General features: G+C 37.0%; 1 pseudogene; it reads left to right on the top strand.

Moving 5' to 3' along the window:
* The first annotated feature begins 15,689 nt into the window (after positions 1-15,689).
* On the top strand, positions 15,690-68,113 carry LOC149145182 (sugar transport protein 7-like; annotated as a pseudogene).
* Positions 68,114-72,089: the final 3,976 nt, after the last annotated feature.

Here is a 72,089-nt window from a genome sequence, read left to right as displayed (position 1 = left end):
CATATGCATCACATCCAAATACCCTCAGATGTGAAAGATAGGGTTTCTTACCAATCCATACCTCTTGTGGAGTCTTATCCTCCATCGCTGATGAAGGTGATCTATTGACCATGTAACATGTTGTCTCCACTACCTCTGCCTATAATTCCTATCCTAGCACAACACCATTGAGCATGCTTTTTTCCCTTTCCATCAATGTCTTGTTCATTCTTTCTGCAACTCCATTTTGCTGAGGCGTATATGGAGTAGTCTTCTATTGTGTTATACCACACTTCTTATAGAATTCTTCAAATTCCTTACTGCAAAACTCTCCACCGTTATCTGTCCTCAACACCTTTATCTTCTTCTCTGTCTGGTTTTCCACCAGAGCCTTAAATTCCTTAAACTTGTCAAGGACTTTAGATTTTTTCTTAAGGAAATATATCCATGTTTTCCTTGAGAAGTCATCTGTAAATGATACATAGTACATAGACTTACCTAGTGATGGAACCTTTATAGGTCCAAACACATCACTGTGCACAAGCTCTAATATCCGTTTTGATCTCTTACCACCATAGGGGAAACTCACTCAATTCTGCTTCCAATATACACAATTTTCACAGAAATCAAAATCCAGAGAGCTATTACTCATACCTTCTACCATACCTTTACCATGAAGTATTCAAAGGCCCTTCTCTCCAATATGTCCAAGCCTTTGATGCCACAACACGGTCTTCTCTCCAGAGACCACTAGATTTTCTGCTCCACTTTCAGGAACCACACAGATGTTGCACCCATCAACAACAGTTCTACCTTATACCTTGTACAGAGTTCCAATCTGAACTCCCCGTATCAATACCAATGCTTCCTGAACCATCTTGCAGTATCCTTCTCGAACATTGTTTGTACACCTGCATCATCCAACTTGCTTACAGAAATTAGATTTCTAGCTAATGCAGGAATATGTAGGACACCCAGAAGTGTTCTAACCCTTCCACCTTGCAAATTCAACTTTACTTTTCTACGACCAACGATTCTACCCTTCCTATCATCCCTTAAGAATACATCACCACCATCGTATTTCTCATACTCACAAAACCACTCTCTATGGGGAGTGAAGTGAAAGTATGCACCTGAGTCAATCAACCATGCCTCATGATTTACATGTGTACTTGAAGAAGCCAAGTACACATCCCCACCTTCATCTGAGGTGGTTTTCACCTCTGCAGAAGGAGCATCATTAGATCCATTTCCTTTGTCAGGAGCTTTAGATTTACAGTCCCTTTTGTAGTTGTTTCCAGGAAAACTAGTGTCTTTTCGATCTGCTAGTCCCACTAGGATTGGCAACTATCCTAGAACCAAAAATCAATGAAATTTGTGATTTCCTCTATGTATGATAGATAAGAGAGAAGCAAAGGGGACCAACTTGGATCTTCTGCTTGACTCCTTGCTTGATTTCTCTCCCCCTTGATAGAGCTTGCAACTCCTCTCCTACTTGTCTCGCTTAGAGAATACCTGTAGAAACAGAGTAACAAAACACCATCAAAGCCTCTTGATCTATTATATCATAAACAATGCAGAATCATAAATACATTGAACATACAATGGCATTCACAAATAACAAGATTCACAAGTACATAATTGTATGGAGGAAAACTCAAAGAACTTTATTAAAATAGAAGGGAGAATTACAACCCAGCTGTCTGATCCAGCATCATCCTCCCAGCATCAAAGTCCTCTTCACCTCATGAAAAGCAAGATCACCCAACAATACAATGCTCCTTCTCAAAGACAAACTAACAACACTTCCTTACAAATTACAAAATTCCAACCTCCAGATCTCTCAGATGAGGGATCCATTTATAGATGTCTACAAGGGTGTGAGTCATCTATGGGTTTTTTATTAGTGTCATTCCACTTGTAGTTCTTGGTTCCACTTGGAGATTTCTTGGATCTCTTACTCATCCCTAGGTGAATTCAGAGAGGCAAGTTTCATAGGAGAAGTTTCTAGAATATTCCATGAGCATCCACTTAGAAAACTGTCTCAGACATTTGTCCATTCTCGCTCATCGCACCCCACAGAAGGCCTCTTTAGTATGCATTGCACCTAGCTAGTGTAGGAGTTAGTATGCATCGCACCTTAATAGTGGAGCAGTCAGTATGGTCTAGTTTTGGCCAGTTCTTAGTGATTTTTTAGGTGGAACTTCTGGGGAATGATGTAATTAATTGACTATGATCCTTTAGGGTATGAAACAACACTTTTAGGGGTTAAATAGCCCTTGGTTTATTGACATATAAGTTTGGGGTTGCAGTGCCCAAATATGTCTATAATAGTTGCCCCCAAAAGCATGAAGTCGTAAATATTTTGATGTCGGGTGAAATGATTTATCATGAGGATCTGAGGTATTCAAACTGGAAGGTGACCTGTATAGGATACAATACAATACATCATCATCATATTATTTTCATGACCTAGCTGAGGTAGGCATTCCCATGCTCAGCTTTATAAATTCATTTTTCATGTACATAGGACAGACAATCATCTGCAGTTGCAGACTGGTGATTCTTAATATGTAGCGAGTCATCATCCCTTAGCTTGGATGATCATTTGTGCAGCTTCTGTGTACATTTGATGTCTTTATATTCCTAAATATATCGCAGCCTGGATGGATGAAACTAGATCCAGGGTCTTCAAACTTGTTCAATCTTCACTCGATGTACAAGTCGATCCATGTGAAAAGATGTCCTGAAGTCGAACAAGGAAAGACATCACCTGATTACCAGCCAATATTGTAAGCTGTTAACAGGGGCGAGAGGAATCATCGATAATTATAATGACCCTCAAGGCACTATAGTACAATTCACATGGTGTGAATGTATGATCCGATGTCGAACACCACTCAAAATCTCTCGGTCGAAGGCCATTGATGTAAACCTGTCGCCGGAAGTGAGAAAGTTGCCATTGAGGCATGCAAGCTTCAAAGTACTAAAAGGGTTGTTTCTAAGTCAACTTCTTGGATAATGAGTTGATGTTGACAAGAAGTGACCCGTCATAGGAGGGCCTTAATGTATCCCACATCTACGACACGAAACGAAGCAAATTATTTTCTGGAGGTGAAAACGATATGATGATACAAGGTTCAGGAATGGCGGTCATGAAAAATGAAGGGTGAAGGTATTGCAGTGGATGAGGTGTTAACTGGATGGTGAATTCTCTGAATTACTTCTCTTGAACATATCGATGACACTGAGATGGATTGGTAGCGTTAACCCCAAAATATGGATGGTATGGAGGACCAATGGTGATATGACCGGTGAACGGAATAACCCAAACCGACTCAATCATGGTGATTGAGTGAGAGTGTCATGTTCAAGAGTGAACTTCTACCAATAAAATTCTTCAAGTTTTCTTCCCTTTTTACCCAGTCATTGCTGACTAGTACCTCTTTATTTTTGTCAAGCTTGAGGAGGATAACATATGCTTGTTCTATAATTTTCCCTTCGGGCAAACCTGTCGCTATGTTTTAGCGAGCCTAGCGATAGTGAAACTCGTTCCTATTTGGGTGGACAAGTTTGTCGCTATTGTTTTAAAGAGTTTAATGACAAGGATAACTCGTTCCTTTTCATGTTTAGAGAGTTTAAAAAGGGATGAAAAGGAAACTCCAGCAGTTCTTTTTCGTAGCATAATCCCTTAAGTTCAAAAAAGATTAAAATAATACGAAAGGGATGACTTTTCTATCACTTTAGCGAGCTGAAAAAGATGCACTCAATTTTTTTGTGGGATAATCCCTCAGGTCCAAAAATACTAAAATATACAGGAGGGATGGCACTTCCAATAACTTTAGTAAGCTGGAGAGGCCAATAACTTGACAATCTTTTCATATTTAACGAGTTTGAAAAGAGTTTAAAGGAGACTCGTTTTTTAGCAACGAGTGGTGCTTTAGGGTAGTAACTGGTTCTGGATAAGCTTGGAACTCCTCAAAACATGGTTATGTGAAGAGGGTGGCTACCAGGACCACTCATCGCAATTGTTCCTCAAAAAGGTAAACAATCAAGTGGAAGCGTATGATCGGCCAAAAGAATGGAGGTGATGGTAGGAACACAACCAAGGCTCAAAAGGCTAATAGCAAGGCAATCACAAAGGTTATTTATCGAAGGTGGGTTCATTTTTTAACGAGCTTGAACTCTAGGGAAACATATGCTTAGTTGGCAGGTTCAGCTTTTAATGAGCTTTAACCTTGCGGAAACATTTCTCATTGCCTTTTTATGTAGGCTAGGAACGACCAAACTAAACAGCTAGAAAACTAGAAAGTTAAGGAACTACTGAGGTTAGGTACGATGGTTTCGTCTGCAGAACAGTCAAAATGCTTCCTTTGATTCATTTATAGCGTAGAAAAAGGTGAATGGTGGATCAGACCGATCACCTAACCTAAGAAGTTGGAAACACTAAAAAGCTAAAAAGCTAAAAAGTTAAAAGGCTAAATAGCTAAAAAATGAAATTGGTCATTTTTAGTTTGCATAAAAAGGTTTGCATGCCCCTAGGTATTGAGAAAAGGAGAGTCTCCAGGTAACCATACGGAAATCACTGCGGTTAAGCGGGATTTTTTTTGTCAGCGGAGCCAACGAAACATTTCCTTGGCTTTGTCCATCGAATAGACAAAGGTGAATGGTGTGAGATAACACTTCCAATCGCATAACCTATAGGGAAACCTATCATTTCAACTAGGTTCGTCTACTAAAGCAGACCAGGGTGCATGCCCCCTAAGCTTTGTTACATTCACTAGATTACTCTCGAAAATTAGGTGGATGGAATGAAGGTTGAAGAGACACTTTTGACACAATAGGACCATTTAGGGATGATGTTTGTCTTGAAGCTGTGCTTGAACCAGGGAATGTATGCTGGTCAATAGTGATAATTTTGTGTTCATGCAGGAAACACATCACTCAAAAGAGCATCGAGACAATAGCTTCCATGTTGTAAACATAATCGCGTCCAATGAGTATATTGTAATCTAACAGTCCTTGGACTACCATCACATTCAAGTGAACGGTTTTCCTTCCCAAAGTTATTAGCAACTTAGGAAGGATCCCTAACGGTCGATTGGTTCCTTTATCAAAGCCTGACAAATTCTGTGTCATAGGCATAAGTGATGGTGAACCAAGCGCTTTCCAAGTAGTTGAGGAAAGGATACTCACTGAAACCCCTTCATCTATGATAGCACCAGACACGATCATTTTGTAAACTTGTACTATGATCTGGAATGGTACATTAGAAGGAAGATGAGATCTTGCTAGTCGATTCCAATCAAAGGAAGCGATTAGACTACTTGGAGGGGATACCGAATAAATGGTTGAATGAACCCATTGAATTGGGGGATTTTCCTCCTGTTGTAAAGGAATGGGCAGATTGCCCCCAAGTTCATCAGACTCTGTATCAACAAAAAGAATTTGAACGGTATCGTTCTCATTCTCTTTGGAAATTGTATCATCTGAAGGCGGACCTTCTGAAGGCAAGACTGGGTCGACTGCCATCTTGACCTATTGACTTTGGTTCGGTATTGACTCAGAAGATTCACTCTTAACGATAGGTGTTTCGACCGATGATTGAGTTATGTCAGTTAGATTTTCAACTATTAAAGGACTTGAGGTGAGTTTCTTGTATCCAGATGGAAGTCACTACGGTGAAGCAGGACGGTTACGCAAGAATCTTTTGGCCTCATCCAAAAAGGGACAATGGGGAAGGTGATGGTCCCCTTCACATAATCCACATGGAATTTTGACCTTTCCTTTCTGTCCAGGAACTTCATTTTCACTAGTTGATGGTGTACTATCAACATGATCACCAAAGGTTGATGACACCGGATGGTGCGAATGGGGAGACCATTCTCTCAAGATCTGCAGAATGCAAGGACAATCTCGATGAAAATGGTTTCCTCTGCAAATTACACAAGGATATTTAGGAGATTTAATGTGCGGATTTTCACCAGATGATTCTTTGTTGCCCCCTTGCTTAGCTGACTTCTTTTTCTTCTTATCCTTCCCTTTCTTCTTCTTCTCAGCTACTTGGTTACTAGTATCACTATTTTCACCAGCAAAGAGGAAGAAGGGTAGGGAGAAACAAACAAAGTAGAAGGTGAATGGTCAACTTTAGTATCAAATGGTTGATGATTCGATTGTTGAGGAATTATGGTATTTTGAACGACAGAGATTGAGAATAGCCATACCAACAAACCAATTGTGATTCCTGGAAGGGACAATGTGGCCATATATAAAGCACCAATATTTCCCCAAGAAGAAAATGGACTAGGATTCCCCTCAAGAGGGATTCCTTGATTGGTGGACTCCATTATCTCAACCTACGACCAACGAAGGAACAGGGATGTTATTTCGAATTTAATAAATTTTAATGACGCTTTGACACAACTTTGCTTTTTCAATTTTTAAGAGTCGAGAAAAAGTTAAAGATGACTCTAGTCGCCTTCAATTTTTAATGAGCCTGAAGTGACAAGTGCTCAGATGGACCTTTTATTTTAAGGAGTCGAAAAGGAATGAAAGTGACTACTCTGGAAATATAGACAAAGGGATTATCAAGCCAATCGCAAAACTGCAATATACACCTTGGTGGTAAATTAAAGAGAAATTACCAAGGACTTATGTATGGCAGTCAATCTTCCTGAATGCTGTGTTCAGTGCATTGCGATCGATAGGGCGACAGACATGGCTTCCTATGGATAAGGGATATAAGCCTATTGTGGTCTCCCAATATATACTCAATAGTACGAGGAGCACAAGTCCATGCTAGCACTTGTCGTATCAAAGAGGAGGAATCACCCAACCTTCGATGAAAATGATAGTTACTAGATTTTACGATGCCATAGCATGTTTCTAACCTAGACCTCTAGATGTGTTGCATTAGGTTCTAAAGCATTGTTAAGTTCATTGAGATTTATTTTAGAGTTGATCTTGTTTAGAAGTTTGTCTTTAAAGGTTCACCGCGTGATGTAGATGTAAAATTCCTAAATATGCAATCTAAAATGATAACCAATCGTTGTTTATTTTTAGCAATGAAAATCCTAGCTACTAAGGAAAGAAGATTATGATTCTTTCAAACAAAGAGCAAAGAGCACACACTAAATGCACTTTTCCTAAATCATTTTTCACACACAGTGTAAGTGCAAATGCAAATGCACGTATTTGTTTTTCATTCCCCTTAATGTGAAGAATGCCAGAAAGGAAAATTAAGTATAGATTTGACCTATTTTCTTCAAAGCGACATTTTGACAATTTCTTTTCAAAATGAAAGGAAGAATAAACGAAACTTTTTGATTTCAATAGAAAAATACTTTCAACACTTCAAACATTAACAATTCAAGTCAAATACATGACAAAAGTTCAATCGACTATCTAGAGAAGGAAGACTTTATGACACTTCTCTTTTTTGACACAAAACGACAGTTCGATTTAAGCAACTTTTCAACGAAGGACTGTAAATGATCGAAAAATACGTAAAAAATTTTACTAATCATAATAAATGGAGGCTGAACTATGTAAAGCAAGGAAGCTTCAACAATGAGATACTGTTCATAAGCAACAGAAACAACTAAACAGAGCTGAAAGCAAAGACAAAATCCCCCAAATTTCAGGAGGAGAAATAGGATCACTCAGTCATCGCACCTGTGCTTCACAGAAACAGGGATGCATCGCACTTGCTACACTTAGGAGGTGAGATGCATACTAGCTTCCAGTTACAGATAGTGCGATGGGCCAGGGAGCGCAACTCAGATGGGTTTTAGCTCAAATTTGCAGCTAATTTCAGTGAGTTAAACTGAGCTATTATGAACAGTAAAGAAAGAAGTAAAGGGGTATGATCTTAAGAGGTTATTGAGCTACCAACAGGGCATCTAGAATGTTTGTAAGTCAGATGTTCAAATCATAAACTAAACTGGATATTGAGTGAAGCAGTAGACCAAGAGCAGTTCGAAGGCTATCTGGCTAACTTCAGGCTCCATCAATAGTTTATAAAGAAAACAATAAACAACAAAAAAACAAACTATTCACTCCGCAACGGAGTCGCCATTTTGTTTTTGGGAAAATTAGTGTCTTTTCGATCTGCTAGTCCCACTAGGATTAGCAACTATCCTAGAAACAAACAATCAAAGCAATTTTTGATTTCCTCTATGTATGATAGATAAGAGGGAAGCAAAGGGGACCAACCTGGATCTTCCACTTGACTCCTTGCTTGATTTCTCTCCCCCTTGATAGAGCTTGCAACTCCTCTCCTACTTGTCCCGTTTAGAGAATACTTGTAGAAACAAAGTAACAAAACACCATCAAAGCATCTCGATCTATTATGTCATAAACAATGCAGAATCATAAATACATTGAACATACAATGGAATTCACAAATAACAAGATTCACAAGTACACAATTGTATGGAGGAAAACTCAAAGAAATTTATTAAAATAGAAGGGAGAATTACAACCCAGCTGTCTGATCCAGCATCAAATCCCTCTTCACCTCATGAAAAGCAAGATCACCCAACAATACAATGCTCCTTCTCAAAGACAAACTAACAGCACTTCCTTACAAATTACAAAATTCCAGCCTCCAGATGTCTCAGATGAGGGATCCATATATAGATGTCTGCAAGGGTTTGAGTCATCTCTAGGTTTTTTATTAGTGTCATTCCACTTATAGTTCTTGGTTCCACTTGGATATTTATTGGATCTTTTACTCATTCCTGGGTGAATTCAGAGACGCAAGTGTCGTAGGAGAAGTTTCTAGAAGATTCCATGAGCATCCACTTAGCAAACTGTCTCAGACATTTGTCCATTATCACTCATCACACCCAAAAAAAGGCCTCTTCAGTATTCATCGCACCTGGTTAGTGTAGGAGTCAGCATGCATCACACCTTGATAGTGGAGTAGTCAGTATGATCCAGTTTTGGCTAGTTCTGAGTGGTTTTTCAGGTGGAACTTCTGGGGAATGATGTAATCATTTGACTATGATCCTTTAGGGTATGAAACAACAATTTTAGGGGTTAAAGAGCCCTTGGTTTATCGACATATAATATTGTGGTTGCAGTGCCCAAATATGTCTATAACAATAGTGCCCTTCCTTTTAACATTTCCAGCACACCACCTTTACAGGTTTTCCTGGAGATTTAGATCTCCCTCTAGATTTAGATCTCCCACTCGATGACTTTTTTTTGTTCCTTTTCCAGGATTGTTCGTGCAAACAAGGCATCACCATTCTGGATATCCATATTTTTCCGTCTCATTTCCTCCGTCAGCATGGATGAGACTATTTCATCAAACTGCAAGGTAGTTGCATTACTACCTATTGCAATAACCAAACTATCCCATGAATCTGGTAGAGAACACAACAAACTAATGCACTTATCTTCATCTAAAATTTTGATATCAATAGACAATAACTGAATTACCATAGTATTAAACACATTCAGATGCTCTGTCCCTGAGTCTCCATCTTTCATCCTCAGGTTATACAGCTTTTTCCGTAGGAACAGTTTATTCACCAGAGACTTAGATTGGTACAAAGTCCCTAACTTGTCCCACAAAGCCTTTGCCATAGCTTCCCTTGATACATTCAACAATACTGAATTTAAGACAAAAAATATTATTGTGCTCTTTGCCTTCTGATCCAACTTCTTCCATTCTTCATTAGACACTCCCGTTGGTTTAGTACCCAGATCTACCATGATCCACTGACCTTTATCCACCAACAGATCCTTCATCTTGAGTTTCCACAACTCAAAACTCTGACCATTAAATTTCTTGATGTCTATCTTTCCACTGCTCACCATCTTCTTTCACTACTAGAATCTATCCTGCAGATCTCGCACTGAACAGGGTCTACCACAGGCTCGAGCGAAACCCCTCAGCGATGAAGGTGTCCCCTTGCAACCAAAACAACTCTAATACCAAATGTAGGTTTTAACCCTGTACAGAAATTACCTGCATAAGAATTCTAAAACACAGAAAATAAACAATGCAAGATCATAACACATAGAACACATATACACAGAGATTTCCCCTGGATCCCAAAACTGGGACTACTAGCTTGATTTTTCATTATGTTCCTTTCAATGTTACAATACATATTTGTACATGCCGAAGCATCCAATACCATGGACTGAAAACCATTGCATCCAAAACCATGGACTGAAAACCATCGCGTCCAAAACCATGGATCGAAAACCATCGTGCCCAAGACCATGTGCGAAAATCATGCACAAAACCATAGGTAGGTACGCCCAACCTCACATAGGGTCCAAAACCAAAATTTTCTGGGGCGCTACCGCAGGCCCCATAGAGTGGGGTTACCTACACCCCTCAAACCCCCCATGACTCCCCTCGCTATGCAATCGACGCAACGAAGGCAGGGCTCTACCCCCCTTCTAACCCCTCGGTTAACTATGTGGGCTAGTCGTGGAAAGAATATAACACAACCCAATAATTATCAGTCCCTGTCTACAAACCACATGACCCAGCAGAGTCCCCAAAGGAACACAAAACGGGAATTTCTTTAGATTGAGTGCAATCTGGTACCTTCAACAAGTATCTAGCATCAGGTGCAAACTTGCCACATGGCGTTTTACCAGCCCAAACACAGTCCAGTCATCAAAGTACACCTCCAGAAACTTATGAATGAATTCTTTGAATGCATCAATGACTACGCACAAAAAAATAACAGGCGCATTATTTAATCTGAAGACATTACAATGTACTGAAAACATCCCAACTCAGTTGCGAAGGTCATCTTGCTTCTATCTTCAGGCGTGATTTTGATCTGATGGTACCTAGAGAACCCATCAGTGAAGGAGTATGCTTCCTGGCCACCTACATTATCCAATTCCTCATTAGTGAACAAAGTCCAAAAAGGATCATGTATGCAAGCGTCATTCAACTTCCTGAGATCTACGCATATCCTTATTTCATCCTTATGCTTCTTTTCATGTACCACCATTGGGATCACGCGATTAGATTCTTCTACGGGCTCAATGATGCTTGTTGCGAGCATCTTGTTTAGCTCTAAGCAGACCTTCTCCTTATACTTCAGATTGATATGGTAAGGTCTTTGCTTAATCAGCTTCGCGTTGGGTTTTAACGTGATCTTCATAACACCGAGGTCTCCTATTATCCCCTTTAGCTCCGTAAGCTTGGTAGGGAACAAATCCTAGTATTCATGGAGCAATTCAGCGACGCTATCTACCATTGCGTCATCCCAGTAATCTCCAATCTTTTTGAATTTGGGCTTCGTCTTCGTACCAATATTTACCTGTTTTGTTTTTAGTGGTGCAGTTATATCAGGATTCTCAATCCGTGGTCCCTTGACCTCGCGATGACCCTCGATTTTAGGGATATTAATCTTTCATGGATCCTCGTCTTCTTCTTCAGTAGTAACGTTATAGCATTCCAGTGTGTGGCTCAGCTGAGTAGTCCAATCGGGTTGAATTAGATCCAAAGGATCTTGCAGCATCCTAAAGATTGCTGCTTTAACTTCTTGTAGCGCTTTGTTAATACAGTCAAACCCATCTTCGAAGTTAAATGTCATTATGAATCCTTCGTGCAGAATATCTCATTCACCTGTGTCATGGTAGAGCTTTGTCTCCAAGTAGCAGTTCATCAGGATGACATCCAAGTTATGACAGAACAAGTGCACCCATTCAGGTTGGGGTTTCGCTCCATAAGCGTTAGACCATTTGGCTAAGTGTGCATGTGGATCATCCTTCCCATCATATTTGTTTGTCATTCGTACCTTTAGATTCCTTTTATTTTTCCTCTTTCTTCCATTAAGCCTTGTCTGTTGATGATTGCAGAAATAGGGAAGCATTTTCATAAATCCATTGCTCCGTCAAGTGGTTACAATATCCTAGCTGTAGGTATGAATGTTGACATTTATCATGTGGTTTTTTCCACTGTAATCTTTGGGATTATTCCCTATTCTAAACTGGCTTCATCCTCTGAAGTCATCGGGGTTCTTCCCTGTGCCTCTTTACCTTTTTGCAGCATTGTGAAGACTACTTCTTGTAGTCTTCCTATAGGGCCACCTCTTCCTTCTGCTCATGACACTCTAAAACCAGTTTATGGATTCCTCTCGTCTATGACTATATTTTTCTAAGTTCCCATGATTGAGGTTCCTGTAGTGGTTGAGGCACATTATGAGGAATTTTTTTTTACAGGAGTTGATTCATTTACAGGTTCAATGGCTTGTGGCCAAGGCTCATTGATCTTCATTTTTGGATTTTCAAGAAGTGGAAACCTCTAATTTTTGATGCTTTGAAGATCTACCCATTGGTGATAGGTTTTTTATTGTTGTATTTGACAAACTTGAAGAAATAACTTTAATTTCTAGCTCTGGTTTGTGGTTTTTGGGTAGCACAAGGATCTCTATGCAGCCTTGGTTTCCCTCCTTCAAACCACTCATAGCTTCAATAACGATTTCTCTAATTTGGGTAAGGCTCCCTAATATTCCTTGCATTTGAGGAATCATGCTTCATTGAATTCAATTGGTAATTCTTTATGCAAATTCTACTGTTGAGGTGATGATAACAAAATCTACATAAAAGCCCACATATGCAAGACATATGCTTGCATATGTGTGGAAATGGATTTTAGTAAAGGTTTTGTAGCTGAAATTAAGTTAACAGTTCCTGGATATATTTCAATACAAAAATTAGACTGCGCAAATATCTCCTTTCATTGTAGAGCCTACTACTAGACTTTACCATTCTCTCAAATCATGTCCCAAAGTTGGGAAGAATAAAGATAAGAATATGAGTCATAAAACTTGTTGGTGGTGTTGAAAAATGTAGCTTTAGTTGGTACTTTCATTGGCATATTATTGGAGAAAATTAAAATTTTATTCTTGTCAAGTTGGCTTCCTAAAATATTAGGTTAGGTCCATGGTATAAAAGGTGGCTTTTCAAGGGTTGTGACCTTCACATTGATCACTTTAAATAGAGCCAAGTTGGAGGTCATTTGGTATCGAATTATCACATAAAAAAAAACATGGTCTCAAAGCTAAGGTGATGAAGAAGGAAGTCTAAAGGTCACAACCTTTTGGCATATTTACAATAGTTACAAATAAAGGTCTATAACATTCAGTAATGTCCAAATATTACATTTGTCTGAGGTCTACTTTGTTATTCAATGTCCAAGCTCAAATAGTCAGTTTGAATCTTTGTAACATGATCTAAAATTATGAGACATCCAATCTACTATATCAAATATATTTTGGTGATATTTTTGAGGTCTGCAATATCAACTATAGGATTGTATCTTTAAGCAAGGAAGAATGCATATTTAAGAGTGATGGTCTGAAATTTCCATAGGCTTCAAAGCTCTGTCTGAGATAGAGAAGAAACCCTTTCTCTTATGACTGCATGAATTTTTATTGCAGGCCGAAAGGGACAATCTTATGTGCATATGAGCTAAAGTAGATGATTATTGTTGTGGCTTATCTCTCGTATAATTCCTTACAGAGATTAGATTCAGATTGTGGCTTGCATTCTATAGTGATCGTATTCACACTCTTTTTATCTCTGAAGTTTGCATCAACTGTAGCTCATACAATATTACTATGATCATAATTGTTCTATGGCCCACATTAGGTTTGTTGTGAAATCCTTATCTTTTATCATCAATGGCTTCTGTGTGGCTTGCATTCTCAAGAGGATCATGTATGTATATGTATATATATCTATATCTATATATATATATATATATATATATATATATATATATATATATTTATATATTTATATATTTATATATAGTGTGGATTTGTGGCATCAAAATTTGTGGTCAATCTAAACAACCATGAAGAAGTTTGAAACAAAACTTATGAAAGAATTTGATAATATTTCTTGAGTATGATTAGATCTTGTGATATCTTTGAGAATAGTTTGAATTAGAGAATCAAATCAAGGTAACATAAGAAATCTATGTGAAAGTCTCCACATCAAGGTTTGAGTTATGAAGATCTATAATCATTAAAACAAATAGAACTGCAATGATGTTTGGCAACCAAGAGATTTAAGTTATCCGGGTTTCAAAGAACCATCTTTGGAGTAGTGAGTATATCTCTTCATAAAATAGAACTATGAAAAGTATAACAAGCGAGTGACATAAACGAAGGCTTTATAAATTGTGACACCAAAGGTTCTCTTGATGATATTGACATTTGAAAATGACATGGATGATGTTATTGGATTGTTTAATGGTAATCTAGACTCGATGATGCTTACACATTGATGTTGATGATGATGCTTTCTCCTTGAACATGATAATGTGGAATTCTTGATGATCTGAAGTTAATTAATGCTGAGTTGGTCAAGTTCAATGCCTTGATGATATAAGCAAGTTTTTTTTTGTTATTGCTATTTTTTAATGTAAGTAATATTTTTTGTTATTTAGATATAATCATTTGCACAAAAAGTAATTGAGTAAGCAAGAGTGAGATTCTTAATGTTTGATAATTCTTTAAATTAAAATTAATCAAACATCTATAATCATTTCAGTTTTTTTTCATTATAGCCTCCATTGATTATTACAAAATATAATTATTTTATTTTAAAATGGATATATGTCAACACAATATTGAGCATGAAAGCAATTACACAATTCTCGCATGCTTAGTTGTAAAATGGCAATGTAAATTCATTATGAATTTAAAAAAAGAAAAAAGTTGTAAAATGGCAATGTAAATTCATTATGAATTTAAAAAAAAAGACAAAAATAGACAAATTATTTTATATTTACTTTCAATTACTTTAACCACTCTATATATATATTTTTAATAAAGATTTAAAAACTTAAAAAATTAATTAATTAAAGTAAAAATATCTCTAAATACAGAAATATGAAATATGACGGTGGTAATGATAAATTAAGAACCATTTGATCATATAATTTAAGATAATAATTCACATTAATCAATAACCATTTAATCAATAAGAATATTAAAATACAATAAGTATAATTTTTTTTCACTCTCTAATTTATATATTTACTTATCTATTTATATAGGGTTTATTTGAATCATGTGGTGAAATATTTTTGAAAAGTATAAGGTTTAAAGATTTTTTTGCTTCTAATTACTTTACATAAAATTATATTAAGACAACATGCATAGCATATTCATATTTGTTGTTTATTATAATTAACATTGCCTTTTCTGTTTAGAAAATAGTTTATTTTTATTTTAAAAGAAACATTTAATAAAATGGATATATATATAACATTATATTCACTAACCATCTTCTATTATTAAAAAATATATATAAATATCATCCGCCAAATGATACACCCAGTTAAGTAACTGAGTGTCCCAGGAAGATTGAAAATTTAGTTAAATCAGAATAGAAAGATTTAGTTAAGTGAATTATCAAATGGAAAGTCAAGTCATGACGGGCAGATAGATTGTTTGTCTCTTTCACACGTGAAATTAGATGAATAGGTTGCATGGAGACCTGGATGGATAAAGTTGCATCATCAATAGGGTTTAAATCTGCGAATGTCCCATTGAAAGTTGCATTGCATTGTTGAGAAAGGTTAGGCGCTGCACTGTGATAACAACGTTGGTCGCCATCTACTGAACGTATAAGGTGCGGAATTTAATTTTATACAGACCACGGCCACGATTCAGATCCCTTCTTCAATATTCCTGGTTCTGTAGAGCCTGATGGCGGCAGGTTCTGTGCACCCAGTGGCAGTGGGAGTGTCACACGAAAGAGCACAGCAATACCATGGCCGAGTAACGCTCTATGTCGTTATTGCGAGCATTGTTGCTGCTATTGGCGGATCCATCTTCGGTTATGATGTCGGGATATATGGTATATATATATGTAAATAATAATAATGCCATGAATTGATATTCACTTTCAGTTTAGTAAATAATAATGCCATGAATTGATATTCATCAGAAGACAATAATTGAAACCTGAATGAATGGATTTATTAAATTATGTGCCTGTGCCTGTGCCTGTGTTGTGAATAAGTACCTTGCTTCAATGGATTTATTGAATTCTGTGCTGTGTTGTGAATAAGTACAGGTGGAGTGACATCCATGGATCCGTTTTTGGAGAAATTCTTCCCCTTAGTGTACCACAGGAAGCATTATGAAAATGACCATGATACCGATTACTGCAAGTACAACAACCAAGGCCTGGCTATGTTCACCTCGTCCCTCTACGTTGCAGGCCTTGTTGCTTCGCTGGTTGCGTCTTCTATGACGAGGAAATATGGACGCAAGGCCACTATTATCAGCGGAGGTACCAGTTTCATCGTAGGCGCTTCTCTGAACGCCAGTGCCGTGAATTTGGCAATGCTCATTTTTGGGCGCATTATGCTTGGTGTCGGAATTGGCTTCGCAAATCAGGTAAATAAAATTAGCTAGATTAGATTTGCGGGTAACCAATGATTTAGTCATTTGTCTTTGAAATTCAACTTAGAAGGACTCGGGATTCCAGTCCCACTTAGAATGACTTAGGTAACCTAACCTACACAGAGGTTTTAGTCTGCGTTTTTAGAACGAACCAATAGGTTGGATCTGAATCATGACGTGGGAACTTTTTTAATAATAGTTTGGCTGATTCCAAGGACTTGGGTTTGCACTTGCAGAGTCTTTTATTAGTTCGAATTTGAATTTGAATTTGAATGAATTAATGGGTTGACAGATTTTTATTTTTTGTTTCAAGGCCGTTCCTCTGTACCTGTCAGAGCTGGCTCCTCCAAAACTCCGCGGAGGACTCAATATGTTGTTCCAATTGGCCACAACACTTGGGATTTTCACAGCAAATTTGGTTAATTACGGCACTCAGAACATAACACCGTGGGGATGGCGTCTTTCTCTGGGTTTGGCTGCTGTTCCTGCACTTTTGATGACAATTGGAGGGATGTTCCTTCCTGAGACTCCCAACAGTCTGATAGAACGTGGCCGTCTAGGCGAAGGGAGAAGACGAGGGGCACCAAGCATGTAGATGCAAATAACAAAGGTGAATTACCAACATCAACGGGATCAATGGGAAGAGAAGTATAGACCCAAGTATTTTCCATCATTTTCCACTTCTATTGTATTCAAAGAACGAGTTTGAATCTCCTTTATTCTTTGATTTCCTAAGAAGGTATAAATCTCATATTATTCTCATATTCAAAATGAGCCAAAAAACCTTCTTAGGAAAATGTGAACCACATGTGAGGAGTTTTCATGGGAATACTCAAGGTTGCATTTCTATTTGAGCAAGAAAGTGAGCCCAAAACTTGACCTTGTTGGATTTTTATTATGCTAATAGGAGTTGAGATGAATGGTGGAATTAAGAGATGGTTTTCTAAGAAACTACCCTCCTCGACACCCTCCTCTCCACCAGCACCGCAATGTCTTCCCTCAAATAATGCCTGACATTCCACATGTTCTTTCCCTCACACTAAATTGAATTTTGCCTAGAATGTGTTAATGGTGTACAATCAGTTTATGTTGATTTTGATGTCTAGTTTTAGGTCTCCAATGAGGGAGCCTACATGGACAAATGTTCTTTTAAAATCCACCACTATATTTGGTTATAGGAGGAACAAGGAGACAACAATAAGAACTTGAAGTTGAAGAAACTCCACCACTTCCCAATAAGATCATATCAATTGTGACTATGATACTAAATATCACGTTCTAGGAAATATACACATTCAAATAGAGTGGCCATCATTAGCGTAGAAAATAATCATGAATTATGACAAGTCTAAAACGTCCAAATTTGAGCTCTTGCAAGAAAAAGAATTGAGCTCCCACGAGCCGAAGCAACTCATTGACTCCATGATATTTCTATTAAGTTGTAAGTGGTTAGGTAGAGAGCACCAACTCCTCCATTAAACATAAAGAGCACAAAAATTTTGATAGTGATGCAATGCAAAAGCATCTTACATAATGATTGAGGCATCATTGAAAGTTCCTTCCATGGGATGTCGTTCAAGTTTGGATTCTTCCTCTTGACATCCAATAGTTGAATGACCCACTAGTTAGGAATCATCTATGGCATATGATGTTGCACATCAAATGTATAGAGCTTAGCTCCATTGAATGAAACTAAACCCATGGAGGTGGCGACTATCAATTTTGATCCTCACGTGAACAACTAAGGAAATTTTTTATGTACATTTCCATGGGACCAAAATAAGAATGTAAAGCTCAAGCTCCCACCTTGCATAATAAAAGCAACAGTCCTTGCAATATCTATGGAAATAGAAAAAGGCAAGCAATTTGGTTGTTGGCTGGAATACTCATTGCAGAGAAAGATATTGTCTTTGACATCTCAAATTCATTTAGATTCGAGGGATTGGGAGAAAAAGAAATAGCCACAAATTTTGACAATATTTGTAATGGAGAATAAACCGATGTTTCATGTTCAAGTGTTGGTGTGGCTTATGTTTGACATCAGATATTTGCTTATCAGTTGCTCAAAATTTGATTTTTATAAGATGGACGATGGTTGTGTAAATGTAATATTATACTAAAAATATGCTAAAAAGAGAGAAAGATGATGGGAAAAGGGAATCTAATCATGGGGTAGTGGGATTCTTACGTGGAGATACTACACAAAGAAACGTGCATGAGGGAGATGCAATAGTGCAAGAAGATACCAGGCAATCCAAAATGTTTGGTAGAGAAAAACTTAAATCTACACACTGTTAGTATGAGAATTATTAGTAGATGTACCAAAAATGGTTCACTTAAGCTGTTGGTGACATGTATCCCTAACAATAGAAAATGGATGCTTTCATGTTTCAGATATACAATAAAACATGAGAAAACCCTGCAACAAATATATGATGCAAACCCAAAACATATAACGTGAGAAAATTAAAGTGCAATAAACCAATGGAGCACTCAAATGAACAATGATTTTATTAATACACCTAGTGAGGAAGATTTACAATATGGATTTGTCAACCTCCGTCCATGGGATGGGATATTTTACACCGTGTGCTTCAACCATGTGTTTCTCTCTCTGAATATGCAGAAAATCCAAAAGCAAGTTGGAACTCATATGGGAGCTCGAATGTTATGACATGATAATGGTGATGATGATAATGATCATGGTATAGAATGAATGGAAAAACCTCTATTTGTAACAAAGTATTGATCCAAATTAGGAATTAGAAAATAGTAAAATATTATTGATTAAATAAAAATTTGTTTGTTGTGAATACTTTATTATATTTTTGAGAGGGAAAAGATATTCAAAATGTTCAAATATATTTATTTAGAAAGTGGTTGAAGTAATTAACAAATAAAAATTATTTATTAATCTCTTTGTGAGAATTAAGAAATGTGTGAATTTGAAATAATTGTTAAATAATTTTTTAACAATTATCTTAACAGTAAAATGAGGAATAATAAATAAATAATTATTCATTTAATTATTCAAAGATGATTAAGTCATATGTGGCAAGAAATGTTTATCAAATGTTCTTTATATACAACTTGAATGGGCCTAATGGTTAAGAGCATATGCTTCCTACTAAGAGGTAACAGGTTCGAAACCAGAGGGTAGTAGAGTATGTATGCCTTCGTAGACTTAGCAGTCAAATGGTGGGTCCCTTGTCCCACAAACAACGAGGTCTCATACATCAATGATGTTTGGCTTGGACATGACCTTAGATAATAATTATTATTATTATTATTTCTAAAGAGAAGTAAATAAATAATGATTTATTTAATTATTCTCATGGGGATTTTTGAATTTAATGAGAAATAGTTTAGGAAAATTGGTTTACTAAATTATTTACTATGGTGAAAGTGAATTTACCATGCTAAAATTAATCTAACATGGTGTATTTTGATCTACCTGGTGAGAAATGACTAGGTGATCATTTTTTGGATGATAACAGATTGACCCCCAACATAAGAGTGTTAAGAGAAAATCATATGACCAAAAAACCTTGTAGGTTCCAATTTCACGAGACAATGAAGGGGGGGGGGGGGGGGGGGGAGAGAGAGAGAGAGAGAGTTAAGGCGAGAGAAAGAATGAGTAGTAGTGTATGGGACGAGACCTACTAATTGATATACATCTCCTTTTGTTTTGGAGTACATGATCTGAAATGGGATGGGGAGGCATACTGATACTCACCGAGATAACTAAGTGCAATTAATAATGGAGTGCTCAACAATGTGGGTCTCAGAAAAAAAAAGTACATGCTATAATGAGTCACATACACATAATGTGCCTAGAAAAACATAGGACATGATTAAATATAATAACATCTGTTGATCTAAGTACATGAGGCATAATTCCCCTCAAGATAACATGGTGAGTAGGGATGATAACCAAAGAAGCTCTACTGACCAAGAAAGGGATCTGAAGATATAAATGGGTGATTTGAAGGAGACATGTATGTTGTGGGCTCTGCAGGTGACAAAAATTGAGCTAATGAAATCTACGAAATGACATCTAAGGCTGGATCATGAGTTGCTGACATCTGGGCATGTGGGGGCATATTTCAAGGGCCACCCCCTCATGAAGTCTGAAACATCTCACACACACCTGGGAAAGGCTAGTAAAATTTTTTGGATCACTAGACCATGAATTGTATGATTCTTGATCGTGCAATAATGAGTTAGAGTTGATCACACAAGGACCAATGAATTTAAAGGGACATGAGGATTCCCTTTGCTTGATCTGAGGCACCGAACAATGATGAAATATGGAACCAAGGTAAACCACCATCTAGACCTCTCAACTTTAATAGATGTGTTGAAGTCAATAGAAGAGGGGTTCATCAGAGTTGAGGCAATGAGGAATCCTCAACAAAGGCATGGGGATCATAGGAATGTGACTAATAGACTGATACTACAGATGATGATGGAGGGAAAATATGAGCGATGGACTCACGACCTCCCTTGTTAGAGCATATTATGGATGGTTAACCTTGCGATGTTTGACTTGATTCCAAAGGGGATGGTCAATTACTGAGATGGAGACTTTTCAAAGATAGGTCAGTATAGATGAGGCCAAATATGAGTCAAATTGGATGAATGCGATGTCGCAATGGACGATGTACTATAACAGGAGATGATGGGACTGTAAAAAGATTCCATGGTTGCAAGAGTGACTCGTCTCTGATGCTATGAACACGGGTGACTCAATGATGCAGCCACATGGGGGAGGCCCAAAGTTGAATATAAAAAGATGAGTAAATAATGGTCACTCATGAATTATTAAATTGATACGAGAGTCAAAAAAATGCAAAGGTAAAGTGGTACTAGACTATAGGAAACTCATATGAAGAAATTTGATTTTTGTAGGAAGAAAAGTGGGGCCTCTTGGAAAAATGGCTTCCTGGTGAAGTTTCAATTACCAAAAAATGAAGAGAGATCCATTATAGAGCTCAATGAGATATTTCCAATGGTTATGACCATTCAACAAACCCAGCTACGTTTTAGTCGCAATGGGTGACAAAAAAACTAGGGTTTTTCCTATTAAAGGGCTTCTTTCCCCCAAATCCAATTCATTTGCACATTAAGCTGTTGGAGAATTTCGAGAGGAGGAGAATGCCCTGAATCTTAGTGAGCTCTAAGTGGACAAATGGACCATCAAAATTCAGATCTACGACTTTTAGGTAGGTGGCCTTGTCTAAAGATGGCCTTAATGCTTCTTGGAAGTATGGTTCCTTGTGAAGAATCAAGGTAATAAAGGAATATGGGAATGAAATACTACAGAAAGTATAGGATTATCCTTTCCCACCAAGTCAAACATGGGGACCAAGTGGTAAGTGATCCGGGTCCGTGTGTGATAAAGGACCCTTCCAAGACCTTTTACATTCATTATGTGTTAAATTGCATTTTAAAAGAACATAAATGAATACATCGACATGCTGTAAAGAAGAGGAACATGACAATCATCAGCAACATAAAATAACAAGAAGCTGATAACAAAGTTTGTCAAGGAGGGACTACGTCTCCGGGCCCCATTTCAAGATGGTGTAGTCCACTGCATTAAGTGTTGTCAATAGTGATGATGTACATAAGAGGTGATGTATCTATCATACAAGGAAAATGCCCTCACGCAGGAGTGGCTGCAAGAGATGTTCCGCTACAGGAACTCAGTCAATTTGTGGGATGGGTTATTTTACACCTTGTGCTTCAACCATGTGTTTCTCTCTCTGAATATGCAGAAAACCCAAAAGCAAGTTGGAACTCAAATGGGAGCTCGAATGTTGTGACATGATAATCATGATAATGATAATGATCATGGTGAAGAATGCATGGAAAAACCTCTATTTGTAACAAAGTATTCACCCATATTAGGAATTAGAAAATAGTAAAATATTATTGATTAAATAAAAAAAAATTGTTGTGAATACTTTATTATATTTTTGAGAGGGAAAAGATATTCAAAATGTTCAAATATATTTATTTAGAAAGTGGTTGAAGTAATTAACAAATAAAAATGATTTATTAATCTCTTTGTGAGAATTAAGAAATGTGTGAATTTGAAATAATTGTTAAATAATTTTTTAACAATTATCTCAACAGTAAAACTAAGAATAATAAATAAACAATGATTTATTTAATTATTCCAAGATGATTAAGTCATATGTGGCAAGAAATGTTTATCAAATGTTCTTTATATACAAATTGAGTTGGCCTAATGGTTAAGAGCATGTGTTTCCTACTAATGGTCACAGGTTCGAAACCAGAGGGCGGTAGAGTATGTATGCCTTCGTAGACTTAGTAGTAAAATGGTGGTTCCCTTGTCCCACAAACAATGGGGTCTCATGCACCAATGATGTCTGGCTTGGCCATGGCTTAAGATTGGATAATAATAATAATAATAATAATAATAATTTCTAAAGAGAAGTAAATAAATAATGATTTATTAAATTACTTTCATGGGGATTTTTGAATTTTAATGAGAAATAATTTAGGAAAATTGGTTTACTAAATTATTTACTATGGTGAAAGTGAATTTACCATGCTAAAATTAATCTTACATGGTGTATTTTGATCTACCTAGTGAGAAATGACTAGGTGATCATTTTTTGGATGATAACAGATTGACCCCCAACATAAGAGTGTTAAGAGAAAATCATATGACCGAAATACATTGTAGCTTCCAATTTCATGAGACAATGAAGGGGAGAAAGAGAAAGAGAGAGAGTTGAGGCGAGGACTAGTAGTGTATGGGACGAGACCTACTAATGTGATATACATATCCTTTTGTTTTGGAGTACACAATATGTAATGGGATGGGGAGGCATACTGATACTCACCGAGATAACTGAGTACAATTAATAATGGAGTGCCCAACAATGTGGGCCTGAGAAAAAAAGTACATGCTATAATGAGTCACATACACATAATGTGCCTAGAAAAACATAGGACATGACTAAATATAATAACATCTGCTGATTTGAGTACATGAGGCATAATTCCCCTCAAGATAACATGGTGAGCAGGGTTGATAACCAAAGAAGCTCTACTTACCAAGAAATGGATATCAAGATCTTAATGGGTGATTTGAAGGAGACATGCATGTTGTGGGCTCTGCAAGTGACAAAAATTGAGCTAGTGAAATCTACGAAATGACATATGAGGCTGGATCATGAGTTGCTGACATCTGGGCATCTGGGGGGATATTTCAAGGGCCACCCTGTCATGAAGTCTAAAACATCTCACACACACTTGGGAAAGGCCAGTAAAATTTATTGGATCATTGGACCATGAATTGTATGATTCTTGATCGTGCAATAATGAGTTAGAGTTGAGCATGCAAGGACCAATGAATTAAATGGAGATGAGGATTCCCTTTTCATGATCTGAGGCACTGAACAATGATGAAATATGGAACCAAGGTAAACCACCATCTAGACTTCCCAAATTGAATAGATGTGCTGAAGTCGATAGAAGAGGGGTCCATCAGAGTTGAGGCAATGAGGAATCCTCAAAAAAGGCATGGGGATCATAGGAATTTGACTAATAGAATGACACTACGGATGATGATGGAGGGAAAATATGAGTGAAGGACTCACGACCTCCCTTGTCAGAGCATATTATGCATGGTTGACCTTGCGATGGTTGAATTGATTCCAGAGGGGATGGTCAGTTACTTAGATGGAGGCTTTTCAAAGATAGGTCAGTATAGATGAGGAAAAATATGAGTCAAATTGGATGAATTCGATGTCGCAATGGATGATGTACTGTAATAGGAGATGATGGGACTCTAAAAAGATTCCATGGATGCAAGGGTGACTCATCTCTGATGCTATGAACAAGGGTGACTCGATGATCCTGCCACAAGGGGGAGGCCCAAATTTGACTATAAAAAGATGAGTAAATAATGGTTACTCATGAATAAAATTGATAAATGAGTAAAAAAATGCAAAGGTAAAGTGGTACTAGACTATAGGAAACTCATATGAAGAAATTTGATTTTGGTAGGAAGAAAAGTGGGACCTCTTGGAAAAATGGCTTCCTAGTGAAGTTTCAAATTACCAAAAAGTGAAGAGAGACCCATTATAGAGCTCAATGAGAAATTTCCAATGGTTATGACCATACATCAAACCGAGCTACGGTTTAGTCGCAATGGGTGAAAAAAAAAACTAGGGTTTTTCCTATTAAAGGGCTTCTTTCCCCCAAATCCAATTCATTTGCACATTAAGCTGTTGGAGAATTTTGAGAGGAGGAGAATGCCCTGAATCTTAGTGAGCTCTAAGTGGACAAATGGACCATTAGAATTTATATCTACGACTTTTAGGTAGGTGGCCTTGTCTAAAGATTGCCTTAATGCTTCTTTTAAGTATGGTTCCTAGTGAAGAATCAAGGTAATAAAGGAATATGGGAATGAAATACTACGGAAAGTATAGGATCATCCCTTCCCACCAAGTCAAACATGGGTAACAAGTGGTAAGTGATCCGGGTCCGGTTGTGACAAAGGACCCTTCCAAGACCTTTTAGATTCGTGATGTGTTAAATTGCATTTTTAAAAGAACATAAATGAATACATCTACATGTTGTAAAGAAGAGGAACATGAAAATCATCAGTAACATAAAATAACAAGACATTGTACATTCAAGTACGAGATTTTCCTCTTCTTTGCAGGCTGGATTTGTATCATGGTTGCCTTCGTATACTTCTTCCTACCTGAGACTAAGGGTGTACCCATTGAAGAAATGATTCTTCAATGGAGAAAGCACTGGTTTTGGAAGAAAATCGTTCCATGTATTGATGAGGAGGTGATCAAGCGCCCATATGTGTGAATGAAATCAAGAAGACTAATTTAATTTGAGAGTTTGACCTCTCTAATTTATTGTAATTTACAAATTTATTTCAGGATTTGTTTCCACAACATATCATATATCTAAAATCTCATCTAAGTAGTTTCTTTTCTTTTATATATGCTGAAAATCTGCATATCCATATAATAGTTCTATATATGTATAAAATGATACACATTGAAATCCTTTTATATATGCACAGATAGGCACTTTTATATTTGAGCATTTATAAAAATACCTCTAAATATAGTGAAGGATTAAAAATGCATGTGCCAATATGGAAGCATTTTCATGTGTGATTGCATATATGACTTCTATGTATGCACATATTTGATATATGTCATGTTTTCATATATATATATATATATATATATATATAGTGCCTCTATATACGGATTGTTTGCACTATATGGAAAAATGCTCGTATATGTGCATATCTATTCACTTTCATGTTTTTGCATATCTCAAAGTACATTCATATGCACATATATTGAAATGTTTTCATGGAAGCACTTCTATACATATACATATGTAAATGAACTTCTCAATCCAAATTCCAACATTCACTTAAAAAAACTTTAGATTCAAAGGAAAGTATACATATTTCCTAGAGAACCAATGTCCATATTACTCAGAGAACCAATACGTTTTAGCAAAAATATGTAGAGAAAAATTAATGATTAGTGAAAATTATATATTAGTTATTTGTATCTAAAATTTAAATACTAATAAAATAAAATCTCTATTTGATTCTTAGTATATGCATGATTATATGTTTAAATTTTGAAACTTAAGTTTTTAAAACAAAAGAAAACAAACATCTCAAAAAACAATCAAAAGATTCTCTCTTCTTGTATAATTTTCTAATCTACCATGACAACCTAGTGGACCATCCTAAAAGTCTTAATTGAACATATAAAAATATAAATTGAAACTCTCTAATTCATGGAGACAATATTGATTAGTCAATTTAAATAGTTTTAGAAAATGGAAATATTCCTTAATGGACTATTTATCCATACATTCTAAAAAGGTTTTAATTAAATTCTCCCTCATATTCCCTTATGGGGGTGGATGATTTGGCACATTGAGGTTTCTGGTTGTGAGCCCGCTACCCAAGTGCCTGAAGGCAAAATTAAGAGGGGGCCAGAATGGGATACCCCTAACATGCATTGGGATTTGAACCTTCAAGGTATTAATGGAACAACGTTTGGATATGGAAGGCTAGGGCCTACACTTTGTGCGACAAAGAAGGAAGGAAATAACAGTTCTGGAAAAACACCCTCTGAATCTAATGAAAATACGATAGGAGAATGTTTCCCTAGAATTCTTGGGTTGCAGTCTCATCCTAGATTCCATAATGAAGTTGCCTATAATTTGTATTATGCTTAGGGAAGTGACACAGGGAAGGGGATAGCTTTGGAGCTATTCATTTGGAAAGGGGAAGAAAATTTTCCTAAGGAAACTCCCCTCGATGCAAAACTAGCAATAGAAAATTATAACTTGGCTCCTAGTAGGACATGCGTAGGTGGAAAGGTTGATACTTGTGTGACAATTTCAATTAATGGAGACAATAATTCAATGCTGACATAGTGGAATATCAAGAGTTTGGAACAGAAGTAGAACAATGTAATAGCATACGTGATGTATTGATGGTAGGGATGGGTCCTCAGTCCAATGGAAGGTGGTCACAAGTTTATGTTCTTAAGATCCTTCTCCAAGTTGTCTTAATGGCCATTTTGAGATGGGTAACTCTATCATGCCTTCTATTTGATCCATACCCTCACAACATTAAGCTACATAGTCTTTGTTATGGTAGTATTTGTGTGTTGGTTTCGTCTATTTATGCGTAGTTGATGCCATGGTATATTTTTATATTATCTCTCCCCATGGAGACCGTAACTACTGTGATACTTGCAGCGTCTGGTCTTCATTTTCAGCTAATACAAGCTTCTTTTGTTGTTAATTTCTCACTTTCCATTTCTACTCTATTTTAGGCTATGCTTGTTATGTATTTTTCATGTGCTCTTGATGTTTAGCATTAGAGGGGCTGTCATCCCACCTCTATGTTAGAATCTAGTATGTATCATTGAATGTGCTATGCAGGTTTCTGTTTTCTTAGTGCCAGAGAGATGTCATCCTGTCTGTGCATTAGGAAATAGATTTGCAGACCTCTTTACTGGTTGAGCCAGCCATCACATAGTCTTGTGCATCTGCTGGTGTGGTCAGTATTCTCCATGTTCACCTGATCCTCAAACTATGAGTAATTGGTGGTCTAAAGCCTTGTAGTCTGGGGGTGTTCACCCATGTCTGGGGTTAAGCATAGTAGAAGTGACTATCTGGATTGAATATGTATCATGCCCTCCATTCATCCATCTCCAACATTTTTTTGAGTTTGTAATGTTCCCGATCATCTCTGAGATACAACCTAGGAGAGTTTCTTGGGGTGATAATAGAGGGAACCTACATCGACAAGTGTTCTTCTAAAATTCACCAGTATATTTGGTTAATAGGAGGAACAAGGATCCAACACTAGGAACTTGAAGTCAAAGAAACTCCACCACTTATCAATAAGAGAGTACCAATTGTGACTATGATACTAAAGACCATGTTCCAGGAAGTACATGCCATCCTCTAGACTAGTCGTCGTTGGAGTAGAAAATAATCATGAATGATGATAGGTCTAAATCGTCCAAATTTAAAATCTTCGAAGCCAAATCATTGAGCTCCCACGAGCCAGAGCAACTCATTGAATCCATGATATTTCTATTAAGTTTGAAGTGTCTAGGTAGATACCACCACCTCCTCCATTAAACATAAAGAGCACATATTTTTTTATTGTGATGCAATGAAAAAATATGTTACATAGTGATTGAGGCATCATTGGAAGTCCCTTCCATTGGATATTGTCCAACTTTGGATTCTCCTTCTTGAAATCCAACATGTGAATGTCCCACTACTTAGGAATCGTCTGTGGAATATGATGTTGCACATGAAATGTCTAGAACTTACCTCCACAAGATGCATCTAAACCCATGGAGTTGGTGACTAGTAGTTTTGATCATCACATGAACAACTAAGTAAAAAATTTATGTACATTGCCATGGGACCAAAATAAAAATGTAAATCTAAAGCTCCCACCTTGCACAATGAAACCAACAATCCGTGGGATTCCAATAAAAATAGAAAAAGGCAAGCAATTTGGATTTTCACTGGAATACTCAATGTACATAAACATAATGTCTTTGAGATCTCCTACTCATTTGGATTCAAGGAGTGATTACGAGACAAATAAATTGACACAAATTTTGACAATATTGGAAATGGAGAAGAAACTGATGTTTCATGTTCAAGTGTTGGCGTGGCTTCTATTTGACATCATATATTTGTCTATTGATTACTCAAACTTTGATTTTTATAATATGGAGGATGGTTCTATAAATGTAATATTACAATAAAAATATGTTACAATGATCTAGGTTTATGAAGGAATGAAATGAAATACATATATAAACAGAAATAAAAATATACAAGGAAAACATAACTTCAATTCATTAACAACAAAGTGCTGAAACTGTTTACATGCATAATGAAAATAAACAGCTTAGGCGATGATAACTTATCTCTGAGAAGTGATGTGGCAACTACATTCCTTCTAAAATTTGTTACAATGAGGTTTCAAGGCCTATTTATTATTGAGAAATGATTGGAAACCATAAACATCCAAAAACCTAAGCCTAGGAGATGAAGCTCCAGACGTTTGTGGGCCTTATTGGGGTAAATTGGTACATCAACTTCCCACTGTTGTAACTTTGGCATGCGATCTTTATTTGATGCGTATGATACCTCATTATAAATAGATATTCGAGTACTAAACCTTTTGACTATAAACCCATGCTGTAGTGTATAGGTTCGCTTGTTTTCCAAAAAATGTCATTTATGTCCTCAAAACCACTGTGGAAGTTCAAGACCCGAACAATTACCAAAAGTAGTAAATTGTGCTACAATTAAGGAAAATAAAAGGAAAAAAGGTGAGGGTCCAAGTAGCATAGGTGAGTGGCCACCAATATCCACCTATATTAGTCCTCCCCCTTTAGGAAGTAATGGACCCCATTGCATTGAGTGCCTCCATGAGATGGGAAAACTTCTCCTAAACTCAATCCTTGGTGAGCCACTTACCTTGGTGCAGGGGTTTACCAGCTTTGACAAACCAATACAGTTGGATATTTTGTTGGTGAGTGTTATTGATCTTCAATCCATATTTCAATTAGTTGTGGCTTGTTCCATGTTGTCTGGGTTTAACTCTGTTGGTGTGAGTTGTTCTACAATGTTTGATGTGTCTAGTAATGGTGGAAAGTATGGCCGAAGGTGGTACACATCAAACACTGGGTGCAAGCCAAGGAATGGGGGAATGTTGAGCTCAAAATGATTATCTCGAAAAGCATTTGTGATTGTATAAGGCCCATATTGGAGTGGTTTGAACTTCTGATGGGATCTAGTAAGGTGTTCTTTCTGAAAATGGAACCAAGCATTGTCACCCACGTGAAACTGGCACATGATGTTGATCATGTCATTGCTTGTACTTGGAATTAGACTTCACCAAAATTTCATGAGCTTACTGGAAGATGTGTTCGATGCATTCAATAAACATAGTTTCTTTATCAACCTCTGACTGTACATGTGTGGATTTTGTCTATCTAGTTGCATGAGGCATGGAAACATCAATCAAATGCAATGGTTGAAATCCCAAACCCACTTGAAAGGGACTGCAACTATTCGAGATATGGAGAGATCTATTATAGTTGTGTTGCACATAGGGAAGGCTCTCATTCTAGGTTCGTGGATGCCTGGAGTTGTACATGCGTAATATGTGCACTATCATCTTGTTGACAACTTTTGTTAGACCATTAGTGTGGGGATGGAATGCAATCGACTTGGTGAGCCTGGTGTCCAATAGTGTCTAGAGGCTTGACTAGAATGTGCTTAGGAACATACTATCTCGGTATGATATAATGCCCAACGACATCTGGAAATGTACCCACACTCATGCAAAGAACAGTTTAGTAGTGTCCTCTATTGTGATACTCTTCTTGCAGGCCACCAATATAGCCATTTTATAAAATCTATCCAGGACCACAAATTCACTGTCATTACCATGCTTGGTAGAAGGGAGGCCGGATAGATAATCTGTGGAGATGGATTCCCGAGGTTGGCTAGGAGTAGGCAGAGGAGTGTATAGGCCTTTCTTATTGTGGTTGGCTTGGCGATGGCATAGGTAGTGGAGGATTTGATACATTTTCCAACATCTTGTCGATGTTTTGGCCAATAAAATTACTTTTGGACTATGTCCACAGTTTTCTCCACACCAAAGTGTCCTGCAACCCGACTCTAGTGTGCCTTCCAAATAATCTTGGCATGCTCTCTTGAAGGAACACAAAGGTTACCCAAGTAGCATAATAATGCATCATGGAGGTGGAAATGAGGAACTTGATTTCCATCCACTAGAATTTGGTATGTGGTCGAAAACTCTAGATCATTTTTATACAATTACGACCTTCTAGAGGTCTCATGGGCACAAGAGTTGACAACAATAGTTAGTGTTGCAACTGGGGAATGACTAAGGAAATATGCAACATGGTTGGTGTTGTATTTTATATTTAATGCTCAAGTGAAATTGTTGTAGATATGTAGACCACTTCTGATGGAAATCACTTTGAAAATTCCCTTGTATTTTTATAATTGAAGAGGTCAGTGATCGGTGTGGATGACCATCTCCTTCCCCTTACTTTGAGAGCACATCAAAAAGAAAACAAATTTCCCAGTCTCATATATGATCTTACTGCATTTATTAGCAGAGATCAAAGAGATGGCAGTAGGTGAGGCTACCTTTGGTATCCTGTATAACTTATTTCCAAAAGTAATAATGACAGTGTGGGGCTTAGACTCATACACAACATGAGACTTCCACAAGTATAGTTTTCCTAATAATACATCACAAACTTGAAGAGGAGAAAAATCACATAGTACCTCATCCGTTAATGGCTTTATGCTATAAGTAAGGCAACCCCTCTAGTTGACATGGAGATCTTGTCCTTGATGAAGCCACCCGATGTTGTACAACAACAAGTGTGGTGTGGTCAGTAGGTCCAACTGCTTCATGACCTTTACTAAAATGAGGTTCTTTTAGATCCTGTTTTCCGCAATGGACTGTACCGAGGAACCCTTCACCCACATCTGTGAGTGGCAGAGGTAGTCCCCCTCCTCTAGATCTTCAAGCTCCATCTTCTGGACCTTGGCGGTGGAAACGGTGGGTTTTCACTCCACATTAACAAACTGCTTCCCTTTTTCATTCCCATTATGGGGTTTTGACTTAAAGTTGGAACATGCATCTGACTCTGAAGCCTTTAGTTCAGCCACTAGTAATTTCTTAGCTCAACACTCACTTATTTTTTTAGTGGGGATCTTATGGAACTCACACCACTTTCCAATGTCCTTCTTTGTCTTTATGGTGTTGTTCTATGCTTGTGGCTTTGGGGGATTTTCCTAGGTATCACTGTCTTGGATTTTTCCTTTCTTCTGCAGTTTGGGGGCACCTTTCCCTTACTTCGGATTTGGAGACGCAAAGTATTGCTTATTTTATTTAAATTTCTACTCGATCATGACAATGTATTGATAAGCGGAGCCAAGCGAGGAGATGTCTAGGAACTCCATCTCATCTTGGATATATTTGTGTAGATAGCCATGATACTTAAGTACCAGACGCCACTCGAAATCCTTGATATCCAAATTAGTGAGAAGGTATGAAAAATATTTGTGAAATCTAGAACATCTTGGACCCTTATTTTCCACAGTGTGGTCCACTTTATCTACTTCTCTTCATATCTCCTGATAAGGTAATATTGTTCCTTGATGGAATCTCAGAAAGAATTATAGGTTGGTGCAATTGAAAATAGTGAGGGTTCCCTCTCTTCCTTTTTCTCACAGTAGGTTTCCCACCAGTCCTTGACATGTGGGGCGACCTTGAGGAGTGCAAAAGTAATCTTTTCCTTGTTGGAAAAATCATGAACTGAAAAATATCCTTCCAAAATATCTAACCATTTATCTATGACATATGCATCTATCTAGCCTTCAAAATTGGGAATGTCAAAGTTGACTTATACCTTAAAGGGAGTGGTGCCTCTAGAAAACCTGTTGGATAAAGATGCATTGCTTGTGGGCATCTGCCAAAGCATTTGCGAAAATTTGTTCATAATCACATTTCTTTGTCACTTGAGGGATTCTACGAGAAATATTTTGAAAGGCTATCCTGCTCCCTCATCTTTATTTTCTTCCACAATGCGAGGTCGTCAGGGTCAGGATCAGCAAAGGTTCAACCAGTTTGAGCCATAACTCCTTATATCTCAACCTCGTTGCAGACATGCACAAAAAGATAGAGAAAGAGAACGTTACTTTGATACCATTGATCCGGGTTTATGAAGGAACAACATGAATATAAATATAAACAAAATATAGATATAAAACGAAAATGTAACTTCAATTCATTAATAACAAAGTACAAAAATCTGCTACATGTTGAATGGAAATAAACTAGGTCAGCCAATGGTAGCTTATCTCTGAGAAGAGAAGTGATGACTACATGCCTTCTCAACCATCTTACAATGAGGGGTGAAGACCTATTTATTATTTATAAATAATCGAAAACCCTAAACATCCATAATCTTAACCCTAGGAGATGAAGCACCAAATGTCTGTGGGCTCCGCTGGGGTAAATTGGTACATCATATTCCTGGGGTTGTAACTTTGGCATGCAATCTCTTTTTGACATGTATGATACCTTGTTATAAAGATCTATTTGAGGACAACAAATTTCAATTAAAAACCCTTCCCATAGGATATGTTTTTTCCCATTTTCCAGAAAGGCATCATTTAGGGCCTTAAAATGACTTCGAAAGTTCAGGAACTGAAAATTGCCAAAAATAGTAAATTGTGCTACAATTAAGGAAACCAAAAGAAAGAATGGTGGGGTTCCAAGTGGAATAGGTGGATGGAAACCAATATCCACCTTGGTAATATAAAGAGAGAACGATGATGGGAAAAGGGCATCTCATCATGGGTTAGTGGGATTCTTGCGTGGAGGTACCTCATAGAGAAACACACATGGAAGAGATGCAATAGTGCAAGAAGATACCATGCAATCCAAAATTTTTTGTATAGAAAAGCTTAACTAAACACATAGATAAAAATAACCATGTATAGATGTTATAAATACGAGAACAAATAGCAAGGGTTTTAGGACTACTCAAAGTGGTAGATCTGACAAACTTAGAGAGGCATATCTAGCAAGTGTCTGAGAGAGAATCACTCTAATACCACTACTAGAATATGAAACTCAAAATCAAATATAAGCATTGATGTTATTTAATTAAATATTATACAAATATAAATACAATATTCACTTCGAAGCCCTAATCACTCAAATTCTTCTAGAACTCAATTTGGAAAAATAATGGCATCAAAAACAAAAAATAACCACATAAAAAATATATATTAAATTATGTGTGCTATAGTTTTCATGTTTTCAAGCATGCTAGACATAATCCCCAAGCCCGTCGCCAATGCTACTATTTGTGCATTTCCTATGTGTTATCCATGTGAAAAAATAACAAACATATTTTAACGATATAAATATGAACCGACCTATCACCTTGTAGGGTTTAAATCGAAACCTTGTTTATACAATTATCACATCTTACCAACTCAACTACCTTGGCGTAGCTTGTACTTCCATGCTTAACGATTATTTTATTATAATAGTTCAAACTCCAAACTAGGCAAGACCATTACCACATCAAACCTTGCCTATGGGTTTCCTATTGATCCATATTTGTATGAAAATAGTAATCTGCGGCTTATATCAATCTTCCCCTATTATATATGCATACAAAGATAGAGCCACCATGACATTTCTAGAAACATATCACATGAACAATCCTCTTTTGCTTGTTGTAACTAAAGAAAAGTTTCACATATATATACATGGTGAGAGGCACCATGGCTTTGCTGAAAACCTATTACATGAACCATCTTTTGTGGTTTGTTGTAACAAAGTCGAAGATGCTGATATCTATATATGTGTCATGAGATCATGCCACCATGGCTAATTTTATTTCTATAGGTTCCACCAATAGAATACATTCAATGCCAGTCCTTAGAAATATAATTAATCTTTATTTATACTTGTTTGAATAATTGTGTGTTTCATAGAAATGGATGAGCCCTTATATTTATAGTATGCAAGTGGTCCCAGGGGTTGGGTCAAGCTAACAACAGGATACATCATTTTGGGCTTACAAGCTGGAGGCTTACCCATTGTAAAACATATAAAGCTTACCATGCTGCCCTTCTCAAGATTCCAAAAAACGTAGTTTAGGGCCTTAAAATGGCTCCAAAAGTTTAGGACATGAAAAACTTCCAAAAATAGTAAATTGTGCTACAATTAAGGAAACTAAAAGAAACAATGGTTGGGGTCCAAGTGGAATAGGTGGATGGCCACCAATTTCCACTTGGATCATATAAAGAGAGAACGATGATTGGAAAAGGGCATCTCATCATGGGGTAGTTTGATTCTTACATGGAGGTACCTCACAAAGAAATACGCATGGAATAGATGCAATAGTGCAAGAAGATACCATGCAATACAAAATGTTTAGTAGAGAAAAACTTAACTACACACATATATAAAAACAACCATGTAGAAATGTTTGAAATACAAGAACAAATTGCCAAGGGTTTGTAGGCTACTCAGAATGGTAGATCTGACAAACTTAGAGAGGCCGATATGGCAAGTGTTTTAGAGAGACTCGCTCTAGTACCACTATCAAAATATGAAACTCAAAATGAAATATAATCATTTTTATTTCATTAAATATTATAAAAATATAAATACAGTATTATGACCATTTGATTCATCATTCAAGAGCTCTTAGATTCCATATGATGGTTCATATTCCACATCATAACCTTAATCGATTAAGTGTCCAACACCTTTAATAATTTCAAATTCCAAACCCTTGGTTTCTAACATATGAAATTGGAAAATATTCTCAGTGTAAAATTGGATGATTATTAACTAACTAATAATTTATATTTTATTTTATGAAAAAAATTCTTAAAGTGTTTTTTAAGTAGAAAATATTGTATTTAAATGTCAGCCCAAAGGTCACACTCAAAAGGTAGGGTGAATCAATGTGAGAGAATTTTATCATTTCATAACTTTTTCTAAACAATCAATCATGTAGGATTGAATGATAACCATAATCATCAAATCATCATAAAGAGTAATCAATTATAAAGCTACTATCACATCAATAACACATCATCACATCACATAAATCCTTCTTCTTATTTATCTTCAATTCATTACATATATTTGTAGGTTACAACATGATAAAGGAAAGTACCCCCAATAAATGTAACCTACCACTTACAATAGGCTAAAACCTATCTGACATACCAACCTCGAAAGAATGCAAATAGTTACTTACTATAGAATACAACCTGTTAAAACCCAGGTTGTTCCTTTTGACTCCTGAGGGAATACGGCCGGGGTAACCACTAACCAAGCTTTGGATTACAGGTTCTAGCCTACCTGTAATCAAAGAGGGCTCTCTCTTTTAGTTTTAGCTTTGTTTTTTGAAGATTTTAGGCTAGTTATGAGGTGAGAGTTTTGTTTGAATTTTGGTTGTCGGCTATTTTTCAAAGAAGGGCATGCAAGCATCAAAGAAAGTTCAGTCCATTGGGCATGTGGAGTCCAGAAATGAAAAGTATTTGATATCTGTGATAAAGAGAGGTTCACTGCAAGGCTAGGTGGGTATTCATGATACAAACTTTGATTTTTAGAAAAGAGACAGTATAAATTACACCAGGAAAGGCAATCAAGAGTTCTTTCACAGTGCAACACGAAATGAAGAACAACTCCTACTTAGCAGAAAAAGAGAATTACTGAATAAAGACTTATCATGTGATTAGAGAAAATAGGAGCATTTAATAATTCCATAGTTGCAGCTAACCCTGAAGAAAACATATTTAGTAGTAAGGATTGAGTTTAGGGTGTCTTTAATGGACAAATCCTGAACTAGTCTTTTACCTTTCTACTAAGATTAATCACCATACATCACAGACAGCTTAAGTAAAAAATGAAATAGAAATACGGGTAGAAAACACTTATTGTATCATGCCATAACACGAGAATCCTGCAGCAGTCAATAGTTTCATCACATCAGGCCCAAGGCAAACTCATTCCTTTGGAAACCAACAGCTCCTTTGTATTATATCTTTCAAAGGATATACAGCCGAGTTCTCTTGAACAAATGAGTAACAACAACCCCCAATAAGCTATGCGAGGGTGCATATATACAAAAAATCACAAAAATATCTCAGCACTGAGTTATTGCATAATAACTGCTCTTACCAACTTTCTAAGATATTTTTTACAAAATTAAAAGCCACTTAAATACACATACAACAGCTGTTTGCTGTTTGTCATAGATTCTTGACTTTTTGCTCTATGGGCCATCTGAGCTCCTCGCGGTGATTTCGATTGCTTTTGCCTTTATGCTGCCGTTTTAGGGCAGTGGTTTATTCAGACAAGTCATCTGTGATGCTCTAGCTGTGCATGGTCACTGTCCACCTCATTCAATTGCTTTCCTGTTGCTGTGAAAACGTTTTAGAACAAACTTCAGACTTGATCTAAAGCAGAGTCTTTATCATATTCGTCCACCACTCATCAGTGGGCATTTGATGTCTCTGCATCTTGATCAGGGTCTCATCTGCCTCTGTATACTTATAATAATTAGGGGGCACTTCAAAAAGATGTTTAATTTCATGTTCTATGAAGAATAAATTTTCTAATTTATCATAAATCTCCTGCCTTGAAGGTGGGCCAACTGCTTCTGGACTGCTTGCTGTAGCTGTCAACTGATTAGCTGCATAATTGTTGACCCTTTTAGCATACTGTTCATGGGACAACAGTCTTCCTGCACTGGTCACTAGGCTGGGAAGCCCTCTGCCATGCAATGATGTGATTTTGGTGGCAAAAGCATTGATTTCTGCTTGAATATCTTGGCACTTTCTTTCTAATGTTTGCACATAGCTTCTGAGGGTGTGCACCCTTTTGATTAACAGAATTGTATTAGTCCTATCCCTGATACCCATTGATGCCAATTGAAGGCCATTTTTATTATTCAGGACATTGATCATCCTGGTAGCAATATCGGGCATACTTCCCAGAGAGGCTCTGGCCCTTTGGCTTTCAGCATGAGCCCTGTTCAACAGATCCATTTGCTCATGAATTATCTCTATGTATTGCCACTGATATGTGATTGACTTGCCAATCTTAGCCCACAGGACCTTCTTGACCTCAGTTATGACCTTGCTCATGGTGAGCTCCTTTTCAAGCTCTTTTATCCTTCTTTCTAGTGTCCTAACTTCCCTGGTATTTTTTGCCACTTGCTGCTTAGATTTATCATATTTCTCATCTAGCTGGGCCAGCTTTTCTTTGGCATCCTTCAGCTCATTCATTTGGGTTTCAAGAGCTTGCAGCTCCTTCATCATATCTCTCATACCGAGGCCTGGGGCTTGCTCTGCTGCTGCTTCTTTTTCTGTGGGTTGAGGGCCAACAGTTGAGGTACTTGCTCCTGTTGTTTGTACCAGGGGAGGACTTATAATTTGGGGAGGCTCCTCAAGATTTATTACTGGTTGAGAGGGCTGAGGTACCTGCTCTCCTTGTTTTTGTTTCAGGGCTGCCTATAGTGCACCCTCTGTTGCTATCGACCATCCTTCTGTTTCTACTAATTGCTTGTGTAATGTCAGCAGCATGGCTGCTACATCTTGATCCTTTCTCTGCTGGGAAACATCTTCTGTTTGGGGGTGAAGGGTTGTTGGAAGTTTGACCATCTTCCTCAAAGCTGATATATCTTCATGCTTTTTCTTCATTAGTGCCTGCACAGCTTTGGGATCACTTGGGTCATGCCCAAGCTCTATAATGGTATCTTCCAAAGACCTAATCCTGTTGTCTTTGGCTTGAGAAGAAGCTTTCTCCAATTCTAGTTGGGCAGTAGTATTATGGAGAGAATTTTGCAGTTTTTGTGCTAGAAGTGTTTTATCTGCAAGAGTAGAGTAGACCATCTCACCCGTTTGCTTATGTAGCTCTATTTGGTCCATTGGGTGGATGTCCTTTGCAAACACTTCTAGGTTGGTCCTGATGTAATCTGCAGTTGACTATGGCTGCAGCAGGGCGGGCATGAAATGGCTCATAGTCATCTTCCCTTCTGCAATGTCATATGATGACATGAGCCTCTGTTGGTTGGTGGGAGCCATCTTGAGCAAATGATTGTAAAGCTGGAGTCTGACTGGCTCATTCCTAGCTTTTATATCCATAAATTTCTTCTTGATTCCAGACTCTGCCCTTCTTTGCTGGCTTGAGGAGCTGACCTCTCCTCCAAGTGGTCTTTCTTGTTCCTGTTGGAATGAACTGGCTGATGCTTCCATGCTAGGGGGGCCCATACCCATGGATGGTCCAATAGGCATCTCTTCTTCAGAAAAAGGGTTTAATCTTTGCCTTTTCTCCCCTTGTTGACTTGCTGATGTAGTGAGGGGAGTTTCTTGCTGTCTGTCCCTCTTCCTAGTTCTCTCTTCATTTATTGGGGTTTGAAGTACCGAGGTATCCATTGCTGTTTCCTGCCTTGGAGGCACACTTTCTTGAGCCTATTGCTCTGTGGATACAGGGGCCTCAGCCATTTCCTCTTGTTGTTTTGCCTGTTCTTTCTGTTGTTCTGTTGTTGGGAGTGTCTGCTCCTGCTCCATTTCTTTTCCCTTATCTGTGCTAGCTGCTTGAGGAATAGTTTGAGCTGCTTGCTGGGGAGCTATAGAAGATGAGGCAGCTGCTCCAAGTTGAGTATGATAAGAAGAAGAAACCTGTCCACAATATTCCAAGTCAGCTTCCTTCTCAAGTTTCTTTGCTTCTTTTTGTGCTATTTCCTCTTTAGAACTTGCCTCTTCTAAGGTGCCCTCTTTCCATCTTAACAGATTTGCATATTTTTCAATATGAGGCAACCTGACATGATCATAGCTAGCCAAATTATATTTGACCCTTCTAAGACTAATGAAATGATTGGGATCATAAGGTATCCAGAGGAAACTGGTTTGCAACTCGAGGCGTTGCAGGATCTTATCTGCTTCTTGCCATGCCTCTTCTCTTTTATTATAAATAAATGGGCCTAGCTGGTTTCTGATTTTGAGTTGTACCTTCTTATTTTTGCTGTGGAAATGGATCATGTCTGCATTTCCAAATTGTCTGAAATATTCTAAAGCAAAAAGTCTCATAGGGACATATCTTTGTAGCCTATATGGGGCTAACTCACAACCATATATTCTGATCACTGTATGGTGTTGGTAAAAGTACCAATCCCCAATGCTGTAGGCCTTTGAGAGCTGGAGGATTCTTTGCATCTCATTTGTCAATCTTGGAGGAGGGGAACTCAACAGCAAGGACATGGCTGGATGGATAAAAAGGTCTATGAATTCGCAGTAGCTATATGGTGAAAAAGATATGTGATGAAAGATTGAAGACCAAAATACCACAGACCTTTGGTTTCCCTCAGCATCAAACTTCTTGAGAGTAATAGGGAAGCTATCAGGCTGATAAAATAGGAACAAGTGATAGATGTAAGAAGTGTATCTAAATATCCTTTCCCTCTCTAAATTCATCAATTGCTCATGAATTTTATTGGCAATGTATGTAGCATAATCATAGTGAACAGAAGGAGGCTTTCCAGGGGAGAAGATAGACATCATGGCTAGAATGGTTTCATCAACATCCTCAGTTGATCTGTATCCCAAGACATAACTGATCATATCCACAAGTATTTTTCCCAACTCATTGAGATATACATTTCCAATAGGAGTCCTCATAGTTTGAGAGCCTGATTGAATGAATAGTTGATTAATCTCTATGATTTGGGCACTGGACAACTTGCCTCCTTGCTTTATCAAGTCCATCATAGATAGAGGAGTCAATGGCTTTGTAGTATGAAAGTGCAGCATTTGATTTATAGCCTCAGGGGTGACATGGAACAAAACTGAGCCTGAGGGACTGAGGACAGCTCTCTGACATGGGTCATAGTTGGCACTGCATCGATGGATTAAATCTGGTAGGATATTGACTTGAGGAAGATTGAAAATGGGCAAATTGGAGTCCCAAATCCCTAGAATATCATTTCCACTGAGATGTTTGGCTTTTAGCTCATTGATCAAATGAATATGATACTTGTTGTACTCTGGGATTACTTCTGCCATCTGGTAGTCTCTGTCAGCCAGGGGCAGCCATTCTAGCTCTCTTTGTGGGGCATTTAGAGGTGGAATGTTTAGAGCTACTGGTGTCTCCATGGGTTTGGTGCTCTTCAAGCAGAATTTCACTTGGGAATGTAGGCAAACGCGGCTTTGTGCAGGGAATTGAGGTAAAAAGGATTTTTACTGAAAACAGGGCAGTTCTGGTGTAAAAGGGGCACAATTGGTCAGTCTTGGGAGGAATTGAATCACTAGCAGGACAAAAAAGCTTGAGTTTCAGGGGAAAATGGCAGTTCTGGGCGTTTTTTATAGCGAAGAACGAACTGAACCAGGTGCAGGAAGAAACGGTAAATACCTGGTCACGGCGCGATGGGTGGAGGCTTATCCAAGCTGAATTCTGGGCGGCCACGGCTCTGAATCAATTTTTTGCAGGTTGGCGGTGAGAAGGACGTAAAAATTCATGCAGGAGGCATAACAGTCTTTTTCACAAAAACACGAAAAAACGTGAATTTGGGCAAAAATATAGGAAATTTGGCCTTTGGCGCACTTTTCTCGGATGACGTCAACATGACGTCATAGGTGGGGTCATGGTACGAAATGATGACGTGGCGGTCTGTGAGTCGTCCACGTGGATAGGGGACGTGGCAGACAGCTCGGGGCGGTGGTGGGTCGGGCGCTGATGTGGTGCTGACTTGGCAATGGCGTGGAGGTGACGTAGGGCCGACTGGGCGGGCGGTAAGCGGAAGGCGGTAAGCGGTAATATCGGACCGCTTAAGGTACGGGCGCGGTATTGGCAGGAGGCCGCCCGATACAATTATATTGTGACGCGTGTCCAGCGCCCTACGTCACCATTCTGACAATTTCGAGTGCTAACGTACCGCCATCGGAGGCAACCCAATATTGATGAGGACCGTCGGATGGGAGGACCCAGATCCGACGGTTGACGGGGAGAAAAGGTGATCGGACCATACAGCGGGGAGCGGGTAATAAATAATTATATTTCTGGAAATGCGTGCCAGGAACAAAACTTAGGACAACGGCGGACTTGCGCGTTTTGCAATGTTTTTTAGAAGGGGTATATACATAATTTTTGGGGTTTTTAATATACAATAGTGTTATAATGATAGGGAAAAGGGGAACATAGGGAGTTAAGTAATAATGGAGTTAGTAGTTAGTATTAGATGGGAAATATGGAAGAGAGGAAGCAACCACTAAGTTTTTTAGGGAAGAAACTTAGTTATGAGAGTAGATCAAAATGAAAAGATTTTTACACAGGAAATGTGGCTCCTTATGTAACCAGAATCAACAAAAGAGTTTGACTTCTCTTATGATCAAAGGTGATAGTGGGATGTTAGAAAGAAGTTTGACAGGGAATGATTGGGAAGTTAGACATGCTTCACTTTATTGCTACAAAATTTTTGAATAGGAAGATCTGCACTTGCCACCATGTGTTTCCTTTGCTTAGGCCAGTGATATGAAAGAAATCATGCTTCTGCAACCCCATCTACCTACCCATTCTATAGCCTAGCATTTTTTGTTACTTCAAGGAGGGTGCACTTAGACTGGCAAACCCTCAATTGCTCTTTTTCTTTTCTTTTTCCATTTTCTTTTGATTTTCTATCTAAGGCTAGCCTTATTACTTCCAAGGCCCCAGATTAAGCAGTTGGGAACCTTCATTCTCTACCTAACTACTGATCTGCCAAGATTGAACAGTTTGGACAGATTTCTTTCTCTAATCTACAACAGAAATTGAAATATGGCATGACCCAGTTTAGACTGTTGAATCACCCATTCAGAAGTAGGACATGCATCAAACAACTGTAGATAGGTGTTTTCCACAAAAATATGAGATCTTTGCATCGCCAAAGTAGAGCATATTTGGCACTTCCCCTGCCAATCATGAAAAATAAAACCTATTGGTATAGGTAGCTAACACAACCTTATTGAGGCTCCAACTTAATGACAAATGGGATCCAATATGCTTTAGGATCCAACTTGATTGAGGCTCTAACCTGCTTTAGGCTTCATTTTGATTGAGGATTCGACCGTGATGGAGGTTTCGAACTCCTCCTTCAATTTCCTTGTGGACCTCTATTTCATATCATTTTCAAACTAGATCTATTTCCATCATATATCACTAATGTATAAGTAGACTCCACAACCTATAATTTATGTCATTGTGAAGTTCACAATCACTACCAAAACCTACAAGCACTTCCACCACTACATGTGGGCTTCATTCAATGAACCTATGACATACCACGTGTATTTGTGGAATACTAAATGATACCATTAATTTGAGTACAAATTGGAAAATACCTCTAAAAAAATAAATTAACCCTCTACCAATACAAACCCCATAAACCTTCCCAATTTAGAAAACCCCTACTTTCACTAGATATTGTAGATATCTGTTTTTTCATTAACATTTTGTATACCCCTTAATAGTTTTTCATTAACTTTGAGCTCCATTTTTAATACCTGCCAATATAAAAATTGTAACCCCCTATTATATGCTCAATATAATATGTCAATTTTTCCTCAATATATATCCCCCAATATGAACGCACGTGGTATGGTATTGCTCCCCTAATGAAGCTATCATGCACCATTTTCACTACAATCACTTTTATCACAACCACTATCATGAATTGTAAATACTACCATAAACTATCATAAAAACAATTGTCACTAGTTTTCAAGTTGTTTCCCATACTCTACTTCTACTAGTTCATCAACTTTGTCACTCAATTCCCTTGTCAGAACCTAGTTTCACTATGCATTCAAAAAGATTACAACTTGGTTATAGCCCCTCAAAACACACAAAGTGCATTATAGTTTTCAAACTAGTGTCAAAATGGCATCACACTCTCTTGTTAGATTCACTTCTAAGACCCAATCTCTCAAATTCTTCTGGAACTCAATTTGGAAAAATAATGGCATCAAAAACCAAAAATAACCATATAAAACTATATAATAAATTATGTGTGCTATAGTTTTCCTGTTTCCAGGCATGCTAAACAGAATACCCAAGTTCGTCGCTAATGCTACTGTTTGTGCACTTCTTATGTGTTATCTATGTGAAAAAATAACAAACATATTTTAGGGATAAAAATATGAACTAACATGTCACCTTCAGGGGTTGAACCCACAACCTTGTGTATACAAATTCTCACATCTTACCAACTCATCTACCTTGGTGTAGCTTGTAATGTTATGCTTAATGATTCTCTTATTATAATAGTTTGAACTCCAAACTAGGCAAGACCATTACCACATCAAACCTTCCCTATGTTTTTCATGTTGATCCATATCTCTATGCAAATAGTAACCTACAACTTATATCAACCTTCCCCTATTATATATGCAGAAAAAGAAAGAGCCACCATGACTTTTCTAGCAACATATCACATGAAAAATCCTCTTTGTGTTGTTGTAACTAAAGAAAAGTTTCCCATATATATACATAGTCAGAGGCACCATGTCTTTGATGGAAACCTCTTACATCAATCGTCCTTCATTGTTTGTTGTAAAAAATTCAAAGATGTCAATATCTATATATCTACGACAATATTGTTCCATCATGGCTAATTTTATGTCTATATGTTCTACCAATAGAATACATTCAATGCTAGACCTCACAAAAAATAATTGATCTTTCTGTATAAATGCTTGAATAATTGTGTGTTTCAGAGAAATCGATGATCTCTTATATTTATAGTATGCGAGTGGTCCTAGGGGTTGGGTCAAGATAACCACAAGCCACATCATTTTGGGCTTAGAAGCTAGAGGCTTACCCATTGGAAAATATATAAGGATGACCATTTGACCCTTCTCAAGATTCCATATGACCAAGAATTGGACCAACATTAGCACCTTTTTTATTTTGGCCCCATATGACCATGTGATCGCCCCATGTGAATTGAGGTCATTAGTAATTCACATGATCATGTCAACATTAAATCATCATAACATGTGGTAGTTCTTGAGGGGTGCTACATGTCACATATTTTTAGAATTTCCACTAACCACAGTGTGCCAAATCTCCTTACCATGTGGCAACCTCTAGTGGTGAAGCACAACTACGATGACATCATCTAATGAGATGTTGAGCTATTTTTTCTATTGACTATGCAAGAGTGCAATGTGTCATTCATCCAATAGATCCATGTCACCATCATGTGAAACATTGTCATGTGTTGTCATTCAATTGGGTCTATACAACTAGTTAAACATCGTGTAACTTTAACATGATGTGTTCGATGAAATCTTATGGGTGTTATTGATTGGATTAAGAGTTTCACACCACTTGAAATCATTAAATATTGTGCATTCTTAGTTGTGTTGTTCCTAATAATGCACATTGATCTCAAGAATGGCACCATTATTGGTTGCGTTGTTCTCAAGAATGGCAATGATTTCCTCCTAGGTGGTAGTTGGGGTCAGTCCCTAGCTGACCGCCCCTTGTCTTCTCTCTGTGACTTAATGGTCCCTATGGAATATGGCTCTTCTCCTCTAGCTGTAAACATTATTTTTCCTCTTTCTTCCATTAAGCCTTGTTCGTTGATGATTGCAGAAATAGGGAAGCATTTTCATAAATCCATTGCTCCGTCAAGTGGTTACAATATCCTAGCTGTAGGTATGAATGTTGACATTTATCATGTGGTTTTTTCCACTGTAATCTTTGGGATTATTCCCTATTCTAAACTGGCTTCATCCTCTGAATTCATCGGGGTTCTTCCCTCTGCCTCTTTACCTTTTTGCAGCATTGTGAAGACTACTTCTTGTAGTCTTCCTATAGGGCCGCCTCTTCCTTCTGCTCATGACACTCTAAAACCAGTTTATGGATTCCTCTCGTCTATGACTGTATTTTTCTAAGTTCCCATGATTGAGGTTCCTGTAGTGGTTGAGGCACTTTATGAGGAATTTTTTTTTACAGGAGTTGATTCATTTACAAGTTCAATGGCTTGTGGCCAAGGCTCATTGATCTTCATTTTTGGATTTTCGACAAGTGGAAACCTCTAATTTCTGATGCTTTGAAGATCTACCCATTGGTGCTAGGTTTTTTATTGTTGTATTTGACAAACTTGAAGAAATAACTTTAATTTCTAGCTCTGGTCTGTGGTTTTTGGGTAGCACAAGGATCTCTATGTAGCCTTGGTTTCCCTCTTTCAAACCCCTCATAGCTTCAATAACGATTTCTCTAATTTGGGTAAGGCTCCCTAATATTCCTTGCATTTGAGGAATCATGCTTCATTGAATTCAATTGGTGATTCTTTTTGCAGATTCTACTGTTGAGGTGATGATAACAAAATCTACCTGAAGCCCACATATGCAAGACATATGCTTGCATATTTGTGGAAATGGATTTTAGTAAAGGTTTTCTAGCTGAAATTAAGTTAACAGTTCCTGGATATATTTCAATACAAAAATTAGACTATGCAAATATCTCCTTTCATTCTAGAGCCTACTACTAGACTAACCATTCTCTCAAATTATGTCCCAAAGTTGGGAAGAATAAAGATAAGAATATGAGTCATAAAACTTGTTGGTGGTGTTGAAAAATGTAGCTTTAGTTGGTATTTTCATTGGCATATTATTGGAGAAAATTAAAATTTTATTCTTGTCAAGTTGGCTTCCTAAAATATTAGGTTAGGTCCATGGTATAAAAGGTGGCTTTTCAAGGGTTGTGACCTTCACATTGATCACTTTAAATAGAGCCAAGTTGGAGGTCATTTGGTATCGAATTATCACATAAAAAAAAACATGGTCTCAAATCTAAGGTGATGAAGAAGGAAGTCTAAAGGTCACAACCTTTTGGCATATTTACAATAGTTACAAATAAAGGTCTATAACATTCAGTAATTTCCAAATATTACATTTGTCTGAGGTCTACTTTGTTATTCAATGTCCAAGCTCAAATAGTCAATTTGAATCTTTGTAACATGATCTAAAATTATGAGACATCCAATCTACTATATCAAATATATTTTGGTGATATTTTTGAGGTCTGCAATATCAACTATAGGATTGTATCTTTAAGCAAGGAAGAATGCATATTTAAGAGTGATGGTCTGAAATTTCCATAGGCTTCAAAGCTCCGTCTGAGATAGAGAAGAAACCCTTTCTCTTATGGTTGCATGAATTTTTATTGCAGGCCGAAAGGGACAATCTTATGTGCATATGAGCTAAAGTAGATGATTATTGTTGTGGCTTATCTCTCGTATAATTCCTTACAGAGATTAGATTCAGATTGTGGCTTGCATTATATAGTGATCGTATTCACACTCTTTTTATCTCTGAAGTTTGCATCAACTGTAGCTCATACAATATCACTATGATCATAATTGTTCTATGGTCCACATTAGGTTTGTTGGGAAATCCTTATCTTTTATCATCAATGGCTTCTGTGTGGCTTGCATTCTCAAGAGGATCATGTATGTATATGTATGTATGTATGTATATATATATATATATATATATATATATATATATATATATATATATATATATATATATATATATATATATATATATATATATATATATATATATATATATATACATACATACATACATACATACATACATACATACATACATATATAGTGTGGATTTGTGGCATCAAAATTTGTGGTCAATCTAAACAACCATGAAGAAGTTTGAAACAAAACTTATGAAAGAATTTGATAATATTTCTTGAGTATGATTAGATCTTGTGATATCTTTGAGAATAGTTTGAATTAGAGAATCAAATCAAGGTAACATAAGAAATCTATGTGAAAGTCTCCACATCAAGGTTTGAGTTATGAAGATCTATAATCATGAAAACAAATAGAACTGCAATGATGTTTGGCAACCAAGAGATTTAAGTTATCCAGGTTTCAATGAACCATCTCTGGAGTAGTGAGTATATCTCTTCATAAAATAGAACTATGAAAAGTATAACAAGCGAGTGACATAAAGGAAGGCTTTATAAATTGTGACACCAAAGGTTCTCTTGATGATATTGACATTTGAAAATGACATGGATGATGTTATTGGATTGTTTAATGGTAATCTAGACTCGATGATGCTTACACATTGATGTTGATGATGATGATTTCTCCTTGAACATGATAATGTGGAATTCTTGATGATCTGAAGTTAATTAATGCTGAGTTGGTCAAGTTCAATGCCTTGATGATATAAGCAAGTTTTTTTTTGTTATTGCTATTTTTTAATGTAAGTAATATTTTTTGTTATTTAGACATAATCATTTGCACAAAAAGTAATTGAGTAAGCAAGAGTGAGATTCTTGATGTTTGATAATTCTTTAAATTAAAATTAATCAAACATCTACAATCATTTCAGTTTTTTTTCATTATAGCCTCCATTGATTATTACAAAATATAATTATTTTATTTTAAAATGGATATATGTCAACACAATATTGAGCATGAAAGCAATTACACAATTCTCTCATGCTTAGTTGTAAAATGGCAATGTAAATTCATTATGAATTTAAAAAAAGAAAAAAGTTGTAAAATGGCAATGTAAATTCATTATGGATTTAAAAAAAAGACAAAAATAGACAAATTATTTTATATTTACTTTCAATTACTTTAACCACTCTCTATATATATTTTTAATAAAGATTTAAAAACTTAAAAAATTAATTAATTAAAGTAAAAATATCTCTAAATACAGAAATATGAAATATGACGGTGGTAATGATAAATTAAGAACCATTTGATCATATAATTTAAGATAATAATTCACATTAATCAATAACCATTTAATCAATAAGAATATTAAAATACAATAAGTATAAATTTTTTTCTCTCTCTAATTTATATATTTACTTATCTATTTATATAGAGTTTATTTGAATCATGTGGTGAAATATTTTTGAAAAGTATAAGGTTTAAAGATTTTTTTGCTTCTAATTACTTTACATGAAATTATATTAAGACAACATGCATAACATATTCATATTTGGTGTTTATTATAATTGACATTACCTTTTCTATTTAGAAAATAGTTTATTTTTATTTTAAAAGAAACATATGTTAACTCAATATCATTAAACAGACACATAATTAGACATAATTATATTTTACAATTTAATAAAATGGATATATATAACATTATATTCACTAACCATCTTCTATTATTAAAAAATATATTTAAATATCATCCGCCAAATGATACACCCAGTTAAGTAACTAAGTGTCCCAGGAAGATTGAAAATTTAGTTAAATCAGAATAGAAAGATTTAGTTAAGTGAATTATCAAATAGAAAGTCAAGTCATGACGGGCAGATAGATTGTTTGTCTCTTTCACACGTGAAATTAGATGAATAGGTTGCATGGAGACCTGGATGGATAAAGTTGCATCATCAATAGGGTTTAAATCTGCGAATGTCCCATTGAAAGTTGCATGGCATTGTTGAGAAAGGTTAGGCGTTGCACTGTGATAACAACGTTGGTCGCCATCTACTGAACGTATAAGGTGCGGAATTCAATTTTATACAGACCACGGCCACGATTCAGATCCCTTCTTCAATATTCCTGGTTCTGTAGAGCCTGATGGCGGCAGGTTCTGTGCACCCAGTGGCAGTGGGAGTGTCACACGAAAGAGCATAGCAATACCATGCTTAGTTAAGTGAATTATGTACTTTCTTGCTCATTTTCATGGTTGGACTCTTGAGGGAGAAGATATCATTGTATTATTCACTGTATCTCTGCAATTTTTGGCAAAGGAAGACCAGGGTTTTGCAGTCCTTTTTGGGATTCTTGTGGTTACATGTATTGATGGTGTGTCTCTCTATGTACTTGTAAGTGTGTTATGTGAATCATTTCCTTTCTTTTCCTTCTGCACATTAAAAAAATGAAGTGTTAAAGTAGAATTCATGACTGTCATGCTCTGCTTTTAAGTTTGTTTAATTTCAATGTTTTCTATTGTTTAAGGAGAATTCAAAGTTATTGTTTGCTCTCCTTAGCTCCTCACCTGTCTTTCTCATCCATTCACCTCAAATCTAAGGCATCAATACTGTCTCCTACCTCGCCCCAAAGAACCCCCTATAGAAACTGTGTCCAATCCCTGCACCCAAAATTGCCACCTCCTCAATTTGCCACCAAAAACCCTAAAAAGCCCAAATCAACCCTTTGATCAGTTTACTAGCCTAAAATTAGTGTTACCCTGTTGGTCATCTCACCAATTGAATATCTTTACCGAGATAGACCGGAGAGAGCCCTCTCCTGCCCCGTAGGGCTAGCTACGAGGCTAAGTGGTTTGATGTTGCCTTGAGGTTTACCTTTCTCAGCCTGAGGTGAAATTTCAAGCGCTAACACCATCAACGTCTTGTTCATTCTTTCTGCAACTCCATTTTGCTGAGGCATATATGGAGTAGTCTTTTATTGTGCTATACCACACTTCTTATAGAATTCTTCAAATTCCTTACTGCAAAACTCTCCACCGTTATCTGTCCTCAACACCTTTATCTTTTTCTCTGTCTGGTTTTCCACCAGAGCCTTAAATTCCTTAAACTTGTCAAGGACTTTAGATTTTTTCTTAAGGAAATATATCCATGTTTTCCTTGAGAAGTCATCTGTAAATGATACATAGTACATAGACTTACCTAGTGATGGAACCTTTACAGGTCCAAATACATCCCTGTGCACAAGCTCTAATATCTATTTTGCCCTCTTACCACCATAGGGGAAACTCACTCAATTCTGCTTCCAATATACACAATTTTCATAGAAATCAAAATCCAGAGAGCTATTACTCATACCTTCTACCATACCTTTACCATGAAGTATTCAAAGGCCCTTCTCTCCAATATGTCCAAGCCTTTGATGCCACAACATGGTCTTCTCTCCAGAGACCACTAGATTTTCTGCTCCACTTTCAGGAACCACACAGATGTTGCACCCATCAACAACAGTTCTACCTTATACCTTGTACAAAGTTCCAATCTGAACTCCCCGTATCAATACCAATGCTTCCTGAACCATCTTGCAGTATCCTTCTCGAACATTGTTTGTACACCTGCATCATCCAACTTGCTTACAAAAATTAGATTTCTAGCTAATGCAGGAATATGTAGGACACCCAGAAGTGTTCTAACCCTTCCACCTTGCAAATTCAACTTTACTTTTCCATGACCAACGATTCTAGCCTTCCTATCATCCCCTAAGAATACATCACCACCATCGTATTTCTCATACTCACAAAACCACTCTCTATGGGGGGTGAAGTGAAAGTATGCACCAGAGTCAATCAACCATACCTCATGATTTACATGTGTACTTGAAGAAGCCAAGTACACATCCCCACCTTCATCTGAGGTGGTTTTCACCTCTGCAGAAGGAGCATCATTAGATCCATTTCCTTTTTCAGAAGCTTTAGATTTACAATCCCTTTTGTAGTTGTTTCCAGGAAAACTAGTGTCTTTTCGATCTGCTAGTCCCACTAGGATTGGCAACTATCCTAGAAACAAACAATCAATGAAATTTGTGATTTCCTCTATGTATGATAGATAAGAGAGAAGCAAAGGGGACCAACTTGGATCTTCTGCTTGACTCCTTGCTTGATTTCTCTCCCCCTTGATAGAGCTTGCAACTCCTCTCCTACTTGTCTCGCTTAGAGAATACCTGTAGAAACAGAGTAACAAAACACCATCAAAGCATCTTGATCTATTATATCATAAACAATGCAGAATCATAAATACATTGAACATACAATGGCATTCACAAATAACAAGATTCACAAGTACACAATTGTATGGAGGAAAACTCAAAGAACTTTATTAAAATAGAAGGGAGAATTACAACCCAGCTGTCTGATCCAGCATCATCCTCCCAGCATCAAATTCCTCTTCACCTCATGAAAAGCAAGATCACCCAACAATACAATGCTCCTTCTCAAAGACAAACTAACAACACTTCCTTACAAATTACAAAATTCCAGCCTCCAGATCTCTCAGATGAGGGATCCATTTATAGATGTGTGCAAGGGTGTGAGTAATCTATGGGTTTTTTATTAGTGTCATTCCACTTGTATTTCTTGGTTCCACTTGGAGATTTCTTGGATCTCTTACTCATCCTTGGGTGAATTCAGAGAGGCAAGTGTCATAGGAGAAGTTTCTAGAAGATTCCATGAGCATCCACTTAGCAAATTGTCTCAGACATTTGTCCATTATCGCTCATCGCACCCCACAGAAGGCCTCTTTAGTATGCATTGCACCTAGCTAGTGTAGGAGTTAGTATGCATCGCACCTTAATAGTGGAGCAGTCAGTATGGTCTAGTTTTGGCCAGTTCTTAGTGATATTTTAGGTGGAACTTCTGGGGAATGATGTAATCAATTGACTATGATCCTTTAGGGTATGAAACAACACTTTTAGGGGTTAAAGAGCCCTTGGTTTATTGACATATAAGTTTGGGGTTGCAGTGCCCAAATATGTCTATAATAGTTGCCCCCAAAAGCATGAAGTCGTAAATCTTTTGATGTCGGGTGAAATGATTTATCATGAGGATCTGAGGTATTCAAACTGGAAGGTGACCTGTATAGGATACAATACAATACATCATCATCATATTATTTTCATGACCTAGCTGAGGTAGGCATTCCCATGCTCAGCTTTATAAATTCATTTTTCATGTACATAGGACAGACAATCATCTGCGGTTGCAGACTGGTGATTCTTAATATGTAGCGAGTCATCATCCCTTAGCTTGGATGATCATCTGTGCAGCTTTTGTGTACATTTGATGTCTTTATATTCCTGAATATATCGCAGCCTGGATGGATGAAACTAGATCCAGGGTCTTCAAACTTGTTCAGTCTTCACTCGATGTACAAGTCGATCCATGTGAAAAGATGTCCTGAAGTCGAACAAGGAAAGACATCACCTGATTACCAGCCAATATTGTAAGCTGTTAACATGGGCGAGAGGAATCACCGATAATTATAATGACCCTCAAGGCACTATAGTACAATTCACATGGTGTGAATGTATGATCCGATGTCGAACACCACTCAAAATCTCTCGGTCGAAGGCCATTGATGTAAACCTGTCGCCGGAAGTGAGAAAGTTGCCATTGAGGCAAGCAAGCTTCAAAGTACTGAAAGGGTTGTTTCTAAGTCAACTTCTTGGATAATGAGTTGACGTTGACAAGAAGTGACCTGTCGTAGGAGGACCTTAATGTATCCCACATCTACGACACGAAACGAAGCAAATTATTTTCTGGAGGTGAAAACGATATGATGATACAAGGTTCAGGAATGGCGGTCATGAAAATGAAGGGTGAAGGTATTGCAGTGGATGAGGTGTTAACTAGATGGTGAATTCTCTAAATTACTTCTCTTGAACATATCGATGACACTGAGATGGATTGGTAGTGTTAACCCCAAAATATGGATGGTATGGAGGACCAATGGTGATATGACCGGTGAACGGAATAACCCAAACCGACTCAATCATGGTGATTGAGTGAGAGTGTCATGTTCAAGTGCGAACTTCTACCAATAAAATTCTTCAAGTTTTCTTCCCTTTTTACCCAGTCATTGCTGACCAGTACCTCTTTATTTTTGTCAAGCTTGAGGAGGATAACATATGCTTGTTCTATAATTTTCCCTTCGGGCAAACCTGTCGCTATGTTTTAGCGAGCCTAGCGATAGTGAAACTCGTTCCTATTTGGGTGGACAATTTTGTCGCTATTGTTTTAAAGAGTTTAATGACAAGGATAACTCGTTCCTTTTCATGTTTAGAGATTTTAAAAAAGGATGAAAAGGAAACTCCAGCAGTTCTTTTTCGTAGCATAATCCCTTAAGTTCAAAAAAGATTAATACGAAAGGGATGACTGTTCTATCACTTTAGCGAGCTGAAAAAGATGCACTCAATTTTTTTTGTGGGATAATCCCTCAGGTCCAAAAATACTAAAATATACAGGAGGGATGGCACTTCCAATAACTTTAGTAAGCTGGAGAGGCCAATAGCTTGACAATCTTTTCATATTTAACGAGTTTGAAAAGAGTTTAAAGGAGACTCGTTTTTTAGGAACGAGTGGTGCTTTAGGGTAGTAACTGGTTCTGGATAAGCTTGGAACTCCTCAAAACATGGTTATGTGAAGAGGGTGGCTACCAGGACCACTCATCGCAATTGTTCCTCAAAAAGGTAAACAATCAAGTGGAAGCGTATGATCGGCCAAAAGAATGGAGGTGATGGTAGGAACACAACCAAGGCTCAAAAGGCTAATAGCAAGGCAATCACAAAGGTTATTTATCGAAGGTGGGTTCATTTTTTAACGAGCTTGAACTCTAGGGAAACATATGCTTAGTTGGTAGGTTCAGTTTTTAATGAGCTTTAACCTTGCGGAAACATTTCTCATTGCCTTTTTATGTAGGCTAGGAACGACCAAACTAAACAGCTAGAAAACTAGAAAGTTAAGGAACTACTGAGGTTAGGTACGATGGTTTCATCTGCAGAACAGTCAAAATGCTTCCTTTGATTCATTTATAGCGTAGACAAAGGTGAATGGTGGATCAGACCAATCACCTAACCTAAGAAGTTGGAAACACTAAAAAGCTAAAAAGCTAAAAAGTTAAAAAGCTAAATAGCTAAAAAATGAAATTGGTCATTTTTAGTTTTCATAAAAAGGTTTGCATGCCCCCAGGTATTGAGAAAAGGAGAGTCTCCACGTAACCATACGGAAATCACTGCGGTTAAGCAGGATTGTTTTTTGTCATCGGAGCCAACGAAACATTTCCTTGGCTTTTTCCATCGAATAGACAAAGGTGAATGGTGTGAGATAACACTTCCAATCGCATAACCTATAGGGAAACCTATCATTTCAGCTGGGTTCATCTACTAAAGCAGACCAGGGTGCATGCCCCCTAAGCTTCGTTACATTCACCGGATTACTCTCGAAAATTAGGTGGATGGAATGAAGGTTGAAGAGACACTTTTGACACAGTAGGACCATTTAGGGATGATGTTTGTCTTGAAGCTGTGCTTGAACCAGGGAATGTATGCTGGTCAATAGTGATAATTTTGTGTTCATGCAGGAAACACATCACTCAAAAGAGCATCGAGACAATAGCTTCCATGTTGTAAACATAATCGCGTCCAATGAGTATATTGTAATCTAACAGTCCTTGGACTACCATCACATTCAAGTGAACGGTTTTCCTTCCCAAAGTTATTAGCAACTTAGGAAGGATCCCTAACGGTCGATTGGTTCCTTTATCAAAGCCTGACAAATTCTGTGTCACAGGCATAAGTGATGGTGAACCAAGCGCTTTCCAAGTAGTTGAGGAAAGGATACTCATTGAAGCCCCTTCATCTATGATAGCACCAGACACGATCATTTTGTAAACTTGTACTATGATCTGGAATGGTACATTTGAAGGAAGACGAGATCTTGCTAGTCGATTCCAATCAAAGGAAGCGATTAGACTACTTGGAGGGGATACCGAATAAATGGTTGAATGAACCCATTGAACTGGGGGATTTTCCTCCTGTTGTAAAGGAATGGGAAGATTGCCCCCAAGTTCATCAGACTATGTATCAACAAAAAGAATTTGAACGGTATCGTTCTCATTCTCTTTGGAAATTGTATCATCTGAAGGCGGACCTTCTGAAGGCAAGACTGGGTCGACTGCCATCTTGACCTATTGACTTTGGTTCGGTATTGACTCAGAAGATTCACTCTTAACGATAGGTGTTTCGACCGATGATTGAGTTATGCCAATTAGATTTTCAACTATTAAAGGACTTGAGGTGAGTTTCTTGTATCCAGATGGAAGTCACTACGGTGAAGCAGGACGGTTACGCAAGAATCTTTTGGCCTCATCCAAAAAAGGACAATGGGGAAGGTGATGGTCCCCTTCACATAATCCACATGGAATTTTGACCTTTCCTTTCTGTCCAGGAACTTCATTTTCACTAGTTGATGGTGTACTGTCAACATGATCACCAAAGGTTGATGACACCAGATGGTGCGAATGGGGAGACCATTCTCTCAAGATCCACGGAATGCAAGGACAATCTCGATGAAAATGGTTTCCTCTGCAAATTACACAAGGTTATTTAGGAGATTTAATGTGCGGATTTTCACCAGATGATTCTTTGTTTCCCCCTTGCTTAGCTGAATTCTTTTTCTTCTTATCCTTCCATTTCTTCTTCTTCTCAGCTACTTGGTTACTAGTATCACTATTTTCACCAAGAAAAGAGGAAGAAGGGGAGGGAGAAACAAACAAAGTAGAAGGTGAATGGTCAACTTTAGTATCAAATGGTTGCTGATTCGATTGTTGAGGAATTATGGTATTTTGAACGACAGAGGTTGAGAATAGCCATACCAGTAGACCAATTGTGATTCCTGGAAGGGACAATGTGGCCATATATAAAGCACCAATATTTCCCCAAGAAGAAAATGGACTAGGATTCCCCTCAAGAGGGATTCCTTGATTGGCGAACTCCATTATCTCAACCTACGACCAACGAAGGAACAGGGATGTTATTTTGAATTTAATAAATTTTAATGACGCTTTGACACAACTTTGCTTTTTCAATTTTTAAGAGTCGAGAAAAAGTTAAAGATGATTCTAGTCGCCTTCAATTTTTAATGAGCCTGAAGTGACAAGTGGTCAGATGGACCTTTTATTTTAAGGAGTCGAAAAGGAATGAAAGTGACTACTCTGGAAATATAGACAGAGGGATTATCAAGCCAATCGCAAAACTGCAATATACACCTTGGTGGTAAATTAAAGAGAAATTACCAAGGACTTATGTATGGCAGTCAATCTTCCTGAATGCTGTGTTCAGTGCATTGCGATCGATAGGGCGACAGACATGGCTTCCTATGGATAAGGGATATAAGCCTATTGTGGCCTCCCAATATATACTCAACAGTACGAGGAGCACAAGTCCATGCTAGCACTTGTCGTATCAAAGAGGAGGAATCACCCAACCTTCGATGAAAATGATAGTTACTAGATTTTACGATGCCATAACATGTTTCTAGCCTAGACCTCTAGATGTGTTGCATTAGGTTCTAAAGCATTGTTAAGTTCATTGAGATTTATTTTAGAGTTGATCTTGTTTAGAAGTTTGTCTTTAAAGGTTCACCGCGTGATGTAGATGTAAAATTCCTAAATATGCAATCTAAAATGATAAACAATCGTTGTTTATTTTTAGCAATGAAAATCCTAGCTACTAAGGAAAGAAGATTACGATTCTTTCAAACAAAGAGCAAAGAGCACACACTAAATGCACTTTTCCTAAATCATTTTTCACACACAGTGTAAGTGCAAATGCAAATGCACGTATTTGTTTTTCGTTCCCCTTAATGTGAAGAATGCCAGAAAGGAAAATTAAGTATAGATTTGACCTATTTTCTTCAAAGCGACATTTTGACAATTTCTTTTCAAAATGAAAGGAAGAATAAACGAAACTTTTTGATTTCGATAGAAAAATACTTTCAACACTTCAAACATTAACAATTCAAGTCAAATACATGACAAAAGTTCAATCGACTATCTAGAGAAGGAAGACTTTATGACACTTCTCTTTTTTGAAAAAAACGACAGTTCGATTTAAGCAACTTTTCAACGAAGGACTGTAAATGATCGAAAAATACGTAAAAAAATTTACTAATCATAATCAATTGAGACTGAACTATGTAAAGCAAGGAAGCTTCAGCAATGAGATACTATTCATAAGCAACAGAAACAACTAAACAGAGCTGAAAGCAAAGACAAAATCCCCCAAATTTCAGGAGGAGAAATAGGATCACTCAGTCATCGCACTTGTGCTTCACAGAAACAGGGATGCATCACACCTGCTACACTTAGGAGGTGCGATGCATACTGTCTTCCAGTTACAGACAGTGCGATGGGTCAGGGAGCGCAACTCAGATGGGTTTTAGCTCAAATTTGCAGCTAATGTCAATGAGTTAAACTGAGCTATTATGAACAGTAAAGAAAGAATTAAAGGGGTATGATCTTAAGAGGTTATTGAGCTACCAACACGGCATCTAGAATGTTTGTAAGTCAGATGTTCAAATCATAAACTAAACTGGATATTGAGTGAAGCAGTAGACCAAGAGCAGTTCGAAGGCTATCTGGATAACTTCAGGCTCCATCAATAGTTTATAAAGAAAACAATAAACAACAAAAAAACAAACTATTCACTCCGCAACGGAGTCGCCATTTTGTTTTTGGGAAAATTAGTGTCTTTTCGATCCGCTAGTCCCACTAGGATTAACAACTATCCTAGAAACAAACAATCAAAGCAATTTGTGATTTCCTCTATGTATGGTAGATAAGAGAGAAGCAAAGGGGACCAACCTGGATCTTCCACTTGACTCCTTGCTTGATTTCTCTCCCCCTTGATAGAGATTGCAACTCCTCTCCTACTTGTCCCATTTAGAGAATACTTGTAGAAACAAAGTAACAAAACACCATCAAAGCATCTCGATCTATTATGTCATAAACAATGCAGAATCATAAATACATTGAACATACAATGGCATTCACAAATAACAAGATTCACAAGTACACAATTGTATGGAGGAAAACTCAAAGAAATTTATTAAAATAGAAGGGAGAATTACAACCCAGCTGTCTGATCCAGCATCAAATCCCTCTTCACCTCATGAAAAGCAAGATCACCCAACAATACAATGCTCCTTCTCAAAGACAAACTAACAGCACTTCCTTACAAATTACAAAATTCCAGCCTCCAGATGTCTCAGATGAGGGATCCATATATAGATGTCTGCAAGGGTTTGAGTCATCTCTAGGTTTTTTATTAGTGTCATTCCACTTGTATTTCTTGGTTCCACTTGGATATTTATTGGATCTTTTACTCATTCCTGGGCGAATTCAGAGACGCAAGTGTCGTAGGAGAAGTTTCTAGAAGATTCCATGAGCATCCACTTAGCAAACTGTCTCAGACATTTGTCCATTATCACTCATCCCACCCCAAAAAAGGCCTCTTCAGTATTCATCGCACATGGTTAGTGTAGGAGTCAGCATGCATCACACCTTGATAGTGGAGTAGTCAGTATGATCCAGTTTTGGCTAGTTCTGAGTGGTTTTTCAAGTGGAACTTCTGGGGAATGATGTAATCATTTGACTATGATCCTTTAGGGTATGAAACAAAAATTTTAGGGGTTAAAGAGCCCTTGGTTTATCGACATATAATATTGTGGTTGCAGTGCCCAAATATGTTTATAACAATAGTGCCCTTCCTTTCAACATTTCTAGCACACCACCTTTACAGGTTTTCCTGGAGATTTAGATCTCCCTCTAGATTTAGATCTCCCACTCGATGACTTTTTTTTGTTTCTTTTCCAGGATTGTTCGTGCAAACAAGGCATCACCATTCTGGATATCCATATTTTTCCGTCTCATTTCCTCCGTCAGCATGGATGAGACTATTTCATCAAACTGCAAGGTAGTTGCATTACTACCTATTGCAATAACCAAACTATCCCATGAATCTGGTAGAGAACACAACAAACTAATGCACTTATCTTCATCTAAAATTTTGATATCAATAGACAATAACTGAATTACCATAGTATTAAACACATTCAGATGCTCTATCCCCGAGTCTCCATCTTTCATCCTCAGGTTATACAGATTTTTCCGTAGGAACAATTTATTCACCAGAGACTTAGATTGGTACAAAGTCCCTAACTTATCCCACAAAGCCTTTGCCATAGCTTCCCTTGATACATTCAACAATACTGAATTTAAGGCAAAAAATATTATTGTGCTCTTTGCCTTCTGATCCAACTTCTTCCATTCTTCATTAGACACTCCCGTTGGTTTAGTACCCAGATCTACCATGATCCACTGACCTTTATCCACCAACAGATCCTCCATCTTGAGTTTCCACAACTCAAAACTCTGACCATTAAATTTCTTGATGTCTATCTTTCCACTGCTCACCATCTTCTTTCACTACTAGAATCTATCCTACAAATCTCGCACTGAACAGAGTCTACCACAGGCTCGAGCGAAACCCCTCAGCGATGAAGGTGTCCCCTTGCAACCAAAACAAATCTAATACCAAATGTAGGTTTTAACCCTGTATAGAAATTACCTGCATAAGAATTCTAAAACACAGAAAATAAACAATGCAAGATCATAACACATAGAACACATATACACAGAGATTTCCCCTGGATCCCAAAACTGGGACTACTAGCTTGATTTTTCATTATGTTCCTTTCAATGTTACAATACATATTTATACATGCCGAAGCATCCAATACCATGGACTGAAAACCATTGCATCCAAAACCATGGACCGAAAACCATCGCGTCCAAAACCATGGATCGAAAACCATCGTGCCCAAGACCATGTGCGAAAATCATGCACAAAACCATAGGTAGGTACGCCCAACCTCACATAGGGTCCAAAACCAAAATTTTCTGGGGCGCTGCCGTAGACCCCATAGAGTGGGGTTACCTACACCCCTCAAACCTCCCATGACTCCCCCCGCTATGCAATCGACGCAACGAAGGCAGGGCTCTACCCCCCTTCTAACCCCTCGGTTAACTATGTGGGCTAGTCGTGGAAAGAATATAACACAACCCAATAATTATCAGTCCCTATCTACAAACCACATGACCCAGTAGAGTCCCCAAAGGAACACAAAACGGGAATTTCTTTAGATTGAGTGCAATCTGGTACCTTCAACAAGTATCTAGCATCAGGTGCAAACTTGCCACATGGCGTTTTACCAGCCCAAACACAGTCCAATCATCAAAGTACACCTCCAGAAACTTATGAATGAATTCTTTGAATGCATCAATGTCTACGCACGAAAAAATCACAGGCACATTATTTAATCTGAAGACATTACAATGTACTGAAAACATCCCAACTCAGTTGCGAAGGTCATCTTGCTTCTATCTTCAGGCGTGATTTTGATCAGATGGTACCTAGAGAACCCATCAGTGAAGGAGTATGCTTCCTGGCCACCTACATTATCCAATTCCTCATCAGTGAACAAAGTCCAGAAAGGATCATGTATGCAAGCGTCATTCAACTTCCTGAGATCTACGCATATCCTTATTTCATCCTTCTGCTTCTTTTCATGTACCACCATTGGGATCACGCGATTAGATTCTTCTACGGGCTCAATGATGCTTGTTGCGAGCATCTTGTCTAGCTCTAAGCAAACCTTCTCCTTATACTTCATATTGATATGGTAAGGTCTTTGCTTAATCAGCTTCGCGTTGGGTTTTAACGTGATCTTCATAACGCCCAAGTCTCCTATTATCCCCTTTAGCTCCGTAAGCTTGGTAGGGAACAAATCCTAGTATTCATGGAGCAATTCAGCGACCCTATCTACCATTGCGTCATCCCAGTAATCTCCAATCTTTGTGAATTTGGGTTCCGTCTTCGTACCAATATTTACCTGTTTTGTTTTTAGTGGTGCAGTTATATCAGGATTCTCAATCTGCGGTCCCTTGACCTCACGATGACCCTCGATTTTAGGGATATTAATCTTTCATGGATCCTCGTCTTCTTCTTCAGTAGTCACATTATAGCATTCCAGTGTGTGGCTCAGCTGAGTAGTCCAATCGGGTTGAATTAGATCCAAAGGATCTTGCGGTATCCTAAAGATTGTTGCTTTAACTTCTTGTAGCGCTTTGTTAATACAGTCAAACCCATCTTCGAAGTTGAATGTCATTATGAATCCTTCATGCAGAATATCTCATTCACCTGTGCCATGGTAGAGCTTTGTCTCCAAGTAGCAGTTCATCAGGATGACATCCAAGTTATGACAGAACAAGTGCACCCATTCAGGTTGGGGTTTCGCTCCATAAGTGTTAGACCATTTGGCCAAGTGTGCATGTGGATCATCCTTCCCATCATATTTGTTTGTCATTCGTACCTTTAGATTCCTTTTATTTTTCCTCTTTCTTCCATTAAGCCTTTTCCGTTGATGATTGCAGAAATAGGGAAGCATTTTCATAAATCCATTGCTCCGTCAAGTGGTTACAATATCCTAGCTGTAGGTATGAATGTTGACATTTATCATGTGGTTTTTTCCACTGTAATCTTTGGGATTATTCCCTATTCTAAACTGGCTTCATCCTCTGAAGTCATCGGGGTTCTTCCCTGTGCCTCTTTACCTTTTTGCAGCATTGTGAAGACTACTTCTTGTAGTCTTCCTATAGGGCCACCTCTTCCTTCTGCTCATGACACTCTAAAACCAGTTTATGGATTCCTCTCGTCTATGACTGTATTTTTCTAAGTTCCCATGATTGAGGTTCCTGTAGTGGTTGAGGCACGTTATGAGGAATTTTTTTTTACAGGAGTTGATTCATTTGCAGGTTCAATGGCTTGTGGCCAAGGCTCATTGATCTTCATTTTTGGATTTTCAAGAAGTGGAAACCTCTAATTTTTGATGCTTTGAAGATCTACCCATTGGTGATAGGTTTTTTATTGTTGTATTTGACAAACTTGAAGAAATAACTTTAATTTCTAGCTCTGGTCTGTGGTTTTTGGGTAGCACAAGGATCTCTATGCAGCCTTGGTTTCCCTCCTTCAAACCACTCATAGCTTCAATAACGATTTCTCTAATTTGGGTAAGGCTCCCTAATATTCCTTGCATTTGAGGAATCATGCTTCCTTGAATTCAATTGGTGATTCTTTATGCAAATTCTACTGTTGAGGTGATGATAACAAAATCTACATAAAAGCCCACATATGCAAGACATATGCTTGCATATGTGTGGAAATGGATTTTAGTAAAGGTATTCTAGCTAAAATTAAGTTAACCGTTCCTGGATATATTTCAATACAAAAATTAGACTACGCAAATATCTCCTTTCATTGTAGAGCCTACTACTAGACTTTAACATTCTCTCAAATCATGTCCCAAAGTTGGGAAGAATAAAGATAAGAATATGAGTCATAAAACTTGTTGGTGGTGTTGAAAAATGTAGCTTTAGTTGGTACTTTCCTTGGCATATTATTGGAGAAAATTAAAATTTTATTCTTGTCAAGTTGGCTTCCTAAAATATTAGGTTAGGTCCATGGTATAAAAGGTGGCTTTTCAAGGGTTGTGACCTTCACATTGATCACTTTAAATAGAGCCAAGTTGGAGGTCATTTGGTATCGAATTATCACATAAAAAAAAAACATGGTCTCAAAGCTAAGGTGATGAAGAAGGAAGTCTAAAGGTCACAACTTTTTGGCATATTTACAATAGTTACAAATAAAGGTCTATAACATTCAGTAATGTCCAAATATTACATTTTTCTGAGGTCTACTTTGTTATTCAATGTCCAAGCTCAAATAGTCAGTTTGAATATTTGTAACATGATCTAAAATTATGAGACATCCAATCTACTATATCAAATATATTGTGGTGATATTTTTGAGGTCTACAATATCAACTATAGGATTGTATCTTTAAGCAAGGAAGAATGCATATTTAAGAGTGATGGTCTGAAATTTCCATAGGCTTCAGAGCTCCGTCTGAGATAGAGAAGAAACCCTTTCTCTTATGACTGCATGAATTTTTATTGCAGGCCGAAAGGGACAATCTTATGTGCATATGAGCTAAAGTAGATGATTATTGTTGTGGCTTATCTCTCGTATAATTCCTTACAGAGATTAGATTCAGATTGTGGCTTGCATTCTATAGTGATCGTATTCACACTCTTTTTATCTCTGTAGTTTGCATCAACTGTAGCTCATACAATATCACTATGATCATAATTGTTCTATGGTCCGCATTAGGTTTGTTGTGAAATCCTTATCTTTTATCATCAATGACTTCTGTGTGGCTTGCATTCTCAAGAGGATCATGTATATATATATATATATATATATATATATATATATGTATGTATGTATGTATGTATGTATGTATGTATGTATATATGTATGTATGTATATGTATGTATATATATACATACATACATATACATATACATACATACATACATACATACATACATACATAAATATATATATATATATATATATATATATATATATATATATATATATAGTGTGTGTGTGGATTTGTGGCATCAAAATTTGTGGTCAATCTAAACAACCATGAAGAAGTTTGAAACAAAACTTATGAAAGAATTTGATAATATTTCTTGAGTATGATTAGATCTTGTGATATCTTTGAGAATAGTTTGAATTAGAGAATCAAATCAAGGTAACATAAGAAATCTATGTGAAAGTCTCCACATCAGGGTTTGAGTTATGAAGATCTATAATCATTAAAACAAATAGAACTGCAATGATGTTTGGCAACCAAAAGGTTTAAGTTATCTGGGTTTCAAAGAACCATCTCTGGAGTAGTGAGTATATCTCTTCATAAAATAGAACTATGAAAAGTATAACAAGCGAGTGACATAAACGAAGGCTTTATAAATTGTGACACCAAAGGTTCTCTTGATGATATTGACATTTGAAAATGACATGGATGATGTTATTGGATTGTTTAATGGTGATCTAGACTCGATGATGCTTACACATTGATGTTGATGATGATGCTTTCTCCTTGAAGATGATAATGTGGAATTCTTGATGATCTGAAGTTATTTAATGCTGAGTTGGTCAAGTTCAATGCCTTGATGATATAAGCAAGTTTTTTTTTGTTATTGCTATTTTTTAATGTAAGTAATATTTTTTGTTATTTAGACATAATCATTTGCACAATAAGTAATTGAGTAAGCAAGAGCGAGATTCTTGATGTTTGATAATTCTTTAAATTAAAATTAATCAAACATCTATAATCATTTCAGTTTTTTTTCATTATAGCCTCCATTGATTATTACAAAATATAATTATTTTATTTTAAAATGGATATATGTCAACACAATATTGAGCATGAAAGCAATTACACAATTCTCTCATGCTTAGTTGTAAAATGGCAATGTAAATTCATTATGAATTAAAAAAAAGAAAAAAGTTGTAAAATGGCAATGTAAATTCATTATGAATTTAAAAAAAGACAAAAATAGACAAATTATTTTATATTTACTTTCAATTACTTTAACCACTCTATATATATATTTTTAATAAAGATTTAAAAACTTAAAAAATTAATTAATTAAAGTAAAAATATCTCTAAATACAGAAATATGAAATATGACGGTGGTAATGATAAATTAAGAACCATTTGATCATATAATTTAAGATAATAATTCACATTAATCAATAACCATTTAATCAATAAGAATATTAAAATACAATAAGTATAAATTTTTTTCTCTCTCTAATTTATATATTTACTTATCTATTTATATAGGGTTTATTTGAATCATGTGGTGAAATATTTTTGAAAAATATAAAGTTTAAAGATTTTTTTGCTTCTAATTACTTTACATGAAATTATATTAAAACAACATGCATAGCATATTCATATTTATTGTTTATTATAATTGACATTGCCTTTTCTATTTAGAAAATAGTTTATTTTTATTTTAAAAGAAACATATGTTAACTCAATATCATGAAACAGACACATAATTAGACATAATTATTTATTACAATTTAATAAAATGGATATATATAACATTATATTCACTAACCATCTTCTATTATTAAAAAATATATATAAATATCATCCGCCAAATGATACACCCAGTTAAGTAACTGAGTGTCCCAGGAAGATTGAAAATTTAGTTAAATCAGAATAGAAAGATTTAGTTAAGTGAATTATCAAATGGAAAGTCAAGTCATGACGGGCAGATGGATTGTTTGTCTCTTTCACACGTGAAATTAGATGAATAGGTTGCATGGAGACCTGGATGGATAAAGTTGCATCATCAATAGGGTTTAAATCTGCGAATGTCCCATTGAAAGTTGCATTGCAAGGCGCTGCACTGTGATAACAACGTTGGTCGCCATCTACTGAACGTATAAGGTGCGGAATTCAATTTTATACAGACCACGGCCACGATTCAGATCCCTTCTTCAATATTCCTGGTTCTGTAGAGCCTGATGGCGGCAGGTTCTGTGCACCCAGTGGCAGTGGGAGTGTCACACGAAAGAGCATAGCAATACCATGCTCTATGTCGTTATTGCGAGCGGATCCATCTTCGGTTATGATGTCGGGATATCTGGTATATATATATATATATATGTAAATAATAATAATGCCATGAATTGATATTCACTTTCAGTTTAGTAAATAATAATGCCATGAATTGATATTCATCAGAAGACAATAATTGAAACCTGAATGAATGGATTTATTAAATTCTGTGCGTGTGACTGTGCTGTGTTGTGAATAAGTACCTTGCTTCAATGGATTTATTGAATTCTGTGCTGTGTTGTGAATAAGTACAGGTGGAGTGACATCCATGGATCCGTTTTTGGAGAAATTCTTCCCCTTAGTGTACCAGAGGAAGCATTATGAAAATGACCATGATACCGATTACTGCAAGTACAACAACCAAGGCCTGGCTATGTTCACCTCGTCCCTCTACGTTGCAGGCCTTGTTGCTTCGCTGGTTGCGTCTTCTATGACGAGGAAATATGGACGCAAGGCCACTATTATCAGCGGAGGTACCAGTTTCATCGTAGGCGCTTCTCTGAACGCCAGTGCCGTGAATTTGGCAATGCTCATTTTTGGGCGCATTATGCTTGGTGTCGGAATTGGCTTCGCAAATCAGGTAAATAAAATTAGCTAGATTGGATTTGCGGGTAACCAATGATTTAGTCATTTGTCTTTGAAATTCAACTTAGAAGGACTCTGGATTCCAGTCCCACTTAGAATGACTTAGGTAACCTAACCTACACAGAGGTTTTAGTCTGCGCTTTTAGAACGAACCAATTGGGTTTGCATTAGACTTTTTTAATAATAGTTTGGATCTGAATCATGACGTGGGAACTTTTTTAAGCAGTTGTCTATAAGGCGACTTTTTGAAAGCCTTTCCGGCAGGTTTTTCCGGTCGAAATCCGGTAGGAATTTATTGGAATCGCAAGTTTGATAGCTAGTTTCTGCACAATGAAAGCGTCCCAGGTGTTTTTCAGGGTGCTGAATCCAAATATGCAGTTAAAAAACCATTTTAACTGTAACAAATCAAGATTTAACCTCAATTTCTTCCGCCGGATTCCGTCACCGGAATCTCCAAAAAGTCGCATTATAGACAACTCCCTTTTTTAATAATAGTTTGGCTGATTCCAAGGACTTGGGTTTGCACTTGCAGAGTCTTTTATTAGTTCGAATTTGAATTTGAATTTGAATTTGAATGAATTAATGGGTTGACAGATTTTTATTTTTTGTTTCAAGGCCGTTCCTCTGTACCTGTCAGAGCTGGCTCCTCCAAAACTCCGCGGAGGACTCAATATGTTGTTCCAATTGGCCACAACACTTGGGATTTTCACAGCAAATTTGGTTAATTACGGCACTCAGAACATAACACCGTGGGGATGGCGTCTTTCTCTGGGTTTGGCTGCTGTTCCTGCACTTTTGATGACAGTTGGAGGGATGTTCCTTCCTGAGACTCCCAACAGTCTGATAGAACGTGGCCGTCTAGGCGAAGGGAGAAGACGAGGGGCACCAAGCATGTAGATGCAAATGCTTCCCTCTATTCCTCCGTTTTGACCGGAGCTATTCTTTTTCTTTCCGCCCTCCTATCAATTGCAACTGTTGACAAGTGGGGGCGCAGACCCTTGCTACTTGGTGGCGGCATTATGATGATACTATGTCAGGTATGAGAGAGGGTACGCACGTGCGTTTTTTATTTATTTTTTTGTTGCATCCGGTTTTTGTATACATCAACTTTCAGTTGGTGTAACCAAGGCTTCCAACATAACATGCTCCGCAGCAGATTATGGACAGAGTTTTGGCCTCTTTTTTTTCGCATTCTTGCTGCTTTGCTTTCTGCTGGCTTCATCAGTAACAATATTATCTTATTTTCTTCGCAGGTTGCTGTTGGCATAGTCTTGGCCCTAAAGTTTGGAGGAGACCAACAACTATCCAAAGGATTCTCAGCATTGCTGGTAGCAGCCATCTGTTTATTTGTGGCTGCATTTGGGTGGTCATGGGGTCCTCTTGGACCAAAGGATTCTCAGCATTGCTGGTAGCAGCCATCTGTTTATTTGTGGCTGCATTTGGGTGGTCATGGGGTCCTCTTCTCAGCATTGCTGGTAGCAGCCATCTGTTTATTTGTGGCTGCATTTGGGTGGTCATGGGGTCCTCTTGGATGGACTGTGCCCAGTGAAATTTTCCCACTGGAAACCCGCTCTGCTGGACAGGCCATAACTGTCTCTGTAAACCTCCTCTTCACATTTGCAATTGCACAATCCTTCCTATATCTTTTATGTACGTTCAAGTACTTTGCAGGCTGGGTTTGTATCATGACTGCCTTTGTATACTTCTTCCTGCCTGAGACTAAGGGTGTGCCCATTGAAGAAATGATTCTTCAATGGAGAAAGCACTGGTTTTGGAAGAAAATCGTTCCATGTATGGATGAGGAAGTGGTCAAAAGGCCATATGTGTGATTTTACTAATTTCATGTGAGAGTTTGACTCCTCTAATTTATTTCCACAACATTCATATATCTAAAATCTCATCTGAGTAGTTTCTTTTATTTTATATATGCTGAAAATCTGCATATCCATGTAACAGTTCAGTATATGTATAAAATGATACACATCGAAATACTTTTATATATGCACGGGCAGGCACTTTTATATTTGAGCATTTATAAAAATACCTCTAAATATAAGTGAAGGATTAAAAATGCATGTGCCAATATGGAAGCACCTATGTATATGTGTGTGAATTGCTGTGGAATTGCTTTTATGCAACCGTATATGTAAATTGTGGTTCATTATATAGACATATACGGATGCACTTTCATATATGTGTGATACTCTCATATATGTGTGAAATGTTTCTATATATACGTTAAATATTTTTGTATTTATATTTATACGAAAGCATTTTTATATATATACAATGTATATATGTAAATAAAAATATTATTTTATATAAACATCAAAGAATTTTTCTTGCATATATATGGAAGCATTTTTATATGTGATTGCATATATGTATATATATGTCTTCTATGTATGCACATATTTGGCACAATGAGGTTTTTGGTTGTGAGCCTATTGCTCAAGTGCCTCAAGGCATAATTAAGAGAGGGCCAAAATGGGATACCCCTGAATGCATGGGGATTTGAACCTTCAGGGTATTAATGGCACACCATTTGGATATGGAAGGCTAGGGCCTACACTTTGTGCGGCAGAGAAGGAAGGAAATAAGAGTTCGGGCAAAACACCCTCCGAATCTAATGAAATACGATAGGAGAATGTTTCTCTAGAATTCTTGGGTTGCAGTCTCATCCTAGATTCCATAATGAAGTTACCTATTTTTTGTCTATTTTTAGCTATTAAGATATCTCACAACCGAATCCATCACATAAAAATATTAGTTGTCGAAATATTTCGAACCATCCAATATGGTTCATCATAATGACATGTGTTTTGCAGGAAACAATTTACAAAATGAAAATCCTATTTTTGGTTGCACAATTGGATAGAATATTAAAATCTTCAAAGCAAATTCCTCTAATAGACCCATCGTAATGTACAAAAAATGTCCTATCTACTTCAATGTTGGAGGGCACCAAGGCCTTCCCTCTAGATCCCGACCCATCAAGTATCTATTGAATGGATATATCTCAATACCATATTATTTAATTATATCCACACCTTTAGTCATTGTTACTCTACCCGATTTGTCCAAAAGAACAAGGCACAAATTTCCATCAACATAAAGGGTCTAATCAAGCTTCTTCCTTGTAATTTCATCCAAGAACGGTAGGGAAATCCATGGCATGGTCTAGTGGTATTTCTTAAATGACTTCTTATTACAATTTGTATAAATGACTATTTCTCAAAGTCACCTATATCTAATTATTTCAAACATACTTCATACAAAACAAAGGCGAATTACCAACATCAAGGGGATCAATGGGAAGAGAAGTATAGACCCAATTATTTTCCATCATTTTCCACTTCTATTGTATTCAAAGAACGAGTTTGAATCTCCTTTATTCTTTGATTTCCTAAGAAGGTATGAATCTCATATTATTCTCATATTCAAAATGAGCCCAAAACCTTTTTAGGAAAATGTAAACCACATGTGAGGAGTTTTCATGGGAATACTCAAGGTTGCATTTCTATTTGAGAAGGAAAGTGAGCCCAAAACTTGACCTTGTTGGATTTTTATTATGCTAATAGGAGTTGAGATGAATGGTGGAATTAAGAGATGGTTTTCTAAGAAACTACCCTCCTCGACACCCTCCTCTCCACCAGCATCGCGATGTCTTCCCTCAAATAATGCCTGACATTCCACATGTTCTTTCCCTCACACTAAATTGAATTTTTCCTAGAATGTGTTAATTGTGTACAATCAGTTTATGTTGATTTTGATGTCTAGTTTTAGGTCTCCAATGAGGGAGCCTACATGGACAAATGTTCTTTTAAAATCCACCACTGTATTTGGTTATAGGAGGAACAAGGAGACAACAATAAGAACTTGAAGTCGAAGAAACTCCACCACTTCCCAATAAGATCATATCAATTGTGACTATGGTACTAAATATCACGTTCTAGGAAATATACACATTCAAATAGAGTGGCCATCATTAGCGTAGAAAATAATCATGAATTATGACAAGTCTAAAGCGTCCAAATTTGAGCTCTTGCAAGCAAAAGAATTGAGCTCCCACGAGCCGAAGCAACTCATTGACTCCATGATATTTCTATTAAGTTGTAAGTGGTTAGGTAGAGAGCACCAACTCCTCCATTAAACATAAAGAGCACAAAAATTTTGATAGTGATGCAATGCAAAAGCATCTTACATAATGATTGAGGCATCATTGAAAGTTCCTTCCATGGGATGTCGTTCAAGTTTGGATTCTTCTTCTTGACATCCAATAGTTGAATGACCCACTAGTTAGGAATCATCTATGGCATATGATGTTGCACATCAAATGTCTAGAGCTTAGCTCCACTGAATGAAACTAAACCCATGGAGGTGGCGACTATCAATTTTGATCCTCACGTGAACAACTAAGGAAATTTTTTATGTACATTTCCATGGGACCAAAATAAGAATGTAAAGCTCAAGCTCCCACCTTGCATAATAAAAGCAACAGTCCTTGCAATATCTATGGAAATAGAAAAAGGCAAGCAATTTGGTTGTTGGCTAGAATACTCATTGCAGAGAAAGATATTGTCTTCGACATCTCAAATTCATTTAGATTCGAGGGATTGGGAGAAAAAGAAATAGCCACAAATTTTGACAATATTTGTAATGGAGAATAAACCAATGTTTCATGTTCAAGTGTTGGTGTGGCTTATGTTTGACATCAGATATTTGCTTATCAGTTGCTCAAAATTTGATTTTTATAAGATGGACAATGGTTCTGTAAATGTAATATTATACTAAAAATATGCTACAAAGAGAGAAAGATGATGGGAAAAGGGAATCTAATCATGGGGTAGTGGGATTCTTACGTGGAGATACTACACAGAGAAACGTGCATGGGGGAGATGCAATAGTGCAAGAAGATACCATGCAATCCAAAATGTTTGGTAGAGAAAAACTTAACTCTACACACTGTTAGTATGAGAAAAATTAGTAGATGTACCAAAAATGGTTCACATAAGCTATTGGTGACATGTATCCCTAACAATAGAAAATGGATGCTTTCATGTTTCAGTTATACAATAAAACATGAGAAAACCCTGCAACAAATATATGATGCAAACCCAAAACATATAATGTGAGAAAATTAAAGTGCAATAAACCAATGGAGGACTCAAATGAACAATGATTTTATTAATACACCTAGTGAGGAAGATTTACAACATGGATTTGTCAACCTCTGTCCATGGGATGGGTTATTTTACACCGTGTGCTTCAACCATGTGTTTCTCTCTCTAAATATGCAGAAAATCCAAAAGCAAGTTGGAACTCAAATGGGAGCTCAAATGTTATGACATGATAATGGTGATGATGATAATGATCATGGTATAGAATGAATGGAAAAACCTCTATTTGTAACAAATTATTGATCCAAATTAGGAATTAGAAAATAGTAAAATGTTATTGATTAAATAAAAATTTGTTTGTTGTGAATACTTTATTATATTTTTGAGAGGGAAAAGATATTAAAGATGTTCAAGTATATTTATTTAGAAAGTGGTTGAAGTAATTAACAAATAAAAATGATTTATTAATCTCTTTGTGAGAATTAAGAAATGTGTGAATTTGAAATAATTGTTAAATAATTGTTTAACAATTATCTCAACAGTAAAACTAGGAATAATAAATAAATAATGATTTATTTAATTAATCCAAGATGATTAAGTCAAATGTGGCAAGAAATGTTTATCAAATGTTCTTTATATACAAATTGAGTGGGCCTAATGGTTAAGAGCATGTGTTTCCTACTAA

This window comes from Pinus tabuliformis, chromosome X (genome assembly GCF_031772625.1).
Source record: "Pinus tabuliformis cultivar Carrire ecotype Pingquan chromosome X, CPIR1, whole genome shotgun sequence".
Classification (NCBI taxonomy): domain Eukaryota; kingdom Viridiplantae; phylum Streptophyta; class Pinopsida; order Pinales; family Pinaceae; genus Pinus; species Pinus tabuliformis.
Note: the sequence above shows the minus strand (reverse complement) of the source record. Positions and strands in the feature narration are given on the sequence as shown.